General features: G+C 43.7%; 4 protein-coding genes across 4 annotated transcripts; 1 reads left to right on the top strand and 3 right to left on the bottom strand.

Annotated features, from left to right (window-relative positions):
* Window positions 1-3,752: 3,752 nt before the first annotated feature.
* Window positions 3,753-4,834, bottom strand: LOC143901624 (uncharacterized). The gene has a single exon (XM_077414050.1). The coding sequence runs from the start codon at window positions 4,671-4,673 to the stop codon at window positions 3,753-3,755; it is 921 nt and encodes a 306-aa protein (XP_077270176.1). The 5' UTR covers window positions 4,674-4,834.
* A 3,718-nt stretch (window positions 4,835-8,552) lies between these two features.
* LOC143901623 (uncharacterized) lies at window positions 8,553-10,202 on the top strand. The gene has a single exon (XM_077414049.1). It carries the CDS (start codon window positions 8,553-8,555, stop codon window positions 10,200-10,202), a length of 1,650 nt encoding a protein of 549 aa, XP_077270175.1.
* Window positions 10,203-28,785: 18,583 nt separating this feature from the next.
* On the bottom strand, window positions 28,786-29,118 carry LOC143901622 (matrix metalloproteinase-26-like). Its single transcript, XM_077414047.1, has one exon. It carries the CDS (start codon window positions 29,116-29,118, stop codon window positions 28,786-28,788), a length of 333 nt encoding a protein of 110 aa, XP_077270173.1.
* Window positions 29,119-42,061: 12,943 nt separating this feature from the next.
* Window positions 42,062-42,964, bottom strand: LOC143901621 (uncharacterized). Its single transcript, XM_077414046.1, has 2 exons — window positions 42,663-42,964; window positions 42,062-42,425 (listed from the first exon to the last, which is right to left on the bottom strand). Exons 1-2 carry the CDS (start codon window positions 42,962-42,964, stop codon window positions 42,062-42,064), a joined length of 666 nt encoding a protein of 221 aa, XP_077270172.1.
* Between the last annotated feature and the right edge of the window lie 29,125 nt (window positions 42,965-72,089).

Genomic DNA, 72,089 nt, shown 5'->3' with positions numbered 1-72,089 from the left:
AAAACCATTTCTTTCCCTCCCAGATTTTTGGTATCTTAAATTTTTTTTAGTCGCCAGAATGTCCAGTACATTTACTAATTTATTAACGAAATTTTTAGCCTTTATATTAATATCTAAATGTTGATTTATCTCGACTTTTTCCTTCAAAATTCTAAGAAATTCATCTACATCAAAATTGCTAAAGTCTCTACCTATAAATTCTTTATATTTGTTTCTTTTCCCTTTTGTATTAAAATCTATTTTTAACCAAGCATGGTCCGTAATTTTAGGTTTTTCGCAGACCTGTGTCTTTAATATCTTGTTCGAAAATATTAAGTCTATAATTGTTTGACTATCTTTCGTGGACCTTGTCGGACTATCCACATATTGCTTCATCCCTAAGTTTTGCATTGCTGTTAATAGTTTCCTCGTGTAGAACGATTCTACGCATACATCTATATTAAAATCCCCGATTATTATACAGTCACCTTTTATTGTCATGCTTTCTACTACGTTTTCTAAAAATCGAATGAAGTCACCATCAGATGCACTAGGTGAGTGATACACCACTGCTATCACCCCTTTATATAAATTATCTTTTACTTCTATCGCTAAGCACCAACAGTTTGACAGTAGCTTCTTCTTTTCAATTACTTTGAATTTAATATTTTCTGTTTCGTGCGTGCGGGAGTTCTGTCCGCAACGCTAATTTCGGGTTCACTCTTTACTAAAAAAGACGATTGCAAGATCTCGTTTCGTATTTTATCTTTATTATCACACTAAAACGATCGGGAGGTCTCTGCCTCGTCGGTTCTACGAGATCTCGGTCTCTACAACGTGCGATCCGACCTTGACGAAATCTGAAATCGCTCTGCTCTCGCTGCGTCTCGCCGCATATATAGATATAATAGTCGGTTACGCACGAACGGCACGGATTGGTTCGCCTCGTCGCGCGATAGCCAATCCGGTACAAAACAACACGTGTTTCTCCGGCGGTCTTGAACACGGAGATCAAAAGACGCCATGTTGTCGCTTTTATCGATTATAATGTCCCGCTCGGCGGGACTTTCAGTGGGCCCACGTTTACGACGCAACATACTCCCCCCGTTGAGAGGATATCGATCAACCATTATTACATTGTCTTACATCGATAAGATTGTTATAACGAAAATACATTTGTGTTTCGTCGCATTATTAGTCGATGGGAAGTGGACATAGGCACTTCACTGCTCGCTTCAACGTTCCGGTCGCTGTTTTCACGGAAACAGCTCGTATTCCTCCATCCTGACCCGGATGAATCTCTGCGATTTTTCCTAAAGCCCATTGGAAGCAAGGGAGGCCCTTTTCCTTTATGAGCACGATCATTCCGTTGTGGATTTTTTCTCCGTCCTTGATCCATTTTCGACGGATCTGGAGCTCGTTGAGATATTCCAAGTTCCAGCGTGCCCAAAAGTCTTGTCGCACCTTGGAAATATGCTGCCAAGTGGACAACCGATTGGCTGGGACAGACGAGAAATCAGGCTCAGGCATATTAATCAATGGTCGACCGATTAAGCAATGGGCGGGTGTTAAAGCGGAAAGGTCATTGGGGTCAGAAGATAGAAGGTTATAGGTCGCGAGTTGGGTATTCCTTCAATTTCAACGGTGAAAGTATTCAATTCCTCAAACGTAAATAAGAGATCTCCGACTACACGCTTAAAATGATGCTTAAATAATTTCACCGTGGATTCCCAAAGCCCACCGAAATGTGGAGCTATGGGAGGTATAAAATTCCACGTTATATGGTGTTCTACCGAGAATCGATTCGTCAGATTCTTGTGTTCGTCTGAGTTAAAAGCTGATATAATTCTTTCAATTCATTATTCGCTCCTATAAAGTTCGTGTATCTCGCGTGAAAAACATGACTCTTGTACGATTTTCATTATTCGCGTCTCCGCTTCATTTATTTCCCTTATGTATATATGCCCGCGGAAGGTATTTTTTGGACGAAGACGTAGACATAACGCTGTAATTCTTAATAACCGTGAATATGACGAATATCTTCTAAGAAAACTGCAATCCTTAGCAATCGTTGCCAAGCATATGGTTTTTCTTAATTCGGGTATTTCGATTACCTCTTCGAATTCGACAGGCCATTCGCTTTCCCCTCTCGTTAACCACTCCGGTCCGTTAAACCATGATGGATTCTTTAGAAAAGCACTCGGTAATTGCCCTCTGGATAACGCGTCCGCCGGATTATGTTCTGATCTAATATGTCGCCAAACCTTTACTTCAATGATTTCTAGAATTTGAGTGACGCGATGGGATACATACGTTTTTAGAGATGTGGTGAAGTTTTCACCCAATGTAAGACGACTTTCGAATCACACCACAAGGTTGTGTCGCTCGGTGACACTCCTAACGCCCGACATGCCTCGTGATATAATTTAGCTAATAAAAGCGCTCCGTTCAGTTCTAGACGAGGTATCGTTACTGCTTTCAACGGTGCGACTCGAGATTTCGCACAGAGTAGATGACAACGAACGTTTTTATGTTGATCGATGGAACGTATGTATATGCACGCACCGTAACCCGTTTTACTCGCGTCGCAAAATCCATGAATTTGAAAATCGGTATAATCCGGAATCAATACTTAGCCATCAATAGATACTTCATTAAGTAAATCTAACTGTGACGCGAAATCTATCCATTTTTTATGTATACTAGATGGGATGGATTCATCCCAGTCCACCTTGCACTGCCACAAAATTTGCATTAATCTTTTCGCGTATAATATGACAGGGCCTAATATCCCTAGTAAATCATAAATCTTTGCGATCTCCGAATACATGGTTCGTTTCGTAATTTTATCCGCGAGATTAATCGAGCGTACTGAATAGCCCAATACGTCGTCGTGTGTGCGCCACATCATGCCTAAGGTATTCAACGGATTGTCTTTATCGAGGACAAGATTCGGATTAATCGTGTCGGAATTTAAATCGGCAAGAACGCGTTCATCATTCGATGCCCATTCTCGCATGTTGAAACCGCCTCGCGAAGTTACCGTGATTATGTCGTCTCGCAACGTGCGAGCTTCACTGACGTTATTCGCGCCGGACAGCAGATTATCTACGTATAAGTGTTTCTTGAGAACGGTGGCGGCTAGGGGATACGCGTCGCGCTCGTCATCTGCTAGTTTTTGAACCGTTTTTATGGCAAGAAAAGGTGACGACGATAGGTCGAAAGCGACAGTATTGATTTGAAGAGTTTTTATTTTGTTGTATATGCGCCATAATATACGTTGATATATTCGATCGTCTTCGTGTAATTCTATCTGCCTATACATCTTTTCGATGTCTGCAGTCAAAGCGTATTTATATGTGCAAAATTTAATCAGATGTATAAATAATGTATCTTGAATAGTTGGCCCTATCATTAATATATCGTTTAAAGATATGCCATTACTCGAATCTGCCGACGCATCGAATATTACCCGAATTTTAGTGGTGTTACTCGAGGATTTCACTACTGCGTGATGTGGCATGTAATATCCCTCGTTTGAAGGGTCATCTATTATTGACATATGTTTTAAATCTAGATATTCCTGTATTATTTGTGAATAAACACTCTTTATGCTCGGATCTGAATCAAACTTTCGCTCTAGTGAATTTAAGCGTTTAAGCGTGACGTTTCGCGAATCGCCGAGGCCTTTATTGTTTTGTCAAAACGGTAATCGTACTGTATAACGGCCGCTACGGCTGCGAGTCACATTTTCCGCGAAATGCGCTTCGCAATCAAGTATCTTCGACGGTTTTGGATGTTCCTGCGCGAACACGTTTAGACACGCGGACTGCGGTTCGGTATAAGAATTCATATAAATCGTCGATTTTCGGAAACTCGTCCCGATCCAGAGTTTCTTCCCATTTATCCGCGACGTTCTTCGGTAATTTATTCTCTAATAAATTCACGAGTATTTCGGATGCTACATTAACTCCTAACGCGGATAAAGATGCGACATGCTGTTGCGCATCGTCGGCAAGCTTAGTTAAGCCGTCGGTAGTCTCTTTGTCTAAAACGGGCATATTTAATAGTAACGACAGATGGCGTGAAATTAATATCCGTTTGACTTCGTACGCACGTTTTAACAATTCCCACGCTTTATGATAGTTTGCGTCTTCAACCGACAAGATCTTTATTTTATTAGCTGCTTCGCCCGTTAATGCCGATTTCAGATAGTTAAGTTTATCGACATCGGACAGATCTGACTGTGAATCTATCATGGCAATAAAGGTATTTTTAAATGACAGCCAGTTCTCGTGCTGACCGTCGAACTGAGGTAACGACGCTTCCGGTAATTTTACTCGCCGCTTTACAATCGCTGTGGCACCGGAAGTACTAGGTTGCGATTCGTTGACTGTAGTACCATTACTTGCGCTCGAAACGACAGGATTGACTATTTCTTCTACTTTACTCGCGATCGAATAATATCTTTCTTGTACGTTTGTAAATTTATCATTATAACCGTCGTTTGGATCTAACAACACGAGCTCGTCATTAAATTCTTCGTAGGCATGGTATAATTCCGTAACACGGGCCATGCGTAATTTTACCGCGATCTTATCGTACCGTCCTTTAGTTACTAGATTCGTTAAATTAGTAATTTGTGATTTTAACGACGTTCGTCTTTGAACGAGCAGTTTAACTCGATCGGCCATAATGCCGTTTGAAAGGGTACAGGATGGGAAATTGCTCAATCGATGATATATGTACACGGAATGTACTTGCCCTTAGCCTTTCTCTCGCCGCGCCGCCTCGTCCTCTGTCCTCGTGGTGTGACTTTCCTTAGAGGTTATCGTGCGTGATGGAAAGGCCACTGCTTATCCTGAAGTCCTGGTCTTCGACGGGGGTCTTGTTTGTCGTGTTTGACGATCCCTAATTGATGGCCGCTATTCGTATCTTGGTCGTGCACGATCTCCGCACACGACCTCACAGGAGGCACCAAATGTTTCGTGCGTGCGGGAGTTCTGTCCGCAACGCTAATTTCGGGTTCACTTTTTACTAAAAAAGACGATTGCAAGATCTCGTTTCGTATTTTATCTTTATTATCACACTAAAACGATCGGGAGGTCTCGGCCTCGTCGGTTCTACGAGATCTCGGTCTCTACAACGTGCGATCCGACCTTGACGAAATCTGAAATCGCTCTGCTCTCGCTGCGTCTCGCCGCATATATAGATATGATAGTCGGTTACGCACGAACGGCATGGATTGGTTCGCCTCGTCGCGCGATAGCCAATCCGGTACAAAACAACACGTGTTTCTCCGGCGATCTCGAACACGGAGATCAAAAGACGCCACGTTGTCGCTTTTATCGATTATAATGTCCCGCTCGGCGGGACCTTCAGTGGGCCCACGTTTACGACGCAATATTTTCTTTAACATATAGCAGAACCCCTCCTGTGTTTCTATTCTCGGCATCGCATCTCACAGTGCTATAACCCGGTACGTTAACCTCGCTATCCTCGATTTCTGGGGTCAGTCTAGTTTCTGTTAACGCTAATATTGTAGGTCTTCTTCTCTTCATAAACAGGTGTTGTATTTCGTCTTTGTGCGCCATTAAACTTTGTGCGTTCGTATAACACAAAGAATCCTCCTCTGCTGGTTGCTATTCTGAGTCCTCCCATCCTGCTCTTCTTTTTTCTTCCTCTAGAATCTTCTTAAACGTCGGGCACTCCGAATCTATCGCCTCATGCTCGGTATTCAGTTTCAGGTTATACGTCTTATTCTTATAAGTACAGTTTACACAGTTTTTTATAGCTGCCGTACATTCATTCACCTTGTGATAACCCGCACATTTGAAACACGCCTCTTGTCTCGTGCAGTTCTTCGCCATGTGGAAATAGCCCCAGCATTTGTAACATCTTACGACGCTGATGAAGTTGTACACTATACATTTTCTCCATCCTATATTTAACTTGCCTTTTTTATTATCGCTTCATGTGTACCATTATCTACCTCCAATATCAGAGATCCTTCTTCCTCTCTCCTTTTTCCATTGGATCGTTCATTATTCTTGTCTCTTCTTTTATACATTCTCTTTACTATCCGCATAAAAAGATCTTCTCCTGCTGTGTCTTCAATTCTGTTCTGTCTCTTAATCGCATCTAATAGTTTATCATCATCCATCTTTATTTCATCTTCTCCGACATTAATTACTTTAATCTTGGGTTTTTTCCACTGAGGCTCATTGACCTTGAAATCTTCTCCCATTGTCGCTTGTACCTTATCTTTCAGCGTTTTCATTTCTTCATCTGTTTCGCATCCGAGAATAACCGATCCTCCGCCTCCCTTTCTTAATTTTGAGATTCCAACTTCCATGTTTTTAGTATCTATTTTTTCTTTGACTATCTTCTTTGTATCTTTGCTTTCTTGTTGCGCTTTCGGTTTAATTATCAAGATATTCTCCTTCTTCTTCTCTTTAACCGCTTCACTATACTTTCTTGATGCTCCACAAGTTCCATCCATCATCATTCTTTTCAAGTTTTCCATTTTCTGTTTAATAATTCCTGTTTCTTGTTGTATTATTTCCTTTATTATTGTCCTGATCTCTTTCTTGCATACCATTTCATTTTTTATTTCTTTCACCGTTTTTATAAGAAGATCAATCTTTACATCAGTCCCCGCTGGTCCGGTCGCCTCCGCCGATCTGTTACCACTTGCCGCCACATTAACTCCTGTAGCTCCCATTGGTCTTCCTGTCGTTGTCCTTGTTTTATTTTTCTCCACTTCTTTTTCACCCTCAATCATAATCTTTTCAAACGGGCCGGGACACGATATAATCTCCCGGTTTCCGTCTTGAATCTTGTGCTTGGTTACACATCCAGGATGGTAAAAAACACCAGCACACGCTTTACATTTCACGACAAGATTTTTAATAGACTTTTTACACGCTGCGCACCGGTATTCAGCTATACCTTCCATATCGATAGTGATCGATATATCGATAGACCGATCCGCCACGTGTCACACAGCACGCGATTCGACACGTCTGTTTCCTCTCATGTGTCACCCGACGCAATGACACCAGAAATCACCACCGGCGTCACGCAGCAACCAATCAGACGAGACAAAAGCAAGTCCACGCAGATCACAGCAAGCGGCAATCAGATAACCACATGCACATGTCAGACCCGAGAAAAGTGAGGTGTTGAGATATAAGGCAGGCGCATGCGCAGCAGGGGTCGGCGTATTGTACGGGTATTTCCAAGAATTCCACAGATGTTTCCAAGAACAAGGTTAGGATGAGTAATGAAGCTCGCCACGAAAATACTCAGAATTATGTGGCGAACTCCAAGAAAGCGAATAAGGCGCGTGACAAGCAACAAAAGCCTTGTTCAAATCTGCAACAAAAAGGCCCGGAGGCAACTCACGGCAGAAAAACAGATCAACTCAAAGCAGGAGCAAGAATACAGCGTGACACAACCGATACTTACTACCGATATTTAACTAGTATATTGGAATTTACGTATGATAAGAGAAAGAGGGGGATGAGCTAGAGAGACAGACAGCAGAGATATTTAAAAGGAGCAATATGATGGATAGAACTCCACCTGGAGAGAAGAGATTGAAAGAAAAGGAGAGAGATACGGAAGAGGATGGAAAGAGGAAGAGTGAAGAGGGAGCTATGATAGCATTATTGAGAGAATTAAAAGAAGAAATGGCAAGTACAAGGAGCGAGATACAGGAATTAAAGGAAAGCTGGAAGGCTAAGGAGGAAAGAATGGAGAAAAAGATAGAGGAATTAGAAGAAAGAGTAAAAGAACTAGAGAGACAAGGAACCGGAGGAAAAGGGAGGTTAGAAGAAAAGATAGAAGAAATAACGGAAAAAATGAAGGAACGGATAGGTAGACAGGAAGGCAAGGGGGAATCGACGGGCGAGATAGGAGAAGAAGTGAGATTTCTAGAAGAAATAACGGAAAAAGTGAAGGAACGGATAGGTAGACAGGGAGGCAAGGGGGAATCGTCGGGCGAGAGAGGAGAAGCAGAGAGAAGGTTGAAAAGGATAATGGACGAGAGAGAAAGGAAGGAGACAAGGAATCACATAACCATAAGAGGACTGAGGAAGGGAAAGAGCAGCCAGAAGGAGGAGGCTAAAGAATTTCTGGAAAAGGAGTTCGGGATCAAAGAGAATGTAAAAAGTGTCCAAGTCGTAGGCAGGAAGGAAAGGAAATAATAATAGTAGAGATGGAAAATTGGGAGGGAAAGGAAACAATAATGAAAAGGAAGAGCAAATTGTTCGGGGGAAACATATTCATTGATCACGACCTGACGAAAGAAGAGAGAGATGTACAAAGGTTACTGAGAGAACGGGCAAGAAAAGAACGAGTGGAAGGAAAGAAGGTAAAGGTAGGATATAGAAAAATGTACATAGAGAATGAGATGTATGTATGGAATGAGGAGGCAGAGGAAATAAGGAAAAGGGAGAATTTTCAAAAATCGGCCGAGAGAAAGGAATAGATGTGCGAGTAAAAGGAGGCAAAAGGAAGAGAAAGAGGAGAGGAAAAGAAAACGAGGATACACAAGCGCAGAACTAAGGATGATTTTCTGGAATGTGGCAGGATTGAAAAAGAAGGACAGAGATTTCTGGGAATACATAGAAGAATTTGACATTATAGGACTATGCGAAACGTGGGTAGAAGAAAAGGAATGGGAGAGAATGAAAAGGAATATGTCAAAAAAATTTGTATGCATATGTCAATACGCGTTTAGAGAGAAATGTAAAGGTAGGGCAAAGGGAGGTATAATAACAGGCATAAGGAAAGAAATAGAGGAGATAGATATTAAAGAAACGGTATTTGTAAACGGAATGCAGGAGAGGAGGCTGAGGGTAGAGGGGGAAATATGGAGAATAATAACGGTATATAATGGGGAGAAAATGAGAACATTACGAAGAGGATTAGAGAAAATAATAGAGGAAAGAGAGGAGGAAATTCTATGTATAGGGGGAGATTTTAATGCAAGAATAGGAGGGGAGGGTAAGAATTACGAGGGAGACAACGACGGGGAAAGACGGAGAAGCTCTAAAGACGAAGTAATAAACACGGAGGGAAAGGAATTTTTAGAGATGCTGGAGGAGAGGGGATGGGAGGTAGGGAACGGTAATATGAGAGGCGATGAGGAAGGAGAGTGGACGTACTCCAGAGGAAGAGGAACATCGGTGGTGGACTACATGGTGGTGAATCGAGAGGCGTGGGATAGAGTGATCAAGTTAACGATAGGGGAAAGGGTGGAGTCGGACCAACAACCCTTGGAGTTAGAAATAAGGGGAGGAGTAGAAAGGTTGGAGGAGGAGAGGCAAAAGAAGACAAAGGAAGTGATACAGTGGGACAAAGAAATTATTAAGAAGTATAAGAAGAAAGCGGAAAAGGTAGAAGTGGAGGGGAAAGTGGTAGAGGACGTCTGGGAAAATTTGAAGAAGGCAGTAGAGAAAAGTATGGTAAGGAAAAGGATTACGATAAGGAGGAAGAAAATAGGAGAGAAGGATTGGTGGGACGAGGAGTGCAAGAGAAAGAAAAGGGGGCTGAAGAGGACATACAAAGGATGGAGAATGGGAAAGGAAGGAAAGGAGGTATATGTGAAACTAAGAAGAGAATTTAGGGAGTTGTACAGAAGAAAGGAAGAAAAAAGGCTAGAAAAATATGAGGAAGAAGTCAGGAGCGCGAAAACAGAAGAGCAAATATGGAAGATAATTAACAAGGAAAGGAAGAAAAGAGTACCAATTGAGGAAGATATAAAGATGGAGGAATGGGAGAATCATTTTATGCAGCTGTTGGGAGGAAGTAAAGTGGACAAGAGAGAGGAGGTGAAAAGAAGAAGCAAAGAAGAAGATGGAGAGCTGGAGATTCAGGATCAAGAAATTGAAGAACAGATCAATAACTTGAAGAAAAAGGCGGCAGGAGTAGATGGGATAGTAGGGGAGGCATGGAAGTTCAGCAACGGGAGAATAAAGGGAAAGTTAAAAGAGATCCTGAAAAAGGTGTGGAGAGGTGAAGGCTTCCCGGAAGAATGGAGAGTGGGGCTAATAGCCCCAATTTTCAAAAAAGATGACCCGAAAAGTGTGGAAAACTACAGAGGTGTTACGCCCGTGCTATCCTCGTGTCGCGCGTATATGCGAGTCGCCCGTCATTTGATGTCGCGTCGCGAACCGTCCTTAGTGACGGATGACTCTTTACTAATATTGATTTAGTGATGCTCGATTCTCTGTTGATTTTCCTGTTATACCAGATGTTCAGATTTACTCTTGGACGCGTCTCGTTCGTACGTGTCGTCCCGAGCTCTTCTATTATACCGGGAGTCGTAATAAAGAGCTACTGATCTTCTAAACGAGTCATCTTATTTGTGCGAGAGTGTCGTGACACGCGCCGCGAGTGTGAAAGTGAGTGATTGTGCGGCGAACGCGCGGTCGAGCGCAACAGAGGAGTCCCTGTTGTGTACTGTGTATAAGATATACGCAGGAATATTAGCAGAGAGGCTAAGGAAGGAGGCAAAAGAGAAAAAATTCTGCCGGAAACCCAAGCAGGTTTTAGGAAGGGCTGAGGGACGATGGACAACGTGTATGTGTTACAGCACGTGGTCAAGAAAGAACAGAGGAAGAAAGGAGGAAAAGTATATGGGTTCTTTGTGGACCTAAGGGCGGTCTTCGACAGGGTGGACAGAAAGATCTTATGGGAAGCAATGGAGAAAAGAGGAATAAGAAGAGGGATAATTGAAAAGATCAAGGAAATCTATGAAGGGACGAAAAATGCGGTTAAAGTAAGCGGAAAAGTCTCCAACTGGTTCTGGACGGAGAAAGGAGTAAGGCAGGGGTGCCCTCTGAATCCGCTACTGTTCTCGATATTGATCGCAGACGTGGAGGAGGAGATGAGGACAGGGCAGGCAGGCGGCATGAGGGTTGGAGCGGAAAGGATATGGACACTAGCGTACGCAGATGATCTGGTGCTGCTGGCAAAAAGTGTGGATGGAATGAAGGAGATGATAAGAAGACTGGAGAGATACCTAAAAAGGAAAAAGCTGCAGTTGAACACGGAGAAGTCGAAGATTATGTGTTTTAGAAGAGGAGGAGGCAGAGGAAAGGAGGTGGGATGGAAATGGGAAGGAAAGAGACTGGAGGAAGTCAAGGAATACAAGTACCTGAGATACGAGTTGAGGAGGAATGGAAGCAACGACGGGCAGATCAAGAGTGCAAAGAAGAAGGCAAATATAGTGATGAGGCAGGTATGGGGGTTGGGGGTAGGGCTGCGGCTATCCGGATAAAAATTATTCGAATATTCAGATAACGGATATAATGAATATTCGTTATCCGGATCATCGGATATCTGAATATTTAAATAATCTGCAACAAAATGTTTGAATATTTCGGATATCCGGATAGTGCAGATATCCGGATAATGCGGATATCCAAAAATAGCGTAGATATGCGGATATTCGGATAATATATGAACACTGTTCTTTCGTGAACACGTAGATATTGCACAATGTCAGATTTGTTTGCAATCTGACCGATGAGCATTTTATTCTTCTTAAAGGGGTATTCACATTCGAAGCGTCGAAAAATAAGCGTATTTCACAAATTTTTTGCGGGAGCCTAATGTATTGGTTACTTACAAGGATTTTACATGGATTATGTCTACCTCCAAGGAGCTACTTTTGTTTTACCTACGTAATGATGAGAAGGCCATGATTCCTTAATCTCCTGGAAATTAACAAAACTTTGCCTCGTGGGGACAGATGAAGACGCATATCTTGTTTATGTTTTATCATAGTTTCACAGTCATTTAATGTTTTGCGAAAATGACAATTGATCACATATTTCACACACTGTTTTGCATATCAAGAGACACGGTAGTGTCTCGCGCCAAGTACGCGTTTCATACACGCAATGCGCTGACCCAAGCAGAACAGAAAGTCAGATGTTATCAAAATAACGACAATATTATTTATTTATTTAGTCGACTATACATGCCTTTTCAAGTCACAGCAAGTATTAGATAATGCACAGAAAAGAACAAGGTTCACTGTAAGAAAAACAAAGGCTATCATATATATAAAAAAGGAAAATAAAAATCTCTTTTATTTATTTACTCTTTTAGACAAACAAAAGACTATCATATATATAAAAAAGGAAAATAAAAATCTCTTTTATTTATTTACTCTTTTAGACAATTCTCTATTTTAGTAGGATTCCCAGATTCTAAAGTTATTTAGCTGAAAAACAAAGAGATTGCTATTTTAACATAAAAAAGCAAAAAAGAGTGACCGCAAAAACAGGCCAAAAATCGCCTGTTTTCACCCTTGTTTTTTTTCACCCTTGAATTTAGACTTCTACTTAGTTAGTACTAATGATAGTCTATAATGAGTCATGAATCCTCAGAAAGTTTCAGATTGAGCCGGGTTTGAAAAAAAGGCGAGGGAACTCACTCTAATCAAGCAGCCCAAAAGTGAGAGGGGACTCACTTTAATCACATTTATACTAACATATATTCGCGTATACCTGTAAATAATCACATAACAGCGAACGAATACGTTTTTTGAACCTATTATTATGTAAGTTTTTATTTCAACGTTTTAAACGTTTTAACAGCGAATACGCAACCAACTTTGACCTTCCATATCTTGAAAATAAAAAGCCGGCTTAATGTGAAACTTTCTGAGGATTCATGACTCATTATAGACTATCATTTAGTACCAAGTAGAAGTTTAAATTCAAGGGTAAAAAAAGAGGCGATTTTTGCGGTCACTCTTTCCGGCGACAAAAATAATGTATTAATTAGAGTTAATTAGAAAAAATTACTGAAAAATATATTAGTGTAACTCAACCAGACATTATAAATTAAATGATGAAAAACTGGACTATTTAGGATTACTTAGGTCAAATAAGAGACCTATTTTGGTGCAGAAATATTAAATGAGATACATTCTCTGGTAACAAACAACTTCGTTTCGCCGAGACAATGTTTCCTGCAGTGGAAAACACCCTTTCCGCTGTAGCAGATGAGGCAGGAATGCACAAAATCTGGCGGGCTATTTTAGCCACTGCTGGGAAGCATACTTCATGTGCCTTCCACCAAGCGCACAGATCAAGATTATGGTCAATCTGAGTTTCCGCGACGTATTTGGCAAAATCATCACCCTCATGATTTTCGTCCATTCCGAGAAGGAAATCCATGACCGTTGAGCCTTGACGCTGCTCGTTGCCATTAGGTGTGGCTAAATGTCTATGGTTTAAATTAGTGCGCCTTTGCACTTCTGTGTGTATAAATGAGCGTACACTTTCAGATGGTTCCCCTATCAACTTCTTATGTCGAGGATCGAGTAAAGTGGCCATTTGCATCGCTGTCACTTCATTGTTAACGTTAATATTTTCCATCTTGAATCGATCAGTGAGGTCTAAGGCCGCTCGAACTTTAAAAGTCCTTTGTAAAGAACTGTCATCGTCTTTTACCAGTAAATGGCGATTGATTAAATTGTAGATAATAGGACGCACTATACTCAATGTGATGGACTTTTCGGCGCATAAGATTGTGGTTGCTTGTTGGAATGGTTTTAGCAATACTGTAAGCTGCATAACTTTTACCCACTCTGCTTCGCATAGTTCTAACTTAGCAGCAATCGCCGATTTGAATACGGACCGGTCACTTAAAGCTGCCATAATGCCGGATCGCAAAGTTTGAAGTCTATCTAACATAAAGAATGTGGAATCCCAACGTGTCGGACATCTCTGCATTAGTCGCAATGTTGGCAATCCGAGACTTTTCAACTTATCCTCTAAAGCGGTTGTTCTGCTATAAAAATGCCGGAATGCACTAACAATTTCTGCCTCTTTCTTTATCACAGACACACATTCTGGTGCTTCTAAGGCTGTATTGACAGACAATTGTATGGTGTGTGCTGCACATCGTACACTGAGCATACCGTCCGTATCGCCTAATTCTTTAGCTGCCTTAACAATATTACTAGCATTGTCATGTACAAGTCCAGTAACTTTGTTAGTTAAATTCCATTCTTGCACAACCTCGCGAATTGTTTTCTGCAAATGTTCAGCAGTGTGGCTCTCAGTCATTTCTCTCGTCATCAAATTGACGGTGTGTGGGATCCAGTTGTCATCAAGGTAGTGTGCTGATAATGTTATATAACTGTCATTTGCCTTAGACGTCCACGCATCTGTTGTAATGGCTACAGCGTCGACTTTATCTAATGTGGTGCGCACCTGTTCCGCTGCCTCGTTGTACAAAGTGCGCATTCGGTTGTCAATCGTCCTTCTTGAAGGTACTTTGTAACCTGGAACACTGATAGCCATGAACTGAATAAAACCTTCATTCTCTACAATCGATGTTGGGAGCATGTCGATCGCAATCATTTTGCAAATAGCCATGGTGATATCCTCTGCACGTCTAGAATTCACAAGTTTTTTCGTTGAAATAATATTTTGAGATGTAGTGAAGCGCCTTTTCTTGCTGTTAGGTTCTGACTGCTCACATTCTTGGTCTAGGCCATTAGAACTCGAGTCAGAATCGCTCATGGTTTGCCTGGAAACCAGTAAAGTTTTGAAATTTTTATATTCTAAATTCATAGTAATAACTTTTTATCTAAATTGTGAATTGATCTGAAATTTGGTCCCGAACTTTAAAAGAGAATACAAAATATTAGATATATACACGGAGAAAATTTTCTCTTAAAATTTACCCTGAAATCATGGTAGTTGTGGGACAACATGTACCACCAAGAATTTTATACGATTTATTCTGATTAATATCTACCATAATAAAAAATATTAATATCTATTATATTAAAATATAAAATATGTTTGAATAATTTTACTAAAATATATCTAGGAAATTTCAATAATTTTGCAAAATTTACCAATGTGCTTGGTAATTTTTATCACGTTGTTTCTAAAATGTCTTTTGTATATTTTAAAAATTTCTTGGTTGCCAAGTTGTCCCAAGTTTGTAGTGAATTTAAAGGTAAAATATAACAAAAAATTCTCTCCGTGTGTACAGATATTAAATTTTATCAATTTCATAGCATTTTGACAAACTTTCCAGAACATTCTTAAGGAATATACTGTTTTAACATTGAAAAGGAGAACATAAGAAAACGTTGAATGGTATCGAAAATACGGCAGCGTTAAAAATAAAAAACTTACCTGTGAATACGTGACGATGAAGCTCCGAGCACTACTTTGTGTTTCGTATTATAATGGTTCCACAGACATGTCGTGGAACCTTTATGAGACAGTTTTGACTCACAGTACCTGCATACCGCTTCGCTATTGTCGGCTGATTGCATGAAATGCTCCCACACTTTACTTTTCCCCATCGCTGAAAGATTCAGATGTTCTAGCTTTTGCTGCGTACTCAGTTTCTATCCAGAATACCGATTGAAATAGTATTAACTAGATTTCAAACCTTTGTATGGCTGTTACTGGTCTCCCTACACCAAGTGCTTGCTAATGGTCGTGCGCTTATGCTGCCTATACGACACTGCTATACTAGACATTAAACGCTCGACCGAGGTGAAATCAACAAATACGTAGCACAAATGAATACGTAAGTCGAGAAGTGTTATGTTGACATAATAAAATTTGAAGTTTAGCATGATAGCCGCATATAGTAGAATTAAGGTTTTCAGTTTTCTACTTGTAGCGAAATGTACCCAAACAGACCACATTTGTCTCCGCAAAGCATAAAGTTTTCTTCCCGCTTTCCACCAACTCAAAGTATGCATATCTGCGTGCGCATTATTTTAATATCAGAAATATTCGGATAATACGTATGTATATTCAAAATATTCGAATAATACGGATAGCGTGTTATTCGGATAATACGAATAACCAGTTATCCGAATAACCAAATAGTTATTATCCAAATATTCAGCTATTCAAATAATTTTTATTTTAAGTGCTTATCCGAATATCCGAATATTCGGATATCACGAATATTCGAATTTTAATCGCACCACTAGTTGGGGGAACGTAAGTTCAGGGATGACTTCAGGAGAAGGATGATATTATTTAAATATTTAGTACTTGGGGTTATAATGTATGGGGCAGAGATTTGGGGATGGAGAGAAAGAGAAGAATTGGAAAGAATACATAAAAAGTATGTAAAGTGACCCTTAGCCTCGACTCCTGTACGCCGGACTATATAGTGTATAAGGAAACAGGGAGAGTAAAGTTAAGTACAATTGCGGAAAACAGAGCAGTAAGGTTCAAGGAAAAGGCTATGAGGGTGGGGGAAAGAAAATTGGTAGTGGAATGCGTGAAGGAAAAAGAGAGAGAGAGAGAGACAGAAGGGCATGGTGGGGGAAAAGAGAAAGATGTTTTATAGGCAAAACGGATTTAGTTCGGAAGGTATAAAACTATTGAGGGACGGAGAGGTGGATATAAGACAAGTAATAGGGCAGAGAGAGAAAGAAAGATTAGGGCAATGGATGGATAGTAAAATAAAAAGCACAAGATACAACGAGAGATATAAGAATGGCGCAGGAAGGACCGAGATATTTAAGGGAAAAAGGGCACAAAGAGAACCAAAAAGTGATTGCGAGATGGAGATGTGGAAACAAAGAGGAAAGAAACAGATTTTGGGCGGAAGCAGAAAGAAGAAAATGCCTGATCTGCGAAGAAGAAGAAGGAACGATGGAGCACATACTGACACATGTAGATGGAAAGCGCAAGTTTAGAGTAAATGATTTTTTAGGAGAAGAAGGAAAGATAGCGAATGTGAAATGCATGAAAGAATTAGGAAAAATGAGACAAAATAGGAGAAGGGAAAGAGAGAGTGGATGAAGGAGTGAATGTTTAGGTAGCGAAATTGTAAACCAAGTCCCGGATTTTAGGCTGGAAGGCCGAATCGAATAAAGTATATTATTATTATATAAACCGTGTGTTTCTCCTTGTAATTTTTCAATAGTTTCTGCAATTGGTCGTAAACATGAGAGATATTCGCCGATATATTAAAAATCTATATCTCTTAAGGGCTTAAGAATTTCAAGATGTCTATTGACCTCTGATATTTTTTCGCTTAGAGAAAAAAATTTGCTCTAGAGAATAGAATAATGAATTCCATCGAACGGCAATTGGTTTCATCAAAGTTTTTCCTAAATGTTGTGTTAAAATTTATCTTTTTTTGGAGAGCGCAACTGTTTCCATAACACATCACATTGAGTAATGGCTTCATCATGCCATGCAATTAGTGTTCTTGTAGATTTTATGCAATTTGTAACATCTGTAGTCGCAAAACACATCCAAACACATTTTTCAAAACATGTAAAGAACTGTAAACACAGAACAGAACTACGAAACATCGTAGTGTTTTGAAGGTGCTTCCTGCTTATTCATCAAAAGACATGGTAGTGTCTCGTGCCTAGTATACACGCAACGGCGAAACAGACTGTGTGTTTTTCATACAGTTACACGCAATTTTATATTGTTTCGCTATTTTTCTTACCAAAATACGTCTCGTCAAATGCTTGATAGAGACATTTCCTTTTCTTTTATAATAAGAGATCGCCAAACATTTTACGAAAGGTAAGCGTATCCACTGTTGAGGGAGGTGCCGTGCTCTCTAAAATGTAATTTATTACATTTTCTTCATATTGATGTTGTAACGATATATTTTTCTCTTCTTATTGTGCATTTTTATAATCTATTTTTTTGTTTTTTTAGCTTTTACGTAATTTGAATATTTATCTGGATACACAGATGGATGTGTCCTTAAATAAAAAATAAAATTAGAAGATGAACGTAGCGTTCCTAATGATAAAAAAAATTCTCATAAAATTTCATAATATTTTTAAGAGTTTGTCATCCCAGGAAAAAAGATTATATATAATTATATATAAATACATATGATTATATATGATGCAATTATATATGAATTTTGTCTCTATATGACCATATATAATTATATATAATCATATTGTTGCACTCCGGCAGCTTCCGCACACTCACTCCGCACTCCCGCACTCGTTCGCGCGTTCACTCGCGTCCCGCGGAATAAGGAAACTCAATTTTAGCAAGGAAAGGACGGTTGCGAAACTTGCGAATGTTTATAATAGTGGAACACGAAACGTCCGCTCGAGTTTTAGTACGAAGGAAATCTGACAGCCGAGTTGTATAAACAACACATAACAACGCCCGTTGCTATAGACGCTCCGTCCGGAAATACCGGGCGACGTTCACAGCGCGGTTGCAACAATATATAATCATACATGAACATATATAATGAGATTGTATATGTAAATATATAAGTCATATGTGATCATATATAGTCAACATATATTGAAAAAGAATTGAAAAAAAAAAACTGTTTAACTCTTCGATAATAAAGCATTGATAAATTAAGTGTATACTTTTTCAAAAGCTATAGAATCAAAAGTGAAATAATTTATCTCATATATTATAACTTGGCGCTGCTTGGCGTGAAACACTTATTCGTTAGTGGACCGAATTTTTACTAAGGGTACATGAAATAGGGGTAGAATTTCCCGGAGAGTGCCATAAAGTGTATTGTTTTTTGCTACCGATTTTCTGAAAACCGATTTTTTTAATTTTTTGGGAAATAATCGACCGAATCTCCAAGAATTACATATGAAACAGGGGTAGAATTTTCCGACGAGTGCTATAAAGTGTATAATTTTTCGTTACCGATATTTTTGGAAACCGGTACGGAAATTATTTCAATTTTTCGGGAATTAATTGACCGAATCTTAAAGAATTATGAAGTAAGGGTAGAATTTTACGGGGTGCGCCATGATGTGTATAGTTCTTGTTACCGATCTTTCTGGAAACCGGTTTTTTTTAATGTTTCCAATTTTTAGGGAAATAATTGATTGAATCTCAAAGAATTGTATATGAAGTAGGGGTAGAATTTCCCGGGGAGTGCTATAAAGTGTACTATTTTTTGTTACCAATCTTTTTGGAAACCGGTTCCGAATGATCGAATCTCAAAAAATTGTACATAAAATAGGAATTGAATTTTCCGAGAAGTGCTATAAAGTATATAATTTTTCATTACCGATTTTTTTGGAAACCTCTATTAAAAGTTTGACGAATTTTTCGGGAAATAATCGAATTTTAAAGAATTGTATATAGAACAGGGGTAAAATTTCCCGGGGAGTGCTATAAACTGTATATTTTTTCGTTACCAATTTTTTTGGGAATTGGTATTTTTTTGGAAATCGGTTTAATTGAAAGAAGTATTTTTCAATTTACAGCATTTTAGAGAGAAAGAGAAAGAGAGAAAGAGAGAAAGAGGGAAAAAGAGAGAGAGGGAGAAGGAGAGGAAGGAGAGGGAGAGGGAGAGAGAGAGAGAGAGAGAGAGGAGGAGGAGAGAGAGAAGAGGAGGAGCGAGAGAGGAGAAAAGAGAGGGAGGACGGAGGGAGGGAAGAGAGAGAGAGAGAGAGAGAGAAGAGGAGAGAGAGAGAGAGAGAGAAGAGAGAGAGAGAGAGAGAGAGAGTAAAGAGAGAGAGAGAGAGACCTATTTTGCGTGTTTTATCACATATGTTCTCCGGGGCGAAGCCCGGGTAACCAGCTAATAATTACATATAATCTATGTGGATAAAATCCTTTCTTTATATAATTTATATATAAATTATAAGAACTCATATATAATTATTTCAAATTGTATATATGAAAACATTATATATTTAAATATATTTTAATCGCTTTTGTATAATATATATAGTCAATATGTATAATCATATCTATTATTATATATAAGTACAGGACAGTGGGAATCTCGTTAATCCATTCATGCGCGTCACTAATTAGATGACGAGGCATTTGGCTACCTTAAGAGAGTCATAGTTACTCCCGCCGTTTACCCGCGCTTGCTTGAATTTCTTCACGTTGACATTCAGAGCACTAGGCAGAAATCACATTGCGTCAACACCCGCGAGGGCCATCGCAAATAAGTACAGAAATTTTGCTTTTTATATATAACGCTACCTGAAATTATATATAATCAAATAGGGTTATATATACTTCCATATGAATCTTATATGTATTCATACATGAGTGCATATATGATCTATTGTTCATATCTAATTATATTTGGAATTATATATGCTCATATATTATGATATATGGACCCATATATAATTTTATATAAAATACCAAATTTCATATATAATCACATATAATCACATATAATCATATATTTGAAAATAGAATGGCTATGAGAGTCAGACGACAGAGTTATCATTGATTGCAATTTCTTGCAATTTCTTCGTTAGTGTCGTCCATATTAATTGGAGATTACAAATCTATACACGTAACTATATACTATTCAATATATATAAATATAAAACACAGAAAATGCGCGGAGCACCAGCTCAATTGCTAGCAACAGTAACAACTGTCTACTGCTAAATGAAAATTGGAAAGCGAAGCGAAGGACTACGATCAAAGTAATAGTGTTTGGTTTTATTATAAACACAAGACTGTATTCCTATTACAACGTTTCATGGTTGCTACGCAAAATTCTACGCGCACGGGATTTAGCAAGGTCTCGGCAGTAAACACAAACGCCAAAACGCAAAACATCACAAGAGCGAGCAGCGAGATCCCATCCAATCTCGAGCGCTCGTGTCGCTTGCGCTCTCTCTTTCCGCGCTCTTGTGACGGACGTATAAAAACGTCACATCTGATATCACAATATGTACTAGTATATCAATAATAATATATATTAATTTATTATATTTTCTGTTTTTTTAAATAACTCCTTTATAAATAAAGAAACCGCTCCAAAACCGGTTTTTTAATGCTCCGGTTTGATACCGGAGCATTTTAAATTATAATAAACAACGGTTTGCTCCGGATCGGAGATATTTTATAATTCAAATTGTGATCCATTCTCTCGGAGCGTACAAACTTCAACGGTTGGATTCGGTTTACTACCCTGGTTATCAATGCGTAAGTGATCAAATCACTGATTTATTCCTTGTGTATACATTCGAACGTTTCGGCTCGAGCCATCGAATTGAGCCATCTTCAGCGAGAAAATTAATTAAATTACTCTTCCTCTCCAATCTTGTTGAGCGAGTTTCAGGATTCAAAGATCCAAAAACAACATTAACTATCAGATTGATATCTGTAATAAATGTTTTTCTATAAATCGAGTCAATTTGAACAACATTATTATACTCACCCAATAGTTAGGAGAAAAGGAATATCACAAAGCAATGTAAAAAAACGTGTAAGATGTCATCCGAAAAGATAAAGAAATACAAACAATAAGATAGAATCAACGAACTTGTCAGGACAACAGACACGAAGTATCTAACGTTAGTTTAGTCATGTCACGGTCATGGTAACAAACCTTAATAAATAGAAGCTGAGATATAAGGGTCGACAATATAAGAAAATTTTAAAACCAAAATAAGCAGTCCGTATTATAACGAGGCATATACACAGACAATCGGCATGGTTTACAATTATTTAATATTGATACATAGGCATGGTGAAGAAATTCTGTATCTGTTTGAGAATTGAGGCTGTTCTTTTGTAACTTGATATATGCCATTTCTGACATTAATCGTTTAGCTAAAACTTGTTCTTTATCTAATATTTCGACATTCTCCCAATCAAGTTTGTGGTCAAAGTTAATTCTGTGTTCAGTGATAACGGATTGAGTTGTAGTGTTTCTATGGATATGATTTCTATGTTCGGAAACTCTGGTTTTTAATGTCTCTTCGTTTGCCCGACATAAGAAGCATCGCAATCTTTGCATGAGATCTTATAAACCACATTCCTGTTGGATTGGATTGGAAGAGTGTCTTTCTATGCTCTAATAAATTTGCATTTTATTTAAGCTGAAAAATGAAATTAACATCTAGATCTTTAGTAACATTTTTAAACTTTTCCGCAATGTTTGAAACATACGAAATAGTGAACCAGATGCGTTGTTCCTCGTTGTCGTTACTCGGTGAGGGTTCGTTTTGTTTGCATGTACATTTATTGAGGAGAGACTTAATTCTAAAATTAATTGTGTTAAAAGTAAATGGTAAAGGGTAGTCATTCTTTAAGAGAGTATTATAAATTTTATATTCTTTGAATAAAATTTTGGATGTGATAGTAAAAACGCCCTATCTATCATGCCCATTACCGTGCCCATTACCGTGCCTCTTTTTTGAGAAATAGAATGTTGCGACATACAATTAAGATAACGGCCCGAGAAAGTCGGTTTGTGAAACCAGTCAAATTCTAAAATATTATTGTTGTTAATAATGGTTACATCCAAAAAATTCAGCTTTTTACTTCCTATTTCAATCGTGAATTGTAATTTAGGATGGTATAATTTAAACACATTGAGTATTGTGTCAATCGAATCTTTAGGTGCAGCCATCGCTACATCATCAACATACCTGCGGTAAAATGAAAGTTGATGTCTTCAACGCCCTATTCTCAAGGTCCTGCATCACCATATCGGCAGCGATAGGAAAAAGCGGAGAGCCCATTGGAGTACCGAATTTCTGTTTATATATAACTTTATCAAACACAAAATATGTTGAATTTAAAATTAATTCTAGAGCTTTCAAAAATTCTTTTTTGGGAATCTGACTTTTTTTGGAAATACCTGGCCACCTAATAGAAATGCTTTGCATTACTAAATTTATAGATATGTTGGTAAATAAAGAAATTACATCTAATGAAATCAGGATAAAATTCTTATCAATATGTGTTTTGTTTAATTTGTTGACTAATTCAAAACTGTTCTCTATGTGACTATTAGGTTTGGGTATGCTCTTAGAAATGATATTATGTAAAAAAAACTGCTAATGGGTATGTTGGACTATCAATCAAAGATATAATTATTCTAAAAATCATTTGTTGCGACCAAACTGGCTAATATTTATTTAACAAGCACAACGCGTTTCAACCGAGATTCCGGTCCTTCTCAAGTGCGTACAATAAATTAACGCTTGCAAAACACTTCATTATAAACAATGTGGCAGCAATGAGTCTACGAACTAAAATATAAAAAAAAAGATAAAATAATAAATTAACAAACTAAAATGACGTACGAAGAGTAAACTCAGGAATGGAATAGCAATGCTTACATGTTTTGTGTGTCAAGGCGATAAAAGATATGCGAGTCATGTTAACCAACGTGAAATTCGGTGGTGTGTTCACTGTAGGTGACGTCAGACGACTGAGCGAGAAACAAAGGCAGAGGTAACCGAAAACGCTCACATTAAGTTTATTATTTTATCATAAATGCCCGGAAGGTTATCGGTGTTTTTTTGTAAATTAATAGTGTTATTGTTTTTCTTAATAAACACCATTTCGGCTATCTTTCTCTTTTTAATCTCTCGATCAACTTCTTAGATGTGACCGTTATTAGAGATGGCAAAAATCTGTTAACAAATTGGTACAGAAAACCCACCTTCTCAAAACGCTACATTAATTTTTATTCAAGCCACCCAATTAACTACAAAGTTAATGTTGTGCGTTGTGCGTTGTGCTTATTAAATAAATATTAGCCAGTTTGGTCGCAACAAAGGATTTTTGTAATTTCACTACTCACTGGCGAAGTAAAAGTATTTGATAATTATTCTAAGTAGATTTCCAGTTTTGTGGATCTTCGGTAATCCGTACGCTCTCGGCAAATTCCCGTCACTGTAATATAAGTGCCTATATGTAGAGTCTGAGATATATTTACGATTTTTCCATCCCACGATTACATCTCTGATACTTTTAGTGACTGAATTTGTTGGATTTTTAGCAATCCTGATATATGTATTTGTGTCTTGTACTATTTCTGTCATTTCTTGTATATATGTATCTCTGTTCAATGCTACCGTACTGTTTGAAATAGTATAGCTTTTCAGCCAACCGATTCTAGTTCGCGTAAAGATATCCGAATCCCGGCTTGAATAATGTTTCGAAAGTGTGTACAAAATAAAATAGAAAGGTAGTTAACTTCAGACGTAAATTATAAATTTATTGTACACTAAAGATCTCGCCGGAAATCACGCAACGCTGCAGGATAAAACGTCAGTCATATCGGAATGTAGACAGGATCGAGTAAATTGTCCTTAACTTAGATTAATGTTATTCGTTCATAAAAATAATAAACAAACCGCAGGTTTAGTGCAATGCATGTTAAGCGATTGTAATCGCTTGATACGTAAAGCGAGACAGATATAGTAGAGCGAAATATCAGAATATTATATCACACACGTAAATCCAGAATATGAGTTTGTAAATTAATAAACGCTATTGTATCGTAATTGCAAAGTTGAAAACGCAACGAGATTCGAGGGATTTAAGAACGGATGATTAACAAAGAATCGTAATTATTCAAGTACGTGACACGAAACTAGAAAGTATTACGAGCAAAATAAATGCAGAGAATCTAAAATATTAGTTATTTCACGTGGGTATTTTCGGTACGTCGAAAGTCTAAAGGACAAACATTATCATCGAAAATATATAATGAACGCAAAAGGAGTATCATAATATGAAAATAAATAGTTGCGCTCTCCAAAAAAAAATAAATTTTAACACAGCATCTAGAAAAAACTTTGATGAAACCAATTCCCGTTCGATGGAATTCATGCCGTGTTAACACGAATACATTGCGCGATTTATCAACGTAAATGCATGCCTTTAACACGCCGCGTGGGCTTTTGCACGAGTAGCCATTTTTTATATTCTTCCTTCCATTCACACTTGACAAAAGTCCACGAGCAAATGATTACAGCGAGCAAGAAATTATAAAAATATTTCAGTCGCGTGTAACTATATGAAAGACACACGGTCTGTTTCGCCGTTGCGTGTATACTAGGCACGAGACACTACCATGTCTTTTGATGAATAAGCAGGAAGCACCTTCAAAACACTACCATGTTTCGTAGTTCTGTTCTGTGTTTACAGTTTTTTACATGTTTTGAAAAATGTGTTTGGATGTGTTTTGCGACTACAGATGTTACAAATTGCATAAAATCTACAAGAACACTAATTGCATGGCATGATGAAGCCATTACTCGATGTGATGTGTTATGGAAACAGGTGCGCTCTCCAAAAAAAGATAAATTTTAACACAGCATTTAGGAAAAACTTTGATGAAACCAATTCCCGTTCGATGGAATTCATTATTCTATTCTCTAGAGCAAATTTTTTTCTCTAAGCGAAAAAATATCAGAGGTCAATAGACATCTTGAAATTCTTAAGCCCTTAAGAGATATAGATTTTTAATATATCGGCGAATATCTCTCATGTTTACGACCAATTGCAGAAACTATTGAAAAATTACAAGAAGAAACACACGGTTTATATATATATAATAATATACTTTATTCGATTCGGCCTTCCAGCCTAAAATCCGGGACCTGGTTTACGATTTCGCAACCTAAACATTCACTCCTTCATTCACTCTCTCTTTCCCTTCCCCTATGTTGTCTCATTTTTCCTCATACTTTCATGCATTTCACATTCGCTAGCTTTCCTTCCTCTCCTAAAAAATCCTTTACTCTAAACTTGCGCTCTCCATCTACATGTGTCAGTATGTGCTCCATCGTTCCTTCTTCTTCTTCGCAGATCTGGCATTTTCTTCTTCCTGCTTCCGCCCAAAATCTGTTTCTTTCCTCTTCGTTTCCACATTTCCATCTCGCAATCACTTTTTGGTTCTCTTTGTGCCCTTTTTCCCTTAAATATCTCGGTCCTTCCTGCGCCATTCTTATATCTCTCGTTGTATCTTGTGCTTTTTATTTTACTATCCATCCATTGCCCTAATCTTTCTTTCTCTCTCTGCCCTATTACTTGTCTTATATCCACCTCTCCGTCCCTCAATAGTTTTATACCTTCCGAACTAAATCCGTTTTGCCTATAAAACATCTTTCTCTTTTCCCCCACCATGCCCTTCTGTCTCTCTCTCTCTTTTTCCTTCACGCATTCCACTACCAATTTTACTCAATTTAACTCAATCACAGGTTTATAAAGCTGTGATGCATGCTGCTTAAATTGAAGATACAATTCAACCAAGCATTACTTTTAATCAAAATATACAAAATGACTTTTTTGATTTTGGAGATGAACGAAGTAATTCCGTTTCACCATTGACGACATTTGACAATTCTGATGCTGAAATGCAAGTACAAAAATATATACGTGAGCCATGTTCTGACATATTTGCAATTAATGCAAGTCTAATTATCAAGAAATTATTTATGAAATATAATACATCGCTTTCTTCTTCTGCTCCAGTTAGGCGTTTATTTTCGTATGCAACAATGCATAATTTGCCACGTTATAATATATTAACACGATGAAAATTTTGAACGACATGTTTTAGCAGCAAGCAATATAAAAAAAGTAGTAATATAGTACATAATATTGTCCTTATCTTGAATTATTCTCCTTTTGTAATTATGTATAATATATATATATACTATTATAATTTTTAGCCCCCCTACATACATACATACGTTATACAAACATACACACATACATATATTGTAGACATATACATAGATACATGTTAAAAATAAAAAAAAGATTAATAATTTAATGTAATAGTTTTTTCGCATTTCTTAATCCTTTATATTTCTTAATCATCAATAAGGCAAATTTAAATTAATAAAACAAATGTAGAAATATTTAATATAATAAAATTGATGTAATAAGAAAATCAAATTTAAATTGCTAACTGAATTATATGTTATAAATTGCAAATTAACTTTTATTTATTATTCAGAATTTGTAGAAAAAATAAAAATAATAATCACTTGTTATTTGAAGTAAATCGCATAACAAATAAATTTTTATTCATTATTCACGAGTGGCCAAATAACGAATAAATTTTTATTCATTATTCAATGGATAAGAAAATAACAAATAAATTTTTATTTATTATTCAATGGATAAGAGAATTACGAATACAATTTTATTCATTATTTAAAATGGATAAGAAAATAATAAATATATATAAATTTTTATTTATCAATTGTCAATCATGGAATGTCATTCATGCCCATCCTTGTTTTGTAGGTTCTTCTCTCTTTATTTTTTAACGATTTGTGATTACAATAATTTCTCGGTATTTCCGAAGCACAGAGCGCGTGACTCGCAATCAACGATGTTATTGTGATCGAAAAATTCGCTCTCGAGACGTTCGCGGGATCGGTCACGGTGGCCGCGATAGCGATGAAGCGCATCAGCTTCGCGTCGATCATACCGGTTATCGCGCGCAACGAGGTCACTAGACGATTGACGCAAAGGTCGAGGTCGAACATATGGAGTACGGTGTTCATCGAAACGATCAGACGAGTCGTGGAAGTTTCCAGGCGTAGGGTCGACAAATTATTAATCTTTCCAAATCGTAATGTTAAGTGTCCGTTTTCGGTGCACATCGGTGGTGGAGCGCGATCGTTCTTGCCGCGCTGTAGGTGGGACAACACCGCGCGTTTTTGATCGACGAGTTTCTTCCACGTTTCAGGCGAGAGCGAGATCTCCTTGCCGTGGCAATTCTCTATGACAATGTGCACGTAGCACGGGAGTGCTGTGATACCGACGTCTATGAATTTGTATCCCTTCTTAGTTAATAGGTATCTTCTTTCCAGAATTGGCACCGGATGACGTTCGACGTCACGTTTCGAAGTACTGACGTCGTCGTCGTCGTGACTGGAAATAGAAAAAAAATTATTGTTATATTGTAGGCGAGTGATACGTCGCAAATTCACGACGTGTTTTTCCGGGAGTCGACGTTGCTCCGATTCGGAAACGGAGTCTCTAATTCCGTCGATTGCTCGTTGACTCTTCAATTTTTCGCGCTACCGACACCGTTCTTGAGATCGTCGTCGGATTGGCTCTGTTCAAAATACGGGGCGTGTAACGTCGAGCACATCTCTCTCTTTATTTTTTTTCTCCGTTGTCGCTGTGCGGTTAACGGATCACGCGACAATAAGTCATTCGAGGGAAATCAAGGCGGAATATAGTTTGAAAAAATAAATTACGATTCCCCTCTTTTCATTAATATTCTCAGGAGCGGTACGTAAAAGAGGGGGTTACGTCGAATCGTTCTATTCTTCCTCTCCTCTATTCGACGTCTCCCTCGCGTCAATTTGAACGAATCGACTTAAGAGATCTCGCAGTTGCATCATCAGTCCGTCTCTCGGGCAGGTAATACCGAGGATCCCCAGATTAAATTTGCCGGATGCCGTTATGGTTTTCGTGAATTCCTTGAATCTGTAGAATCGGTTTTTACTGATGAAATATAGATTACCGTCGATGTATCGAAAAGCCGACGATACGCTGTGAGGTATTCCCGGAAATATCATGTCAATGTGGTAGAATTTAACGATATTCATCGAACAATCGTCTATCTCACCCACCAAATTATCGTTGTATATGATGAAGATTCGTCCTTCGTTTGTGTTCAGCACGGCGTTGATCTTTGCGTTCGCATAGGAAATTCCGAGATCTGTGTAAGATCTCGGCCAAGTTAACACTAGCCTTAAATGCGGATAAGTGACCATGTAGCTCATGTTGCCCGCGAGCAGCACGAGATTGCCCGAAGGCGCCTGTTACGCGGCCGTTAGACGCGTGAAATTCTTAAGAAGAAATTTTATGTAGTCTGTCAATAGCAAGGGTTTCTTGTAAGTTTTTTTGTCTATATCAATCGACCACATGTATCGTTCGTGCAAGATGTACAATCAGTCGTTCATTATCAATACGGTATCCACGTTTTGCAAGGTGCACAGATCCGTCTCGACGTCTTTCGTCGTCGTCGTCGTCGTCATCGTGGTAGTCGTCGGTGTCGTGGTCGTTAGTTTTGGAAATTTAGCGTTTCTTTAGTGCAGTACAGGTGTTGAATGGAGAGAACGTCCTCTAGACTAAGTTGAATGGGGAATGAATTTTCAGGCACGAACGTGTACATCACCAAATCTTCGCGGGGGCTGTGCGTCAAGCTCAAAGCGTGATCGATCGCGTGCGTCTGCGTCTGAAGTAAATTGTACGTTCCCGGAAGATTCTTATTTAGCTGTATGTGCCACGGTTCCGCTTTATCTACGTGCACCTCCGAGACAAATTTGAGCTCTTCAGTGGGAAAGAACGCGTGAGCGAGCACCCCGTGAGGGCCGTCGAACGATTCCCGACACATCGTTTCGTTAGGAGTTTAGTTTCGTGTGACGTCCATTACGAAACGATGTCAAACGCTGCCCACAGATCGAAAGTTCCATCTGAGATGTTTCTTCGGCCATTTGTCCAAAAATGGGGCGAACGTGCGCTCCAAATGTTCTCGACGCCGCATTGCGGTTTACGCATTCGATTTAGCGTCTCTTTGTTTAAATCGCCGTTGCCGAGTAGTCGATAGAATTCTTGAAACGGCGAAATGGCTTGATGGAACTCCTGTGTAGTATTGTCAGATGATGAAAATCGCTGTACACCATTGTTATCCAGATAGCCATATTTTTGCAGATAATGGATCACATTTTCAATCTCATCTTGATTCGAATTACAATTTACCGCAACGATTGTAATAATCGCGCACGCAATTAGGCGCGCGAACGACATTGCCGAGAGGGGCGTTTCCCTCCTCGTCCCCTCGAGAAGCGATAAGCGTCACTGCCTGACCGAAGCGCGATTGACTGACGTATCGAGCGTTCTTTTTTCTGCGATTGCCACCGATCGCGACGCGGGTGGAAGGTCTCAGTAAGTCTGTAGAAATGTAAGCGGAAATAGATATCGTGATGCGGGTGAGAGGCGTTGTCGGGCGTGCCGACGACGGGACGCTATATAAACGTGTAACGGCCTGACTTTATCGAACGCGGACTGGTGTGCGGAATCAGGAGTCCGATGACAGGCCCAGAGACAATAATCAATTTAGTGAGACATGCAGTGGTTTTATTCACAGTTTAATTATATGCCCGAACTGACGCGATATATACAACGATGAGGTAGTGCGGATGCACCTGATGACAAACGCGGTATCGTTACTCGACGGGCTCGGTATAGTACATAGACGTGTTACATATAAGCGGACGCGGTATATTTACAGGAAGTGCCTTTGCACTTGATAACGGCGCGGTATTTAACGACGAATGCGGTAGCGTTACATAGACGTATTCCACGGGCTCGGTATATTACATAGACGTATTACATATAGGCGGACGCGGTATATTTACAGGAAGTGCCTTTGCACTTGATAACGGCGCGGTATTTAACGACGAATGCGGTAGCGTTACATAGACGTATTCCACGGGCTTGGTATATTACATAGACGTATTACATATAGGCGGACGCGGTATATTTACAGGAAGTGCCTTTGCACTTGATAACGGCGCGGTATTTAACGACGAACACGGTAGCGTTACATAGACGTATTCCACGGGCTCGGTATATTACATATAGGCGGACGCGGTATATTTACAGGAAGTGCCTTTGCACTTGATTAACGACGAACACGGTAGCGTTACATAGACGTATTCCACGGGCTCGGTATATTACATATAGGCGGACGCGGTATATTTACAGGAAGTGCCTTTGCACTTGATAACGGCGCGGTATTTAGCGGCGAACGCGGTATAATGCCTGGAGGCTCGCGGATGTCGCGGTATCGCGATGATATGCGTGCGGGACCGCGTAGCGTAGGAAGATTTTCGGAGCCCCGGCCCCGAGGCGGCGGCAGCGAGAGCCCTCGTTGCTAGGCCGAGCGCGCTCGACCCCGCGTAACCGTGCCTTCGGGGTTAGGTTCGAAGGAGTGCGGGAACACCTGAGAGCTCTCAGTCGAGACTCGGAGCACCGGACCTCGTTTGGTGTGTTCCCTAGGAGTCGGGATAGGTTTCGTCTGGAAGAAGCGGAGCTTTTCGACGAAGTCTCGCTTTCTCGCCGGTTTATATATCTGCCCGGCGCGGCGGGTTCGCGAGGAGCGCCGATCGTCGCGCTGTGGTGGGGCGGCGCGGCGCCGCGCTCGTCCTCGGGGCGGCTCGGCTGCCGTCGTCGCTCGTCGGGAGGCACTGGTGCCGCGCTTGGCCCGCGCACACGGTGCGATTGAAATTACATTAAAAATGTGGGCTCACCGCGCCCTGGTCTTCGCCCGACTGGTCGTCGGTCGGGCGGCATCCGGCGGTCGTTAGCCGGGAACGATGATTAGCGCACGGGGTGCATCGTTACAAGCGCCGGCGATGGATCAGAAGGATAACAATGAGGTTTCTCTTGATCTCGAAATTCCGTCCGACCTGGATAGTTACGATGACTCATTATTGTCGGACAATCCCGAAATATATTGCAGCGAGTCGTTGTCGTTCGACACGGACAGCGTCGAATTCGATAACTCCTCATCGCCGATCTCCTACGAATGCAAGGCGATCGCGTTGAAGGAAATCGATGGAATCGGTCGATGGAATCTGACGACGTACAGTCTGAGAAGAGAGATCGATTTTCGGTCTCCGCGTGAGGAAATGTGGATGAAGACTGTAATGGCTCAGAACGTCAGAGCAAAGTCTTACATGCGTGGAATTCCAAGGAAGTTATCAAAGGGGAATCAGATAGAAACGTCTATCGAGAGATTCAAGAAGATTCGTCGAAGAGTTAAATACCTCTGAACAGCGACGGTTCGACCATGTGGCTGAGCACGTGTCATTACGCGTCGAAACCGTCCTTGAGCGATCAAAAAATATGCAGGAGGAGGATCGCGATCTCGCCACGGGCGTCAATTCGTTGGACGCGTATCGCGAGTGGGAACGTCGTTGCGACTCGCGTCTCTGTGAGAGAGATGCCGTGAAAAACCTCGGCTGACCTACACCGGAACGTTGAATTTTCTTATCGCTCGAGTGGCACGATTGGAAGAAGCGAGAAACGAAAGCGAGAGATGGCTTTCGACAGTCGCGTACTGACCGGTGCGGTGATAAACTCGAATCATGTCGATCCTCGACTTCTCAAGGACGCGAGGGATACGGTGCTTGAACAAGTGCGCGTCAATCACAAGAGACACGCGTGTCTGAAGGTCAACACAATTTTCAATGGCAAATTCGTCGCGGGAGCTCAAACCCCCGTCAAAAGCGTTGCCACGAAAAATTGTCAGCTCTTTCCTACGTCCGATTTGCAAAAGTGATACGACAGATACGTGATCGATGCCACTCTAGCGAGTTTGGGTGAGTTTCAAGAACGCGAAAGTGGCTGGGCATTGTCGCGTATATTGAACCTGATGATGAACGTGAACAAGTGCAATCCCATGCACGCCAGATGTTGGGTAGAAATACCGGAATGATTAAAGCTGAAGAGAGCGGTGATCAACGTACGTTCGACGGACAACGCGTGTTTCGCGTGGGCGATAATCTCCGCTCTGTACCCCGTTGAAAGACACACGGACAGGTGTAGCGCGTACCCTCACTATTCGACGAAATTAAATCTCGACGGAATCTCAAGTTTTCTATGACTCTGAGGCAAATCTCGAGGTTCGAACGACTCAACGAGGTATCCGTCAACGTTTTTACCACTCGGCGGAGAGAACGGAACGACAACGAGATCGTACCTCTACGGCTGACCGACGATAAAAGGACAGTCACGTCAATCTGTCGTATTTGTTAGATTCGCGAAACGACTTAAATGTCGATCATTTCGTGTGGATAAAAAATCTGTCGCGATTGGTGGGGTCTCAGTTGAACAGGAGCAAGAACATGAAGTACATATGCGATCGGTAGGTATAAAAAAAAGCCGTGCAAATCAGATGTATGTGAAATGAAAAAAATCATACACATTTTTTTCCAGATGTTTACAGTACTTTCGCTCGAGCGAGAAATTGTCCGCTCACAGCGTCGACTGCAAAAAGATGAACGACTGCGCTTCTCCCGAACGACGACGACAAGTGCCTGTTTTTTCGCGATCACAGTAGGAAGGAGCGACTTCCCTTCGTGGTGTACGCCGATCTGGAATGCGTGTTGGAGAGAGAAAAGAAGTAGGCAGGGATAACGTTAAGAGATACGCCTATCAGCATCACAGAGCGTTCAGCGTGGGATATTATCTGTGCAACGCGTATGAAATCGCACTCAGATTTCGTCGCGGCGAGGACTGCGTGTCGCGGTTCGTCAACGAGTTCAACGTTATCGCGCATCGCGCGAAGACGATACTCTCAACGAACGTGACCATGGCGGAGCTCACGCCGGACAAAACAGAAAATTTTTGGAGCGCGACGAACTGCCACATATGCGAAAAACCGTTCGAATCGGAGGATCGACGCGAGTGCGATCACTGTCATTTGACCGGACGTTACAGGGGTCCCGCGCATCCGCGTTGCAATCTAAATTACAAAGTCTTGTACGTTATATCTATGTTTTTTCACAATTTATCCGGTTACGACGCTCACTTCATTATCAAGAATATAGCAAACAGCTTCGAGGGTAGCATCGATTTATTACCGCTTCAAAAAGACGTACATGTCGTGCATAAAGAATGTGAGGGACGACGCGGCGATAATCGGGGAAAATTGCACGAAGTTGCGATTTGTGGATTGGTTCAAATGTTTCAACACCAGTCTCAAGAAATTGGCGTCGTATCTCGATAGGAACAAGCTGAGAATCACGCATTCGAAATTTTCGGAACTGAGCGAAAGCGATTTCGACCTGCTTACGTGTAAAGGCGTATTTTCTTACGAGTACGTCGACGGCTTCGATAAACTGCTGGTGATGGAATTACCGCCGCGCGAGGCCTATTACAGTTCGTTGACCGGCGAGACTGCGACCGATAGCGATTACGAGCACGCGCGGAACGTCTATGGCGTTGTTTCCGCGTGGAAAATCTCAGCGAGTACAGCGATCTGTATCTTAAAACAGACGTGCTTCTCCTGGCGGATATCTTCGAAAATTTTTGCGACACCTGTATCGACACTTACGGACTGGATCCCGCGCATTACTACACTCTACCGAAATACACGTGGGACGCGATGCTCAAGCACACGGGATTGCGATTTGAATTGCTCACCGATATCGACATGGTAATGTTCGTGGAGCGCGATATACGCGGCGGTTTGAGTCAACGTATCTCATGTACTTTGACGTTAATAATCTGTACGGCTGGGCGATGTGCGAACCGTCGCCGTACGCGGAGTTTCAATGAGTAGACGTGTATTTGTTACACGAGGTGTACACCGTGTCTGAGTTGAAGCTTGCTCTCATCCCGTACGACGACAAGCGATACGTCGTTTCCGACTCGTACGATACTCTACCGTAAGGTCATTACAGGATACCGTCGTGAAGAGAAACTTTCTTTCTTATCAACGTGTAACGATGCGCCCCGGAATACGCATCGTTCCGGCTGACCAACAAGTTGATGCCGCCCGGCCGACCATCCGCCGGGTGAGGAACAAGCACGGTGTGCCCACCTTATTTTTTAATCCTTAGAACCATTGTTAGAAAGTTCTAACGGACTTGCGGTCCGCGGCACCGGCAACAGCCGAGCAAAGCCGACGTCGCCCAAACACCGCCGAGCGCGATCGCGGCGTCGGGCATCTCCGGACCGCGGCGTTTAAACCCGGCGCTCGCGTGCGCCGGTACTTCCCCACTACCAGCGTCACCAATCCGCGGTGTATATAAACCCGCAGATTGTTAATTTTCACGGTAATCCAGCTACCAAATCGCACCAATCCTCTCCACTATTACCAGAATCTGCTTCACCAGCTATCAGCCGCGGTAGAGAAATCTTGCTTCTCTGTCGTCGCCGAGTGCGTCTCGGCGACCATCATTCCACAACATCTCCATAGCCATCCAGCCGAGGTAGAGAAACCGTACTTCTCTGTCTCCGTCGAGTACGTCTCGATGGATTCTGCCCTCCGTCTATCCGAACGGAATCTTGCGCGATTACATCTCCGCGTCCGCGCCATTGTTACGCGCTCCGATCCGCGACCGCGGGAAAACTGGCTCCGCCCGAGCCGCACCATTGTCACGCGATTTGATCTGCGAGTCCCGAAAAACCCGGCTCCGCCCCGTACGCCTCGCGTTATGCCGGGATTACAATGAATTTAACGTAACGGGACGCGGCGGAACGGGAAGTAACGTAAAACCTAAACACATTGTTTTTATATGCGGCTGATTACGATCGACTTTACGTAACGTGACGTGAAATATCAGAACTCAACGCGACGTGAAAGCTTGCCAATATCAAGCTTTTACCTTGTAAATACGCGTGTAAATACGCACAATATCTTGTGAACATTGCATACATTATAACAGCTCGATTACTTGTAAATACGCGTTTATATTGTAAACATTGCATACAATATAATAAATTTCTTTTTGTTCGTTATATAATATACTTCGCTTTGCCATTCTGAACCCCGCATCTGTTCCTCCGTGCCTCTTTCGAACCCGGCCACACCACGAGTTGAATCCGCGCTACGAAGACAGGTTATTTTAAACGTTATATATTTTTTAGCAATAAAGTACATAATGCGTTTTATGGGTTAGATTTATACGCTCGATCGTGGGAAGGCAGGACTGTTTAAACTGTCTAATCCTACCCACGATGGTCGATGATTTTTTTTTCAGAGGTGAGAAAACGTTGATTTTACATATAGAAAGCTGAAGTTTCTGGATAGTTTTTTTAAAACTTACATTAAGAAAAAAATAAATATCGCTATTACTATTAAGAAATACATATACTTTAAACTTACATTAAGCCAAACAAAAAAACTGTAATATGTAGAAAAAATACATTAATGTTTTTTTTTGTTAACTACAACACAGCTGTCTTATTTATCCACGAGTTATGCGAACTGTTCATTCCTAGCCACTTCACGTATATGTCGTCGCCTCGCCTGCGCAACACTTTCTCCACGCGATAAACGTCGGGGTTGGAAACTCGCAGCAACTCGTGCTCGTAAAATCCTCCGGCTATCGGTTCCCCGCGGTAGTCATTTAACAGATACATCACAAGATTAGTCCGTTGTATCTTTTCGAACAGCGTCTTGAATTTGCTCACGCGTACGGGATCGTTCATCCTGAATTTATCCGGAGCGGCGATCTTCGCGCGACTGTACACGACAGGAGTCTCTTGGCGACAGCGGGCGTCACGTCCGCCGGTCGCATTCTGATTATTTTATGCTTGCGGTGGTTGTAATTCAACAGCAAACGCGGCAACGCGTCGACCCACGCGTACGATCCGTTGAGCGTGAAGAGTTTCCACATATCATTTTTCAGCGTGCGATTGAATCTTTCCACCACCGACGCCTTCATCACCGATTACGTTGAGTAGTGATTTATGTCATGTTTTTTCATAATTCCTTGCACATTTGCGTTGTAGAACTCCTTCCCCTTGTCCGTTTGCAAATTCCTCGAATATCGCGCGTCCTCGCGAAATATCTTCGACAGGGCCGCAGCTACCACTTTTGCTCTTGAGCGGCAACGCCCACGCGTACTTGCTCAACACGTGCAGCTCCTCCACGAGTCTCCGCTTCTCGGCACTCATCGTTGCGCTCGTGTCTTCTTATCTCGACTGCGCGCGCAATTATGCGCGATGTGTAAAAAAAGACGGATCATTTTCCGTACGTTCGCCTCTTTCTCCTTATTGACGCGCACGCTCCCCCCTGTTGCCGCGAATGTTTCTTTTTACTATCGTTATCTCTCTCTCTCTCGAGCGATTTGTTCGTCGCCACACTCTTTCAATCTTGTGGAATTTGGCCAGAAAATCGTTTATCGCGATTCTGATTCCGCTCATAACGCTGTTTATATTATCCATGTCGTTTCTCAAAAATTTGTTTTGCCCGTCGTTTCTTCGATGGCTTTTTGCGCGCCGAGTATCTACTCCGTCAGTAGATATATCAATAAGAGATCTACCCCAGGAGCTCCGAGGGGGGAGCGTGGCGAGGGGAAGGACTCGTGGCCGAGGGGTCTGCCGGGGGGGGGGGGAGACGACTTGTTGGCGAGGGTTCTGCCGGGGAAGGGGAGAGGACGACTTGTTGGAGAGGGGTCTGCCGGGGGGGGACGACTCGTTGGTGAGGGGGAGCGGGGGGGGGGCGACTCGTTGGCGAGGGGGAGCGGAGGAGAAGGGGGGGGACTCGAGGGCGAAGGGGAGCGAAGGGGGGATGACGACTCGTTGGCGAGGGGGAGCGGGGGGCGACTCGTTGGCGAGGGGGAGCGAAGGGGGGACGACGACTCATAGGTGAGGGGGAGCGGGGGGGAGGGGTCGGCGAGCGTGTCGGGAGATGTTTATTAAATATTAATAAACATATCTCGTATTGACAAGAGGTACCGCCGAGAGGGGGGGTGTCGTCACTTCATCGGCGCGGGGGTATTATAAAGGCGCCGTTCGGCTGCTGGAATTTATCGGCGCATATAAACAAAACAGCGAGTTAGACACTTGACTCCGCAATGATCTCACCCTTCTAGAACATGCGAGCCACCATTCGGTTACGGCGTCTCACTACAAAAGCGAGCGTCGATGGCCCGACGACGGTTTGAAGATAAAATAGCCGAGGTAAACAATTGATAAAATTTGTCACCGATGACGATTTAACCGTTGCGGAGTCCTCTTCATGTTTTCTAGGAAGAGCCGCTGCCGATTGCGATTTAACCGTCGCGGCGGTATTCGGTTATGGCGCGACATATTACAAAATGCGAGCGCCGATATCCGGCTGCTGGAATGTATAAACAAAATATGTCTAACGATATTTATACGAACGCATAGCATCCTTTGTCGCCAGGATGATTATGGATCCACATCTTGTGGATCAGTCTTCGGCTAGTTTTCGCGACGCGAACGTTCATATTCGAGGGTGAAATTTTTTGTGTCAAGTATTTAATACAGAAAAATATTTTTTACGATAAAGGAGATGGGCAAGTGCTCCATCGAAGAATGTGACGTGATTTAAAAAAAGACAGTATTAAAAAAAAACATGAAACATCTCGATAAAACGGAACGCGACCTGGTGGAAGGATCCAACCAAATCGCTACCTTGGACGAATATCTTGCATGGGAACAGCGATGCGAAAAGTTTATTGAGCAGCTCGAAGAAGACTGTCGTTCCAAACGTCCGCGGATCTCAGACGGCTCTCAGATTGTCGGAAACAAGTCATCTTTAGTGGCAAGAATTGCGCGACTCGATGGTACGAAGACTCTATTACAGAGACGGTTCGTACATATCAGTTGTGAGCATGCGGCGGGCAGTAGTAGCGGTAACGAAAACGCGGAAAGACTCGTTTGGCGAGAGATCGATGCCGCGTTCGAGTGGCGTGTATTGACCGGTGCGGTGATAAATATCAATTACATCGAACCGCGAAAATTTCTCGAAGACGCCGAAGTCATCGTGCTCGATCGTGTGCGGAACGTCATTCAAAGACACGCAAGTGTAAAGGTAAACACCGTGTTCAACGGCGAGTTTGTGACGGGTGACAAACGTGCGAACAAAAGTGTCAGCACGGAAAACCGTGAACTCTTTCGTGCGTCCGATCTGCACGAGTGGTACAAGCTACACGTTATCGAACCTACTTTATCGCGTCTCGAAGAGTTTCAGGAACGCGATAGCGGATGGGCGTTGTCGCGTATACTCAATTTGACAGTGAACGTGAACAAGTACAATCCTTTGCGCGCGGAATGTTACATCAATTTACCGGAAAAAATTAAATTGAAAAAAGCTGTGATCAACGTGCAATCGATGGACAATGCGTGCTTCGCGTGGTCAGTGGTGGCTGCTTTACATCCAGCCAAAAGACATTCAGAACGGGAATCCTCGTACCCTGATTACACAACAGTATTAAATTTACAAGGCATTGAGTTTCCAATGACTGAAACAGATTAAAAATTTTGAAAATCACAACAATATATCCATCAATGTGTATGCCGAAGGAGAGAAGACGCCAACCGTTCTCCCGATACGGTTCACCGACCGGAAGAAAGAAAAGCACGTAAATCTGCTGTACGTGCAGGACCCGCGAGACGACGTGGGACATTTCGCGTGGATAAAAAATCTATCCCGCCTCGTGAGCTCGCAATTGAGCAGGTACAATGGTCGGAAATACTTTTGCGATCTGTGAGTACTTATACTCCTTTTAATAAAATTATAAAATATTTTATTTTTTATTTAATAATTTTCAAAATTGTGTTTTTTCTTTTTTGCAGCTGTTTACATTATTTTTATTCGAGCGAGAAATTGGAAGCCCACGGAGTAGACTGCCGAGAGATAAACAACTGTGCCATCCGACTACCGAGCGAGGATGACAAGTGACTGAGATTCAAGAATCACAGCAGGAAGGAACGAGTTCCATATGTCGTATACGCCAACCTGGAATGTACCCTCGAGAAGACGAATGCGGATCCGACAACGTCCACATACACATACACGTCTCAACATCATCGGGTATTTAGCATAGGATATTACGTGCGGTGCTCGTACGACGACTCGTTATCCGCGTATCGATTTCGTCGCAATAAGGATTGCGTCGCGTGGTTCGCCGAGGAACTAAGACGTTTAGCACACGACGTAAAGAACATCATGTCCGATAATATACCCATGGCGGATTTTACGCGAGACGAGTGGAAAAAATTTAACAGCGCAACGCACTGTCACGTGTGCGAAAAACCGTTCGAGCCAGACGACGTGCGCGTACGCGATCACTGTCACTTGACCGGTCGTTATAGAGGTCCCGCGCATTCTAATTGTAACTTAAATTATAAAAATTCTCACTTCATTCCAATAATTTTTCATAATTTATCGGGTTACGACGCGCATTTTATTATCAAGGAAATAGCTACAGCCTACGAAGGACGCGTAGACTTACTTCCAATCACGAAGGAAAAATACATTTCATTTACGAAAAACGTAACGTCAAAAGCACTGAGGATAAAAACTACCAAAATTGCATCAAATTAAGATTCATCGACTCGTACAAGTTTCTTAGCGCGAGTCTCGAAAAATTAGCATCCTTCCTCGATAAGGATAAGTTAAAAATTATACGTTCAAAATTTTCCGCGTTATCCGACCAAGATTTCGAATTATTGACGCGAAAAGGTGTCTTTCCGTACGAGTACATTGACTGTGTCGAAAAGTTGGAGGATGCGTGTTTACCATCGCGCGACTCGTTTTACAGTTCATTGACAGGCGACACCGTATCCGAGAGCGATTACGCGCACGCCGTCAACGTCTGGCAGCGGTTCTCCATTCGAACGCTCGGTGACTACAGCTGTCCGTGTCTAAAGATCGTTGTCTTGCTATTGGCAGATATCTTTGAAAATTTTCGCGATAGCTGCGTCGCGAGTTATGGACTCGATCCGGCGTATTATTACACTCTACCGGGGTTTACGTGGGACGCTACGCTATGTTGAAGCATACGGGTATCAATTTCGAACTGCTCACGGACATTGACATGGTCATGTTCATCGAACGCGGTATACGCGGTGGTCTGAGTCAATGTTCCGGCAGATACGCGCAGGCCAATAACAGGTACATGCAATCTTACGATACATCGAAACCATCGTCATACCTGATGTATTTCGACGTAAACAACTTGTACGGCTGGGCAATGTGTCAACCATTGCCTTATGCAGACTTTCGATGGGTCGAAGACGTCTCGAATTTCGAGTTTAGCGCGATCGCTTTGGATTCGTTCACGGGTTACATTCTCGAAGTCGATCTAGAGTATCCGCAGAATAAACACGACGCGCACGCTGACCTACCGTTCTGTCCGACGCGCGATAAACCACCCGGCAAACGGCAGGACAAACTTCTCGCCACGCTGTACGATAAGAAGCGTTATGTCACACACTACCGCAACTTACAGCAATGCACGCGCCACGGTCTTCGCGTCACAAAAATTCATCGCGTATTGCAATTCGCTCAATCTCCATGGCTTTGCAATTACATCGAACTCAATACAAAATTTAGAACACTGGCCAAAAACGATTTCGAGAAAAATCTGTAAAAATTTATGAACAACGCGGTTTTTGGGAAAACGATGGAGAACGTTCGAAATCACGTCGATGTAAAATTAGTGACAAATTGGAACGGTAGATACGGCGCGGAGGCACTGATCTCGAAACCAAATTTTCACAGCAGGAGCGTTTTTTCAGAAAATCTGATAGCCGTCGAACTGCGAAAACTCGAGGTTAAATTTGACAAACCTATTTACGTCGGCATGTGCTTTCTCGACATATCGAAAGTCTGTTTGTACGAATTTCATCACGAGTACATGTCTCCCCTGTATCGCGACAAGTGTAGAATTATGTATACCGATACGGACAGTCTGATATATCATATCAAGTGCGAGGATGTGTACGAGAACGTGAAACGCACGCGATATCGCTAGATTCGACACGAGGTATTACGCGATCGACAACGCGTACGGTATAACGCTCGAGAACAAAAAGTGCCGGGCTTGATGAAGGACGAGAATAACGGTGCGATCATGACCGAATTCGTCGGACTCAGGGCGAAAATGTATGCCTTGCGAGTGGATGGTAAGAAAGACTGTAAAAAAGCGAAAGGTGTCAAGAGCAACGTCGTAGCCAGGTCGATAACGTTCGACGATTACACGAGATGTCTGCGAGACGAAATTGAAATGAAGCGACAGCAGGCTTGCATAAGGTCCGAAAAACACGAGGTGTACACCGTATCCGAAACAAAAATCGCTCTGAGTCCGTACGACGACAAGCGATACATTATACCTAATTCGACCGATACGTTACCGTGGGGACATTATCGCATACCTTTATCATAGTAGTTATCATAATAAGGAATAGTGAAGATTCATGTATGTATGTAATGTATGCAATACATGTAATAAAATGTATGTATGTATGTATGTACATATAAATGTATGTATATAATATATATATGTAATATAATGTATGTATGTGTAATGTATGTAGTATAACATATATGTATGTATGTAAGAAATAGTTCTCAAGTAAATATTGTATTATATATGAGAAAGGATATTAATAAGGATATCGCACATGTATTTAGTATTTAATATTTTTTATTATATACTGTATATGTATCACATATTTCAAACATTTTACATGTATCATTTTTTATATTAAGAATAAAATACAGTTTGCATGAATTCAATAACATTGTTCTTGTGTATCCAAGAGTTGTGCGATCCATCGAATTCCAGTCATTTAACGTAAACCTCGTCGCCCCTCCTGCGCAGTACTTTCTCCACGAGATACACGTCTGGATAAGTCGCGCGATGCAACTCGTGCTCGTAGAACCCTCCAGAGACGGATTTTCCACGATAGTCCTCGAGTAGATAGGTTACGGGATTGGTACGCTGCACTTTAACGATCTTAAACCCCTCCGTGGGCCAATTCGGTGTGTAGCCCTTCTCGAAAATTTTTTTGTATTTGCTAACGCGCACCGAGTCACCCACTTTGAATTTTGCCGGACCCACGATCTTTATCACGCTGTACACCGTAGCCAAGAGTCTTTTGGCTTTCGCGGGGGGTAACGTCGACGGGTCGCATGCCGATGGTTCGATGCTTGCGCGCGTTGTAATCCGACACGAGTCGCGGCAACGCGTCGACCCACTTGTAATTTCCGTTGAGCGTAAACATCTTCCACATGTTGTTCTTTAACGTACGATTGAATCGCTCGACGACCGACGCCTTCAACACCGAATACGTGGAATAATGATTGATGTCGTGTTTTCTCACGAGACGTTGCACGTCGGTGTTGTAAAATTCCTTCCCCATGTCGGTTTGTAAATACTAGGGCACCTCCCGCTGCGTCGAATTATCTCAGCGATAGCGTCGGCTGTCTCGCTGCCGCCTTTACCCTTGAGCGGCACGGCCCACGCGTACTTGCTCAACACATCGATGACGGTGAGTATGTAGTGGTAGCCTCCGTTGAAACGCGAGTAAGGACGCATCTCGACGATGTCAGCCTGCCACAGGTCGTCGTTCTCTCGCACTATGACGTGTCTGCGGAGAAAATTTCTTCTCGCCGGAGCGTGCAGTTCCTCGACGAGTCGTCGCTTTTCGATATTTTTATCCGCATCGGTCGATTTTAACGGTCTCATGTTTCGTTGTCGCCGTTTCTACTTCTAGTGCATCGTTCGTAGCAGTTTCCAAACAGTTTGTAACCGCTTCTGAACAGTTCGTAACCGCTTCTGAACCATTCGTAACCGCTTCTGAACCATTCGTGAATCGTTCGTTGTCGCTCGTCGTCGTCGTCAGTTAACTGCTTCTTACCACTCATCGTCGTCGTCGTCGACGTTCTCTAGCCGTTTGTAGCCTTTCCTGTCTCCGCGTAGTTCGCAGCTGTTTCTAAATCGCTCGTAATCGTTTTTAAGCTGTTTTTGAACCGTTCGACAACCGTCCGACAAGCGTTCTCGAACCGCTAGACAGCCGTCCGACAACCGTTCTCGAGTCGTTCGTTGCCGTTCCTCGCCGTCGTTGATGAACCGTTGCTTCTCTTCACTCAACGCCTTTTGATAGTCGTTTTTGCTGAACCGTTTGTCCATTCTTGTTCGTTGTCGCGTCCGATTCAACGGTAGTCGAATGGCGAAGCTTGTTTATCGCAGTCCGTAACGCTTGCAGATCTTTCTCGAACGCAGTCAGCTTCTCGTCTGATTCTTTTCGTTGATTGTTCAATATTTTAAAGAATTGATCAACGTACAGTTTGTTAACCGCGTCACCGTCAGTCTCAGGTTGCGCTACGCGACGAATCTTGCGCGACTTTGCGTCAAAGTCCGTGGCGGCGCGACACAGAGCGTTATTGCGCACGAAATTTTTCATTAATCCGCTCCACCGATGGTACGAAATAGCGTTTGTCGCGTCTCCGCTGTGCTCGAACAATCCAAATTTGTTGATCGGCATTTTGACGCTGATTGAACGGATCGCCGTCGCATGGTTTAATTTATAATAAGCCCGGCTTCGCGAAGTTCCTCGATGATCGACATGATCTTGTTGTCGTGGGCATTGTTGCCAGCTTGACGCGAAGCGTCGAGCAATCGCAGACGATCCACCAGCTCGTTGGGGTCGTCCCAGTGCACGTAGTCGATCTTATTGTCGGTTAGCGTCATCGCGCGAGGCATGGATAATCCCTTTCCGGATTTTTTCTTCTTGGATTCGGTAGACATCAACGGTGAGATTACAAATTTATACTTGAATCCCACGTTGTCCTTTAGTCGCCCGAGAGGATCGTGCTTGTATTTATGAGCACTCGTTGCCAACAATATGCTCCTGTACTTGATCTTATCGTCCTCCGTGTAGATCGCGTCATCGGGTATTTTTTTAAAGATCAACTCGTAAATACCGGGTGTGCCGGCGTATCGTACGCCGTCGATATAAATGTTATCCGCTTTGTCCACGTCAAAACTTTTATTACCGAGCATCAATTTATTATTGCCGAGATAAACGCCGTACGCTATGTCCATCGATGGACAGGCGCCCAAAACATCTGCGATGTAAATTCGGCTCAGTGGACCCAAGTGATCTTCCAACGATTCTATAAACCATTTTCGACCCTCCGACGTTTGCAACCGATTATGAATGGTCCGTGGTTTCGAAAACATTCGCGGTTTCAAGAAATTCGGGACTTGTACGTTGCACGGTTCGCGTCGGTGTAGAGGTTATCGGTGTAGAGGTTATCGGTCGTTTCGATTGATCAGATTTACACGGTGTCGATGACAGATCCGGCCAGGAGTCTGATCGTTTCTTCTTTCTCTTCGGTGTAGCATCCTCCTCCTCCTCCTCCCCGCGCTGTTGAACGGATAGCGGTTCGATTTTTGCGTCAGCGTCGCTCTCCGTCGGCTCCTCTTTTTTCACCGCGATCAAGCTCGAGTTGTCAACGATCTTTTTCAACGGCCCGATGAAAGGTTTAAAGTGCGTGTCCAACTCAATGTCCTTCTCGATCTTACCGGTCTTCAAAGCGCGAAGTTTCTTGCGAATCGAATTACTCGTTTTTGCAATCTCTTTCACGACCTTCTCGCGTTCGCGAATATTCTCGTTTTCGTCGATCGCAGCCATTGCGGAACAAAAAAGCAGAGTGTCGATCTCTCTCTGTAATAACGCTAATGTTTCACCTCCGACGAGGTATCGGCAACGACTGATCGCTTTTTACGGTATTGCGAACACGTTAAATCCTTTTCTGTATCGGCCGTTCGAAAGCGCGCTGTCCTTGTCTATCACTACGAATCCGTACTTTTGTTGCCAACAATCGTGGCACAACGAGCAAAATTTATCGTACGACATGTCGGTATTCACGTGATCGTTGTACACGTGTTTCAAATTGGTACCATCCTGTTTGAACAGGATCAGCAGATTCGCGTTGTCCCGTATCAGATGTTTAGGTATTCTCGCGTACGTCTGACAGAGATAAAAGAAGTCGACGCTCGAGTGCCTGCCCATTGAGAAATACTCTCTCACAGCGTCTTGCTTATCGCACGCCACGTCATCGAAAACGAAGATCGAGTTTGGACGTGCGTCACTCGGTGAAATGACGTCACTGTTATTGGAGAACGTAAAATAGCCGATTTCGTCGATCAATGTCAACAAATTCTCCAAATATCGATATTTCGGCTGTTGCAGCGATTTCGAGTACACGTACACGTTTTCGAAACGTACACCGTGCGGACTTTCCAGCAAGCTGATCAGAACGTTGGTTTTACCTCAATTCGAAGGGCTGCAAATGATCGCGCGTATAGTACTCGGTAACATCGTACCGTGTTTGCGTTTCTCCACGTTGCCCCCCATCGACCGTGATTTGTCGTCGCAATTCGTCACGCGAATCGCTAACGGTTGTCGCACGAATCTCATTTCTTTCCACACTGCCGACTTTCTGGCTGACTCGAACGCCTATTTATAGGCGAGCGGAACCGCGAATCGCTCAGTAGCAAAAATGTTCGTCCTACTGTCGAGATCTTCCGATATTCGCGACTTGAGCGCCGAACAGCTGCAATTTGTGCCGAAAGCCGTTCTGTTGCAAACGTGCGGCGATCACGTCCACTACGTGTGGGACAAGCTTCCGGAACATTTAAAGGCGGATTTGGAAATTCAGACATATCGTTCGTCGCTGTTACGAACATTACAATCGACCGTGGCAGCGAACGCACATCGACGGTCCCGCGCCAATGATAAAGGATTGCGGCGAATGTCAACGAAAAAAAATGGTGGAGGTCAATTTTGCGGTCCGGGAACTCGTTTACAAAAACGATAGGCGAGAGGCGATCAAGGTATTAATCCATTGGACGCGGCATGTCGCGAGCACGACATAGCCTATTCGCGTAACCGCGATCTCACCGAGAGACACGCGGCGGATGAGATACTCGCTGCGGAAGCGCGAAAACGCATTACCGCGAGAGATTCGACTCTCGGAGATAGAGCTGCCGCTACAGCCATCTGGGCGACCATAAAGGCCAAGACGAAGCTCGGAATGGGTTTGAAAACAAAAAAATCGAAAACTGCGAAGAAAAAAAATCTAACGAAAAAACGGATACTTTCGACAGCGAAACGAGGCGGCGTATTGCCGATTCTACCGTTGTTGGGAGTTCTCGGCTCTCTGGCCGGCGGAGCGGCGGGAGTCGTAAAGGCCGTGAACGATAACAAAGCCGCGCGGCGTCAGCTGGAAGAGATGCAACGTCACAATCGCGCCGCGGAAGGTCGCGGACTTTATCTCGCTCCGTACAAATACGGACGAGGGTTGTATCTCGGCCCGCACAAACGCGGGCGAGGAGTAGCGTCAAAAATAAAAAAAAAACGTCAAAAAGACGTTAAATATGCCCGCGGGTGTTACAACTAACGTACAATTGAATCGATTGGCAAGGCGTATGCGCGTACCGTTCTTCAGAGGTGTCTTCATGCGTGATTCGTTACCGATCGGCGGTGTACATCGAAACGAGAGCGGTATCGTGAATTTGGACGACGCAGCGGGTCCCGGTACTCACTGGGTAGCGTACGCGAAGAGGGAAGATCGAGTCGTATATTTCGACAGTTTCGGCAATCTTCGACCACCGAAAAAATTGGTGCGATATTTCGGGCCGAGCGTGACGAAGATCGAGTACAATTGCACGTCTTATCAGCGATACGATCAGAACTGTTGCGTATATATGGTTTCGCACTGAGCGCATCGGTTCAGATGTCGCGATGGGCGCGCTGTAGAGTGCGTTCTGTATTTTTCGGCTCTACGTTATTTTTGTTTCGTGCTTAATATGTACGTTGGCGCCACGTCGTCTGTCTCGTCTCGCATGCGTTAGCGTTTAGTCGATTTAAGTATCGCGTCTTGATTCTTCTAGAACTTTCGTGTCTCGATCGTTATTTTAAGTTAAATATATTCGCGTCTCTTTACTTATGTATATTAGCGTCTCGTCGTGTAATCCATTAAAAAGCATTTGTATTTGTTTTCGTTTACGTTGTGAAAGCTCTGCTGTTTGTGCGAAGCGTGAGCGTGTTTGAAAACTTGTCGCTTCAAGAACATCTGTGGACAATTGTGCCTGCGATTTCTCCGGACGATCGACGCTAATTAATTTAAAGCCCGACGGTGCGCCGTGGTGACTCAGTATTCGTTAACGGTTTCCGCCGACATGTTTATAACGTTCACGCTGACCGGGAAGAGCAGCATCCTCACTGAGCACTATTTTCCCGCCGTGGATCTGAGCGACGGTGACTACGAACTCGGTCTAACGTGCTTTGAGACTTATCACACGATTCCGAACGTGAATTCTACGAACAATAAATTTTATTTCGACGAGGATGACACGGAAATTACGATTCCCGAGGGATCGTACGAGATACAAGCCATAAATGAGTTTTTGAAACGCGAAATTTCACGAAAACGTTCGCGACGCGTAAATCGTTCCAACGGTGATCGTACGTCGGTCGCGAATATCGCGCGAGAGGCGACCGCTCGCGCAAACGGCTACGAAGACGAGGCCGCGGAATACCCGATAGTGCTCCGCGCAAATTACAATACGATGAAGAGCGCTGTAGATGTAGCTGTCTTTGACGTAAGCGGAAAGGAAATACCGGAAGTACCGCGTGGTGGAACGCGAGCGCGGGTTTCTTGCGCGGATTGGTCGCGATTTCGCGACCAATCGATCGCATCGTGCGGTCGATTTCTTTCGTTCACCGTGACGGCGCGATTGCGAAAGAAACGGGTTACGTGATAGGACATTATTGCAACGATATTATTATTATTTCCTACAACAGGATGTATTACTCGCTGCAATTGGTGCGCGCGTCTTGACGGCTATAAATAACTTCTCCAAAAGAAAATGTATCCAAAGAGTTTTTAATTAATATCAATTACTTGTTCCGCACTCGTAAATTCTTATTTCCGCATTTTTGCAAGAGCGAGTTCAGAGTGAACTTTAACAAACCGAACAACGTTGGATCGCTGCTGGGATTCTCGTCGAAGCGTATATTGCAGCCGAGACAGTGGTACGAGTCGGACGCGTCGATTAATATTATTAACGTAAACATTATCCGCGTGGAGTGTAACGTAACCGCGGGTGCGTACAGCAACGGCAAACGTGTTCACACGATACACGAATTTTCACCGAGCGTACCACCGGGATATAAGATATCGGAAACGCCGGCGCAGATCATTTATCTGCCGATTATCGCGCGAAGCGTTACAGATCTAACGATACGCGTCACGGATCAAGACGGACGATTGCTCGATTTTCGAGGAGAAGAGATCACCGTCAGATTGCACGTACGACGGCTACAGCGATAACGCGCGACGTGTGACATGCTCGTGTTGAACGACTCGGAGCACGCGACAAATAAGAATATCTTTACGACTGCGACGATCGACGATATCATCAAATCGACATTCGGTAGCGTTAAAACTGAGACGAAAACAGAGACGAAAAAGAAGCTCAACGCATCGAACGTTAAATTTTTACAATCTCTGGGATTCGCGGTACGAAACATCTGAACGATGACTGAAATTCTTAACATTGGAGGCGAGCCGGTCTTTGACGATCGCATCGTCAAGATCGAGACTCACCAACACCACCCGGACCCAACACAACGTTGAGTATAGCGAACGAGATCTAATACCCATAGTACACGCTCAACCTGTTACTGGGATTTGCCGAGGATTACAAACGCCGGTGGTGGGATCAACCTCGGCAAGAATATATCTTGATACGATCCGCACCGACAAACAATTGTGATGGGGAACAGTATCGCGTTGGATCATCTGTCAAAACTACGTTAAGATACAGTGGGCGAATGCCTCAGTGGTATGAGCGACGTTCAACAAGCTGTCGATGCTGCGCAACCTTGGAAAACGGACATATATAAGTATGGGGTTCAGTTCCGTGGGATTGGTATCGAGTATCCTCTTTTGCAGGGAACACGACCAAAGCACTCGGGTGCGCCAGTTAGACCGCGACCTCAGCCGAGGAAACCCGATTACGTTGTCTTCGCCTATGCAAACGGGTCGGAGGAACGTCATGTCGGCGGGACCACGAGCCGATGCGACGGCTGCAAATTGACCAGCGTGAAACTCTACCTAAACTCGGAAGTCTATCCGTACGACGATTTGAATTTGGACTTTGGTAAACACAGATGGGCGATTCTGTACGATATGTACGCGCGTTTCTGCAAGGGCTATTACGGTTACGAATATCTCGAGCCGAGTCTCACCGTTTCAACTTTTTTACGTAACGGCCCGTTCGTGATCATCGATTGCTCTCGACAAAACGAATCCGTCAAAAACGCCACCGTGGATGTCAGACTAGAATTCGATTGCATGGAGAACGTACCGCCGAATACCTCCGCGTACTGTCTCATCATACACGATCGCGTGATCGAGTACAATCCGTTGACCAACGTAGTGCGCAAAATAGTCTGAGTGTTCGCGGCAACGTCGACGAAAATTTTGTCTCTCTTTAACCCCCGATATGCGAGGAAAAAAAGGGGGAAACAGGATATAAAAATCAGAGTGTCGCGAAACGCGCGTCATTCCTCTCGATTCACGCATCGACATCGAAGAAAGAAAGATATCTCTTCATGTCCGCACCAACGTTCGTCGACCTGCAAGGTTTCGTCGTCGGGATGAAATTTGTCGTAATGGAGGCGGCGGTGCTGAAAAACGGGGCCGTTCTGGCGCATTACATCTTTACATACCCCATGCCGTGGAATCTCCTCACAAAATCCGACAAATCGTGCGCTTCCTGGTTGATTCGCAATCACCATGGATTACGATGGGAAGACGGAAACGTGCCGTACAGCAAGGTTAAGCGTTTAATTACATCGGCCGTGCTCGGTGAGGAAATGGACGATAACGATGACGACGACGACGACGATGACGACAAGATGCCGATTCTCGTGTACGTCAAGGGATGCCAGAAACGAGAATGACTGGTGGATCTGCTTGAGAATAAAGCGAGAAACCTAAACATCGAGACTCTGGATGCGGATTACGAAGATATCGAATCTTTAAATATTTTAGATGCTACCAATACTATGCGATGCGATGTGGAAAACACGTTAAAAATTGCGCGTTGCAAAATGTATTAAAAATATTGGTGGTCGAAACGCCAGAAAAAATTGTCATCTTTTTAAAAAATAAATTTTATATGTATGTGTAAATTTTACAATGCTTTATTTCCTTTCCCCCATTAGTCGATAGTGTACAAAAAATTAAAGAATAAGTAGGTATCGTGACGAATTCTAACTCGATAGCTTCGAAGGGGGTATCAGTTTTAGACGAACATGTTTGAACATGTTTCGCGGTTGATGTCATGTGGAGGGGGGAGGGGGGATATACGTCTTAATAAAGAAAAAAAACATCTTACCTTAATCCCCTCTCCTAAAATTTAGAGCGCTAATTGGGCGTTCCAGAAACATTAATCCCCCCCCCTCCTTCATCATAGTTTTGTAAGTTGCCGCGTATATTCGATTAATTTTTTATACGACTAGTCTCGTATCGACTGCTTGTGCGAACGGTGTTCACTTCTCATAACATAACCGAGAGAAAGAATGTTTTCCGCTGATGGAAGCAACGGCGGTAACAGCAGTGGCAGTAGACGTATGAATTATTACGTGCCGATTCCCGATGTTGAAACTCCAACGTGTGAAAACAAGTAAGTTTTGTATAATTTATAGAGCTTTATATTTTTTGATATCTTTTTTTTGCGAATTGTATTATTTTGAAAGTAATCTCATTATTTTTTTCTATAGCATTTCGTTGGAGCGTCGCGCGGTTCGTATACTAGGCAGACGATACGCATTGACAGCAACAGCTTATAAATATTTGGATATTGGGATCAACGTGGGACCTATGTCCTCTGTGGATATACATATTGGCGATAACCGAGGCAATCGGATAATTCTGCCTCATGCAACGTGGGTGACGTTCATCGAAAGACGTGCGGATATTCAGCAACTCGTGCAGTCACCATCGCATGCAGGACCATCATCGCTAGCGTTTCGAGATCTGGAACTCGTTAAATAAAATACGTGACGCAAATATTGTAAAATTGGCCTCGTGCGACACCAGCTTGTACATGAAACCGTCAACAGTACTCTTCTTGTTCGAACTAGAACATTGCGTCGAAAATGTGTATTTTCAACTATGCCAAAATGTTCATGGCGTAAGTGAAAAATTTAAACAATTTGTAATCATTTTACGTCAAAATTGTATCACCGATAAATGTAATGCAGTTAGAATCTTGCGTGAATTTTATGATAAGAATTCAATTATTGATTGTGAACTGTTGGCGTATGCTGCAGATAATATTGTACACGATGCATTACATGAGAAATAAATGTATATATATTAAAATGCATATCACTGTATCTAAAATTATCTTTCCTTCTCCCAATTATTTATTATAATGAAAAGAAACGCGAGCGAAGGGGCGCGAGCGAGAGAGAACGCGCGCGAGAGAGAACGCGAACGAGAAGACGGTCCTTTTCGAGAGAGACTGCGTGCGAGAGAGAACGCAAACGTGGGACGGGAGCGAGAGAGAGAACGCAAACAAGAAGACGGTCCTTTTTCGAGAGGAAGACGAAAAAAAGAAGGAAAAAAAGAAATAACGCGCAACGTCATAATCGAATGGCGCCGCGACGGTTAAATCGTAATCGGCAGCGGCTCTTCCTAGAAAAAAACATGAAGAGGACTCCGCAACGGTTAAATCGTCATCGGTGACAAATATTATCAATTGTTTACCTCGGCTATTTTATCTTCAAACCGTCGTCGGGCCATCGACTCTCGCTTTTGTAGTGAGACGCCGTAACCGAATGGCGGCTCGCATGTTCTAGAAGGGTGAGATCATTGCGGAGTTAAGTATCTAACTCGCTGTTTTGTTAATATTCGCCGATAAAATTCCAGCAGCCGAACGGCGCTTTTGTAATACCCCCGCGCCGATAAAGTGACGACACCCCCCCCTCTCGGCGGTACTTCTTGTCAATACGATATGTTTATTAATATTTAATAAACATGTCCCGACACGCTCGCCAACCCCTCCCCCCCGCTCCCCCTCACCAACGATTCGTCCTCCCCCCCGGCAGACCCCTCGCCAACAAGTCGTCATCCCACCCCTCGCTCCCCCTCGCCAACAAGTTGTCCCCCTCCGGCAGACCCCTCGCCAACAAGTCGTCATCCCACCCCTCGCTCCCCCTCGCCAACAAGTTGTCCCCCCTTCCCCCCTCCCCCTCGCCAACGAGTCGTCCCTCTTTCCCCCCGCTCCCCCTCGCCAACGAGTGGCTCCCCCCCTCCCGCCCCACTCCCCCCTCGCCATCGAGCCCTCTTCCCCCCGCCCCGCTCCCCCCTCGGAGCTCCCGGCGTAGATCTCTTATTGATATATCTACTTCCGTCTGCGTGGATTTGGATTTTTCTAAGTTCTGTATCTGTTTTTCAATCTCTTTGAATTTAGCCAGAAACTCGCTCATCGTTATTCTGAGTCCGTTCATGACGTTGTTTATCTTACCCATGTCGTTTTTCAACGAATTTGTTTTGTCCGTCGTCTCTCCGATGACCTTCCGCGCGTCGAGTATCTGCTTCGTATGCGTGGATCTGAAATTTTCCAGGTTCTGAATCTGTTTTTTCCGCGTTTTTTCAGTCTCCTTGAATTCGCTCAACGCGGTTCTGAGTCCGTTTACGTCGCCGTTTATCCTATCTACCTCGCTTTTCACCGTCGACAAAGATCTATTTGTTTTCTCATAAAACGATTCGATCTCCTTTCCCGATTCTCGAAGCGCGCGTTCGACGAAACTCTTGTTCGTTGCGTCGCTGTCCGGCGCGGCTAGACGTTGTAGCTTGCGCTCTCTCGCGTCGTAGGAATCCTCGTTCAAGCAGAGCGCGCTGTCTCGCACGTAGTTTCGCAGGGAATCGATCGAGGGTCGCGATCTTTCCGTTGCGAATCCACCACAATTTGCGGCTATCGCCGTGCGTGTTTTGTGAATCGTGGACGGAGGCGTGCCGCGGGCGGCACGCTCCGGTGCATATTGTGTTTAGAGTTGCGTATTCGGGTATATTGTTGCGTGTCGTGTACGGAAGTCCCGTGTGCGTGTCGGGAGGGACCGTGCCGGGCACCTTGTGGTGCATCGCGAGCCTCGCGGATATTTTGCGTCGCGTGCGCGGGCAAATATCGTCGCGCCTGCTCGAGGAAGAATCTCGCGAGCGCGCCATTGCTTGGCGTTGCGTATATTGTGTCGTGCGTGTGCGAATTGTTGATGTCGAGCCTGTGAGAATTGCTATGTCGGGTGAATAAGATACGTTCATGTCGTGCGTATAAGAATCGCCGTGCGTTCGGAATCGGGGGATTAAGGCGGGGGCGGATTGGCGTCACCGCGTGGTCGCGCTTATCCAAATCAAGATTGCGGGGCTTGCCTGAGAGCCTCGTTCGCGTAGGGAGTCTTGCAGACGTGAACATCACGCATTCCGCGCGTGCTTTAACGGCCGATCCGATTATTGCGTTGGTACCGGCCATTCGAACGGTATCCGGCCCTGGTTTTCCGATACGATTTGTTCGCTTATTATGTGAAATATACCTAATTAATATAATTAAAATGAAATATACCTTATTAATATTAATATTGTTTATCGCCGAGCTTTATTTTGTGTGTCGGTTATGTCACGCTCCTTCTCCACCTACACCTCTTTCGCGCAGACTTACGCCCTGAGCTCGCGGCGAGGCTATTGAAGCTACCGTGAGCATTGCCGAGACGTGGTGCGCGTCTATAATTGCACCTGGCGTCCAATCACAAGAGAAGTACGGTAAGAAATCTGGCCTCGGTATCCCCTTTGAACTATCGTGTGGCGGTAAGTCAATCGGTTGCAAACGTGATCAACTTCGTTTTTCGCGTTCTCGCTTAGAAGAACGCCCACGTATCTTTGTCCCAACGGCCCCAATTGACTGTGCAGTTTCTCGTGACCTTGCGGTGTTTCGTAGAACGTCCCTCACGGACGTTTCGAGAAAGGGCAACGGCGACGACTGTGGGACAAATTGCCCGTTCATCTGAAGACGGATCCCGACGTACGGGACTGTCGTCCGTATTTGGAACATTACAATCGTCTGTGGCAGAGAACGCACATAGACTGTCCGCCATTGCTCATAAGGGATTGCGGTGCATGTCGCACACAGTGGCACAAAGCGTCGGCAGCAGCCTCCTCGACAGAGCGATAAACGCGCTTCCCGTCGAATAACACATACCCGGCTATCAATTCTGCAGGCCGGGTACTCGTCTCGCCAAGCAACTGGCGCGCGGTGATCGAGGTATCAATCCGTTGGACGAGGCGTGTCGCGAACACGATATCGCTTACTCGCGAAGCGGGGATCTCGCCGATTGACACGTCGCCGATTGAGCGCTAGCTGAAAATGCGCGCGAGCGTATCACGGCGAGCGGCACAACACTTAGCGAGAGAGCCGCCGCGACCGCCGTATGGGCTGCCATAAAAGCAAAAACAAAATTGGGGATGGGTATGGAAAAGAGGAATAAGAGAGCGGTAACGAGAAAGAAAATTCTCCCGGTGGGGAAACGCGGGGGCTCCTACTTTTTCTACCGATATTGGGAGCGCTCGGATCCCTGATCGGTGGAGCGGCTGGAGTTTCCAAGGCGGTGAACGACGGCAAGACCGCTCGACGTCAGCTCGAGGAACTGCAACGTCACAATCGCGCGTTGGAAGATCGCGGACTGTATCTTGCGCCGTACAAACGCGGTAGCGGCGTGACGAACAGGACGAGAACGGGTAAAAAAAATTTACCGAGAAAAACTCTAACGCTCGATTTGTCGCCGTTCGGCGTTACGACGAACGAGCAATTGAATCGGTCTGCGCGCCTTTCGCGCATACCTTTTTTTAGGAGCGTGTTCATGCGCGACGCGTTACCGACGAAGGTGCGTTGCGACGAGAGCGGAATCGTGAATCTCGAAAACGCGGAGGGCTCGGGTACGCACTGGGTCGCCTATGCAAAGATGGGAAACAACGCGATCTACTTTGACAGTTTTGGAACTCTTCGACCCCCGAAGGAACTCGAACAATATCTCGGGAGTGACGCAAACATCGTGTACAACCGTCGTTTGTATCAGACGTTTGATCAGAGCATCTGCAGTCAATTTGTGTTTGCGGTTCCTCCGAGAGGTCGACTGGAAACGTCTCCGAGAGAGAAACAATCTTGCTATGTCGCTGACTCTCGCTAACCAAAAGAAGCAGTGTCCACTCAACCAGCTATTTTTCCGCTCTGGATCTGAGCGACGCCGAATACGAGATAGGTCTCGCGAATTTCGAGATGTACAACACGATACTGAACATTGACTTCACGAACAATAGATTTTACTTCGACATCGACTACGTGGTCGCTATTCCCAAAAGATCATACGAACTGGACGCTATAGGTAGATACCTGAGAACATCTATCCTCCGCAAAAAACGTACGATTTCTTTGCACGGTATAAGCGAGAAAAAGAGAGACGATTACATGTACGTGGACATGTACGTGGACAACACGAAAAAAGCGAATGATCGATAATTCTGTGCGCTAACGAAAACATCATGAGAAGCCAAAAGAACTTCTATAGAGTTGACTTCATCAAACCGAACAACATTGGTTCTTTGTTAGGTTTCTCGACACGTCACGTACTCGAGCCGAAAAAATGGCACGCGTAGGACGAACCGGTTAATATTATACGCGTGAATATCATTCGCGTGGAATGCAACGTCACCACGGGAGCCTATAGCAACGGCAAGTCGGCACACACGATACACGAATTCGCGCTGAACGTTCCACCGGGATATAAGCTGTCGGAGACTCCAATGCAGATCATTTACCTTCCGGTCATCGTGCGGAGTGACACCGATATGACGTTGCGCGTCGTGGATGAAATCGGACGATTGACGCGGGGAGGAGATAACGGTTCGACTACACGTGCGGCGCAGAAGATAAAAGAAAAAATCGAGGACGGATATGTGCGCGCGCAAAAAATGCTCGTTTTGAACGAGTCGTTCGCGAGAGCCACGTCCGCCGTTGCGGACGTTATTGTTTGACGCTCCGACGAAAAGAACGTGTACACAGAGAGAGAAAAGGGAAAAAAACGGACTAAGCGCCGCGAACGTCGTTTTTCTACGATTTCTAGGATTCGTCGTGAGAAACGATCATGGCCGACATCCTGAGTATCGAACGTGAGCCGATCATCGACGATCGAATCATCAAGATCGAGACTCACACTTACAATCCATATGCCATGCAACGTTCAGACACAGCGACGAAATACGAATATCGATACAGCAGCAGGATCTGTACACTCTACCCTGCTAAAGTTTTCTGTACATCAAGGGTGTACTTTCTAACGACGACATTCCGGAAACGTATTTGAATACGACGATGGACAACATTTGCGTGGCGTTTATGTTCGACGAGATTCGATACGAACTCAACGGCGTGGAGATCAACAGGAACAGAAACGTCGGAATAACCAGTTCGCTCAAGAATTTCGTGTCGCTGACCGTCGAGAGAGGCAAGAAACTGCAAAACGCGGCATGGACTGTGATCGAGGATAACGTCGAACCTCGTTTGAGATTCAAAATCGGCTATTTCAATTTCTGCGTACCCTTTAACGTACTCCTAAAAGAGTCAAACGTAAAAGAATTTTGAGGTATTTTTTTTAAGTTAGGGGCAAATAGTGACGTGATGGCGTTTAGTAGACAACGGATTCAGATTTAGCGATCCCAAAAACATATAAATATGGTGGTCATGCTTTATTTCTCAACATGAAAAGGGCTGTTTTAACGATTCTGAGAAATTTTTTGAGGTTAGGGACGAAACCTGACATAATGGAGTAAAACGGACAACAGATTTGGTTTCAGCGATCCCGAAAACATATGTATGGTGATGTAGTCTAGCGAACAACCAAAATTTTTTTTATGTGTTTGTGAAACCTATTATTCATATTACGCATACCATAGATTTCAGAACTGGCAATAACATTACAAACACAGCCACAATGGTACTCCTAGGTAGCCACTCCCCACCCCTTTTTCTCCCTCCCTCCCTCCCTCTTTCTCACTCTATCTTTCTCTCCCTTTCTCTCTCTCTTTCTCCCTCCCTTTTTTTCTTAAATCACTCTACTCCACTTTACTTTACTTCACTCTGTTCATTCATATACCTAAAAACGTGCAACTTTCATTAACAAAAACACATATAATCTTGTCGACCGCTATGTTTTATAGCAAGATGCACAGGTATCCTTTTTCAGTTTTGCGAGAAGGTACGCGTCGGAAGACTAGAGATGGCATACATCTTTACACTTTTCTACACTCAAAAAAGATACCAGTGCATTTTGCTCTAAGTATAGCTATCGACTGTAATTTACTGTGTATTATTAATAAAAGTTGCAGATTTTTAAGTACGTAAATAAAGAGAGTGAAGTGAGTGAGAAAGAGAGGCAGACGTGCTTGCATATGTGTGCACGTACCATTGTGGCTGTGTTTTCTAATGTTATTGCCAGTTCTGAAAATTTATAGTATCTGTAATGTATAATATGAAGTACAGATTTTCTGTGCTGGCAGTGAATATTAGAACGCAGGTCGTATGCAGAGATCGGCTAATTGCAGAAGGCACCTAACCTAGCGCCCGCGCCGCCTCTGCCTAACACCTGTACTGTAACGGGGTTAAAAAAGATGAGTAACGGGGTGGAGTAGAGAGAGTAAATGAGATGAGTGTGAAGTAGGGAGAGTAATGAGATGAGTATGGAGTAGGAGAGTCATCGATGTTTGAAACAATGGAGCAAAAGAATTCGGAGTAAGAGCCTCCGCACAAGACTCGTATACGTAGCGTAACGTAACGTGGATCAATGCACAAGAAACGCATCGTGGTTACGGCGATATACGCTATATATACAGGGTGTGTTACAAAATATGTGGAACGCTCTTTATGGGTGGATTCAGAACCAAAAAAACAATGAAAAAAGTTCACATAATCATATGTCCGGAATTGCCTCGTTTACAAGTTATATGCATTTGGAGTGGTGTGACGCCCGCCTCCAACTCGCAATATATAAAGCAAAATGGACACCGGAGGAAGCAGCGTTAATAGCCAGAAGGGAGGCAGCACTTATAATAGAATCAAACCCAAAGTTCTTGAATCAGGAACTCTTTTGCTACTTCCCACAAAGATCGCTGGAGGTAATCAAGGTCAGACGAAAGAGACAGGACCACGAAGACATGGCGGCCCAATACCAAGAATATCTGAGAAAACCCTCCCCCGATGACTCCAACAATCAAAGAGGCTTTAACAGATGTCTTTATCGAGTTTCTTGAGTCTTTGCAATATCCAAGGACGCAGGACTTTCAAGCAAAGAAACTCTGCAAAGAATGTCTCTATATTTTAAAGATATCTTTCTGCCGCCTCTTGAACCTAGAAAGAGAGCGAGAAAAGCAAGAAGTCTTCCACCGGTTAGCCGAAGAAAGGCGAAACGTACAAAATATGGTTTCTCACAGACCATGTGGATGAAAAATAGGAGACGTTGTATAACATCCATATCAGACTAAATGGGCCCCATCAAACAATCAAGCAAGGAAGTGGAGCCATATTGGACAAAGATAATGACTAGAGAGGCCAATGTATCACCTGCCGCGGAAGCATCTAGACTAGATGGAGTATAGACACCCATAATGGAGAAAGAATTGAAATGGGGGCGTTTAGATCTCATTAGCAACAGGGCTATAAACTTTTTGTATAAAACTCTTTGTCATATGCCTTATATTTTCGAAGATATTCGTAAAAATGATAATATCCGTTATTTGCGAGGTTGTTTCAACCTACTTTTTCAAATCACTTTTATTTTTAAATGCACTATCTCCGCGATTTGGATCGTTTTTAAGCTCCAATTCGGATGTTCTCTCACCATATTTAAGATTTTTATTTTGGTATCAAGTGATATATAATCGCTTGTTTTTCTTACATACCGGTTCAAATTCTTCTCCACTATCATCTGTAGTTTGCGTAGTGCTCGTGCTTAAATTAATAACCGATGTTTTTTCTGGTAAAGAAGAACTAAAAGTTTGTGACTGTTTAGTTACGTCTTCTCCTGGAATATTCTCTTGAGGTAGAAATAATTCCTCCTTTTCATGAAGTCTCATTCTTTTAATATTTCTATTATTACTGTCGCAAATCTTTCTTTTAAAGCTTGGAGCTTTGTGTGATATTGATTCACTTGCTGGTCCTTTGATAATATGTAATTTTTACAGAATTTGAAGACAAACATGCAAACTATCTCCTAATATCCTGTTGTTCGTAGGAGTGCATGAAAGCATAATTCAGTTTTAACATTTTATTTTATTAAACGGTATCCATAATTAATGTAGAGAATCTAAGCCAATTTTTAGTACTTTTTGAATTAAAAAAAAAACCTAAATTTGAGAAAGTTATAGCTTGCTAAAATTTCTTTGATGACGGCAACTTCAAAAGGTATGACGTCATTTCTTATATAAGGTAGTTATATTATATAAGGTAGCCATAAAACAACCTAGCTTCCGAAGCGCGGATTTAGCTCGCGGCTGGTCAGGGTTCGGAGTAGGCGCGGAGAAAGACACAAGACTCGGTTAAAATATAACAAAAACAGAAAGGTTTATTTAATTATATGCGTAAATACATAAAGATGCTCGCGGGAGCGGCGGGTATGTACACAAGATCGCGGTTGCTGCTGCGATAGCGGCGGCATACAGTGATCGTGGGGTCGATGGATACGTGCGGAAGATCGCGGTCGCGGTTTTTAACGGCGGCGGTATGTGGATATCGCGGAGTCGCAGGGTACGTACAATAGATCGCGGACGCGGTTTTTAACGGCGGCGGTATGTGGATATCGCAGAGTCGCTGGGTACGTACAATAGATCGCGGACGCGGTTTTTAACGGCGGCGGTATGCGGATATCGCGGAGTCGCTGGGTACGTACAATAGATCGCGGACGCGGTTACACGGCGGGCGGTGACGTGAAAGTATTGCGGAGTTTACGGACGTCGGAGATCGCGGAGTTTCGTGGAACGGAGGGCGCGCGGACTCGCTGAAGTGCGGGGTATGATTTCGGCGCGGGTGACGCGGGGTCGCGGCGGTGGACAGCGGCGACAGTGAGGTCGCAAGGCGGTTGGATCGTGATGGGACGTGATATCGAGCGGCTAAGACAGTAGTTAAACTAGGCGGGTTCCAATCCGGGAGCTCCGAGGGGGGGTGGGGGGTGAGGGAAAGGGGGGGTATCAAATTACGCGGGGGGTGAGGGGGTAAGGGGAGGAAGGTATCGGATTCCCCGGGAGGTGAGGGGGGAGGGGGGGTATCGATTACGCGGGGGTGAGGGGTTGGGGGGAGGGGGGCGGGGTATTGGGTTACACAAGGATATCGGATTACGCGGGGGGTGAAGGGTGGGGGGATGGGGCGGGGTATCGGGTTACACAAGGATATCGGAATTTCGCGGGGGTGAGGGTGTGGGGGGGGAGGGGCGGGGTATCGGGTTTACACAAGGATATCGGGTTACACAAAAATATCGGATTTTTCGGGGGGTGGGGAGAAGGGGGGTTGACTTTGACATACCACCGGGATGACTCACCGGGATGACTCACCGGGATGAGTCACCGGGATGACTCACCCGCGCCGCTGGTCCGCGCGGGGAGAGGGGGTCCGCGTTCGCGTTCGCGGTCGCGCCGCGGGTCCGCGTGGGGGTTCGCGGGGGTCCGCGGGGGCCGCGTGGAGGTCCGCGATTGCGCCGCGGGGTCCGTCGGGTCGCGGGGGGGGCCTCGTTTGCAACGACGCCGCTAGGTGGCGTACAATGGGTAAGACTAACTCGATAGCGCACTGCGTAGGAGCGTGTATTTTTGTCGATGACGCATCGAACCTGTCGGGACATGTTCGTCGTAAACAACATTTTTCTAGGAAAAAAGGGGGTGTTATCTCGTAGACTAAACAATTTATCTGCGCAGTATGTAAAAGACAAAGGAAGAAATGACGTCATCGGGACGATGATAGACCCGATAACGCATCGAACCTGTCGGGACACGTTTGTCGTAAGCAAATGTTTTCTAGGTAAAGAGGGTGTAATTGCGTAGATTAAACAATTTTGCGCTATTTTTTACGACGCAGTACATAAAACAAAAGAAGAAATGATCTTTCAAGATTCAATTGAAGTGAGAGAGAGGGCAAAGGGTATATAACGAGAGATGAAGCGCGTCGAGCCGCATTAGTATACGATTTTGAGAGCGATACATCGGTCAAAGAGTATCGAGATTTATTGTGTGGTTAAACACGTTATCACGTACAAGTGCTGTGAAGTGATATAATAAAAGAACTGGTGCGAAAGTGATGAAACATGGATCAATTCGAGCAAACCAAACGCGATCTATTGAAGCTATCCGACCAAGTAGCTACCGTTGGTGAATATTTCACATGGACACTGCAATGCGCGGAATTCGTCGAGCAGCTCGAGACACGTTGTAGTGCCAAACGTCAGCGGCTCTCCGACAATCCAACGATCGGACAGAGGCAATCGTTGGTTGCCCGAATCGCGCGACTCGAGGGTGTGAAGTCGCAATTGGAAAGACAATTTATCCATAACGGTGGTAATTATGTGAATGCAGGCACCAGTGGCGACACGCGCGCGGCAGAACTCGTATGGCGAGAAATCGACGCCGGGTTCGAAACGCGAATAATGACCGGTGCGGTAATTAATACAGACCATATAGAACCGCGACAGTTTTTGGAAGACGCCTGCAGCGTAGTGTGCAAGCGAGTACGAGACATTATAAAAACACATAACTGTGTCAAAGTGAACACCGCGTTCAACGGGGAGTTTGTGGCGGGTGATAAACGTGCCAATAAGAGTATATGTACAAATAATATAGAACTCTGTGATACATCGCACTTGCATGATTGGTACGAGCTGCACGTTATCGAGCCCACATTAGCGAAACTCGAGGAGTTCCAAAAACGCGACAGTGGGTGGGCGTTGACTCGAATCCTCAATTTGACAGTGAGCGTCAACAAGTACAATCCTTTGCGCGCGGGGTGTCACTTGGAATTGCCTAAAGACATTAAAGTAAGAACGCGGTGGGATCAATGTGGTGTCTATGGACAATGCATGTTTTGCATGGTCAGTGGTCGCCCGCCTCTCATCCAGCAGAAAGACATTGAGAACGGGAATCTTCGTATCCACATTATTCAAGGTACTGGATTTACGAGACATTGAGTTCCCAATGACGTTGAATCAAATTAAAAACGGTTTGAAAATCACAACAACATCTCCATAAACGTCTATACATCGAGGGACAGAAGACGTCAAACGTTCTTCCAATACGGCTTTACCGACCACACGAGTGTTTAAAAAACATGTTAATCTGCTGTACATGCAGAATCCGCGAGACAACAATGTTGGACATTTCGCGTGATTAAAAATCTATCCCGTCTCGTGAGCTCACAATTGAGCAAGAAGAAGAACAAAAAATACTTTTGCGATCGGTAAGTACTATATTTTTTTAATAATATAAATCATTTTTATATTTTGTGTATAAAAAAAAATTTATATTTATGATTCTTTTTTTTGCAGATGTCTTCACTATTTAGTTCGAGCGACAAATTACAGTCTCACACTGTGGACTGCCGAAAAGATAAACAACTGCGGCTATCAAACTACCGAGTGAAGACAACAAGTGGCTGTGCTTCAAGAACCATAGCAGGAAAGAGCGACTTCCCTTCGTGGTGTACGCCGATCTGGAGTGTGTTTCTGCAGAAGAAGACACAACCGGAGACGGAACACGCGTCATACGCCTATCAACATCATCGAGTATGTAGTATAGCATACTACGTACAGTGCTCGTATGATGAAACATTATCAGCGTATCGATTTCGTCGTCGCGATAAACGACTGCGTCGCGTGGTTTGTCGAGGAACTCAAAGGATTGGCGCATCGCGTAAAGAACGTCTTGTCGACATTGTATGCATGGTAGACCTAACGCGAGACGAGTGGGGAGACATTTCACAGCGCGGCGCAATGTCACATATGTGAAAAACCGTTCGCGCCAAATGATAATCGGTGTACGCGATCATTGCCACTTGACCGGGCGTTTACAGAGGTTCCAGCACACTCGACGTGCAATCTGGAATATAAGGATTCTCACTTCATCCCAGTAATATTCCACAATCTGTCAGGCTATGACGCGCACTTTATTATCAAGGAGATAACTGTCGCGTTTGAAGGCTCAATCGATGTACTGCCTATAACAAAGGAAAAGTACATCTCATTTACTAAACACGTGAAAGACACCGCGAAAGATCTGATTTGCGAAGCGATATAAAATTAAGATTATCGACTTCATACAAATTTCTGGAGGCGCGAGTCTCGCAAAATTGGCATCTTCCTCGATAAGGATAAATTGAAAATTATACATTCCAAATTTTCCGCGTTATCCGACGACGATTTTCGAATGATTGACGCGAAAAGGGTTTTGTCTTTCCATACGATACGTGGACAACGTCGAAAAGCTGGAGGATACATGTGTAATTACCGCCGCGCGATTCATTTTACAGTTCCTTGACCGGTGACAACCGTATCCAGGAGCGATTACCGCACGCCGCGAACGTATGGCAGCGATTCTCCGGTCGAACTCTGGCGAATACAGCGATCTATACCTGAAAAACGATGTCTTGCTGTTGGCCGCGGGGTTTGAAAATTTCCAGCGACAGCTGCGTCGCGAGTCTTGATCCCGCGTACTACTACAACTTTACTAGGCTTTACGTGGGACGCGAAGTGTTAAAACATACATGTATCAATTTGAACTACTGACCGACGTTGACATGGTCAATGTTTTATCGAACGTGGTATACGCGGCGCCTGAGTCAATGGTTCCGGGCATATACGCTGAAGGCCAACAACAAGTATATGGAGTCATACGATTCATCGAAACCGTCATCGTACTATGTACTTCGATTGTCAAAACCTTATTTCGGCTGGGACGATGTGTAAGCCCATGCCCTACGCGGGGAAAATGTTTTGATTTGGGGCAAAGACGCGTCAAATTTCGACCGGTTAACGCCGATCGCTTTGGTTCGCCAAGGGCATATTCTTTGAGGTCGATCTTGAGTATCCGAGGGTAAACACGGACGCGCACGCGAAACCCACCTACCGTTCGCCAGTGGCGATTTTTAAACCCCCCGGCAAACGGCCCCGGACAAAAATTCTCCCCCCACGTGAACGAAAAAAGAAAGCGTTATGGTCATCCATTATCGCAATCTCGCAACCAGTGCACGCGCCACGGTTTTTCGCATCAATTTTTAAAATACATCGCGTATTTCAAATTTGTCAATCTGGGTGGCACCCCCTCTTACATCGAAATCAATACAAAATTCAGAACACAAGCCAAAAAAGAGTTCGGGAAAAAAAGTTATATAAATAATGAAGTAAAGCTGTTTTTGGGGGGGGAAAAAAAGGAGAAAAATGTACGAAAAACACCCTTTGATTTTTTTAAACTTTTGTGACGAAAAGTGGGAAGGGTAGAGTACGGTTTGCGAGAGGCAATGATTTTTTTTTGCGCCCACTGAATTTTCCAGCCCGTAGCGTGTTTTAAAAAAAAATCTGGTAAACCATCGAACTGCGCAAAATCGAGGTGAAATTCGAACAAAACCGATCTACGTTTGGCATGGGGCATCCCGACTTGTCGAAGGTGTGGCCTAAAACGAATTTTTTTCACACGAATTTCATGTCTCCCTTGTACCGCGACTCGTGTAGAATCATGTTTCCGACACCGGACAGTTTGATTTTCATATCAAGTGCCGGAAAGAGTCGTACGGGACAGAAAATGATATAGGTCAGGTTCGACACAAGTGACCCATGCGGTTTAGTAAACGCTTATGATATGCCTTAGTTTTTAAATAAAAAAGTGCCAGCGCTGATTTAAGGGCCGGGAAAAAAAACGGAGCCATTAAATGACCGAATTCGTTGGACGTAGGGCGAAAATGTACGCCTTGCGAGTCCGATGGCAAAAAAGACTGTAAAAAAAGCAAAAGGTGTAAAAACCAACGGTCAATCGCGCGCGACCATCACATTCGACGACTACACGCAGGGTGTTTGAACGATGAGATTGGAAAATGACTCGACCGCAGTCGTGTATAAGATCCGAAAATGCACGAGTGGACACTATTAGCGAGACGAAAATCGCTCTGAGTCCATACGACGATAAGCGATATATCGTGCCGGATTCGACCGATACCTTGCCGTGGGGACATTATCGCCATACCTTTATCATAGTAAGTTATCATAATAAGGAACAGTGAAGATTCATGTATGTATGTACGTATGGAATATAATGTATGTATGCATGTATGTATGTAATGTATGCATACATGTAATAAAATGTATGTATGTATGTACATATAAATGTAATATAATGTATGTATGTATGTATGTATGTACATATAAATGTATGTACGTAATGTATATATATGTAATATAATGTATATATGTAATGTATGTATGAAATAGTCCTCAAGTAAATATCATATTATATATGAGAAGGGATATTAATAAGGATATCGCGCACATGTATTTAGTATTTAATATTTTTATTATATACTGTATATGTATCACATATTTCAAACATTTTACATGTATCATTTTTATATTAAGAATAAAATACAGTTTGCACGAATTAAATAACATTGTTTCTTGTGTATCCAAGAGTTGTGCGATCCATCGAATCCCAGCCATTTAACGTAAACTTCGTCGCCCCCTCCTGCGCAGTACTTTCTCCACGAGATACACGTCTGGATAAGTCGCGCGATGCAACTCGTACTCATAGAACCCTCCAGAGACGGATTTTCCACGATAGTCCTCGAGTAGATAGGTTACGGGATTGGGTACGCTGCACTTTAACGATCTTAAAACACCTCGTGTCCAATTCGCGTGTAACCCTTCTCAAAATTGTCTTGTATTTGCTGACGCTTACCGAGTCGCCCACTTTGAATTTTGCCGGGCCCGCGATCTTTATCGCGCTGTAAACCGTAGCCAAGAGTTTTTCGGCGATCGCGGGGGTAACGTCGACGGGTCGCATGCCGATGGTTCGATGCTTGCGCGCGTTGTAATCCGACACGAGTCGCGGCAACGCGTCGACCCACTTGTAATTTCCGTTGAGCGTAAACATCTTCCACATGTTGTTCTTTAACGTACGATTGAATCGCTCGACGACCGACGCTTTCAACACCGAATACGTGGAATAATGATTGATGTCGTGTTTTCTGACGAGACATTGCACGTCGGTGTTGTAAAATTCCTTCCCCATGTCGGTTTGTAGATTACTAGGGCACCTCTTGCTATCTCGAATTATCTAGCGATAGCGTCAGCCGTCTCGCTGCCACCTTACCCTTGAGCGGCACGGCCCACGCGTACTTGCTCAACACATCGATAACGATAAGTATGTAGTGGTAGCCTCCGTTGAAACGCGAGTACGGACGCATCTCGACGATGTCAGCCTGCCACAAGTCGTCGTACCCTCGCACTATGACGTGTCTTCGGGGAAAATTTCTTCTCGCCGGAGCGTGCAATTCGTCCACCAACCGTCGCTTTTCGATATTTTTATCCACATCGGTCGATTTTAACGGTCTCATGTTTCGTTGTCGCCGTTTCTGCTTCTAGTGCATCGTTCGTAGCAGTTTCTGAACAGTTCGTAACCGCTTCTGAAGAGTTCGTAACCGTTTCTGAACCATTCGTAACCGCTTCTTAACCATTCGTGAATCGTTCGTCGTCGTTCGTCGTCGTTCGTCGTCGTCGTCAGTTAACTGCTTCTTACCACTCATCGTCGTCGTCGTCGACGTTCTTTAGCCGTTTGTAGCCTTTTCTGTCTCCGCGTAGTTCGCAGCTGTTTCTAAACCGCTCGTAATCGTTTTTAAGCTGTATTTGAACCGTTTGACAACCGTCCGACAAGCGTTCTCAAACCGCTAGACAGCTGTCCGACAACCGTTCTCGAGTCGTTCGTTGCCGTTCCTCGCCGTCGTTAATGAACCGTTGCTTTTCTTCACTCGACGCCTTTCGATAGTCGTTTTTGTTGAACCGTTTGTCCATTGTTGTTGTTGTTGTTGTTGTTATTGTTCGTTGTCACGTCCGATTCAACGGTACTCGAATGGCGAAGCTTGTTTATCGCAGTCCGTAACGCTTGCAGATCCTTCTCGAACGCAGTCAGCTTCTCGTCTGATTCTTTTCGTTGATTGTTCAACATTTTAAAGAATTGATCAACGTACAGTTTGTTAACCGCGTCACCGTCAGTCTCAGGTTGCGCTACGCGACAAATCTTGCGCAACTTTGCGTCAAAGTCCGTGGCGGCGCGACACAGAGCGTTATTGCGCACGAAATTTCTCATTAATCCGCTCCATCGATGGTACGAAATGGCGTTCGTCGCGTCTCCGCTGTGCTCGAACAATCCAAATTTGTTGATCGGCATTTCAACGCTGATTGAACGGATCGTCGTCGCATGGTTTAATTTATAATAAGCCCGGCTTCGCGAAGTTCCTCGATGATCGACATGATCTCGTTGTCGTGGGCATTGTTGCCAGCTTGACGCGAAGCGTCGAGCAATTGCAGACGATCCACCAGCTCGTTGGGGTCGTCCCAGTGCACGTAGTCGATCTTATTGTCGGTTAGCGTCATCGCGCGAGGCTGGATAATCCCTTTCCGGATTTTTCTTCTTGGATTCGGTAGACATCAACGGTGAGATTACAAATTTATACTTGAATCCCACGTTGCCCTTTAGTCGCCCGAGAGGATCGTGCTTGTGTTTATGAGCACTCGTTGCCAACAATATGCTCCTGTACTTGATCTTATCGTCCTCCGTGTAGATCGCGTCATCGGGTATTTTTTTATAGATCAACTCGTAAATACCGGGTGTGCCGGCGTATCGTACGCCGTCGATATAAATGTTATCGGCTTTGTCCACGTCAAAACTTTTATTACCGAGCAGCAATTTATTATTGCCGAGATAAACGCCGTACGCTATGTCCATCGATGGACAGGCGCCCAAATCATCTGCGATGTAAATTCGACTCAGTGGACCCAGTAATCTTCCAACGATTCTATAACCATTGGTCGACCCTCCGACGTTTGCAAACCGATTATGAACGTCGATCATGAATTTTACTCGATTAGGGACGAAAAATTGTTTCTATAAAAAGTAATTAATTCTAATCAAGGCACTACAGCTAGCTATCTGCGGTCTACATCCAGTATAACATTAACGCAGGACAATTCCAGCAGCGAGTTATTTTAACGTTCTCCAATAACAGTGACCGTCATTCCACCGAGCGACGCACGTCCAAACTCGATCTTCGTCTTCGATGACGTGGCGTGCGATAAGCAGACGTTGTGAGAGAGTATTTCTCAATGGGCAGCACTCGAGCGTCGACTTTTTCTATCTCTGTCAGACGTATGCGAGAATACCTAAACATCTGATACGGGACAACGCGAATCTGCTGATCCTGTTCAAACAGGATGGTACCAATTTGAAACACGTGTACAACGATCACGTGAATACCGACATGTTGTACGATGAATTTTGCTCGTTGTGCCACGATTGTTGGCAATGCAAGTATGGATTCGTAGTGATAGACAAGGACAGCGCGCTTTCAAACGGGCGATACAGAAAAGGATTTAACGTGTTCGCGATACCGCAAAAGCGGTCAGTCGTTGCCGATACGTTGTCGAAGGTGAAACATTAGCGTTATTACAGAGACAAATCGACACTCTGCTTTTTTTTGTTCCGCGATGGCTGCGATTGATGGGGGCGAGACGATTCGCGAGAAGGTCGTAAAAGATATTGCAAAGACGAGTAATTCGATTCGCAAGAAACTTCGCGCTTTGAAGACCGGTAAGATTGAGAAGGACATTGAGTTGGACTCGCACTTTAAACCCCTCATCGGGCCGTTGAAAAAGATCGTTGACAACTCGAGCTTGACCGCGGTGAAAAAAGAGGAGCCGACGGAGAGCGACGCTGACGCGAAAATTGAACCGCTATCCGTTCAACAGCGCGGGGAGGAGGAGGATGCTACACCGAAGAGAAAGAAGAAACGATCAGACTCCTGGCCGGATCTGTCATCGACACCGTGTAAATCTGATCAATCGAGACAACCAATAACCTCTACAACCGATAACCTCTACACCGACGCGAACCATGCAACGTACAAGTCCCGAATTTCTTGAAACCGCGAATGTTTCGAAATCACGGATGACTCGATCAGGACGACCGTTCATAATCGGTTGCAAACGTCGGAGGGTCGAAAATAGTTTATAGAATCGTTGGAAGATCACTTGGGTCCACTGAGTCGAATTTACATCGCAGATGTTTTGGGCGCCTGTCCATCGATGGACATAGCGTACAACGTTTATCTCGGCAATAATAAATTGATGCTCGGTAATAAAAGTTTTGACGTGGACAAAGCGGATAACATTTATATCGACGGCGTACGATACGCCGGCACACCTGGTATTTACGAGTTGATCTTCAAAAAAATACCCGATGACGCGATCTACACGGAGGACGATAAGATCAAGTACAGGAGTATATTGTTGGCAACGAGTGCTCATAAATACAAGCATGATCCTCTCGGGCGACTAAAGGGCAACGTGGGATTCAAGTATCGATTTGTAATCTCACCGTTGATGTCTACCGAATCCAAGAAGAAAAAATCCGGAAAGGGATTATCCATGCCTCGCGCGATGACGCTAACCGACAATAAGATCGACTACGTGCACTGGGACGACCCCAACGAGCTGGTGGATCGTCTGCAATTGCTCGACGCTTCGCGTCAAGCTGGCAACAATGCCCACGACAACGAGATCATGTCGATCATCGAGGAACTTCGCGAAGCCGGGCTTATTATAAATTAAAACCATGCGACGGCGATCCGTTCAATCAGCGTTGAAATGCCGATCAACAAATTTGGATTGTTCGAGCACGTTTGGAAACGCGACGAACGCTATTTCGTACCATCGATGGAGCGGATTAATGAGAAATTTCGTGCGCAATAACGCTCTGCGTCGCGCCGCCACGGACTTTGACGCAAAGTCGCGCAAGATTTGTCGCGTAGCGCAACCTGAGACTGACGGTGACGCGGGTTAACAAACTGTACGTTGATCAAATCTTTAAAATGTTGAACAATCAACGAAAAGAATCAGACGAGAAAGCTGACTGCGTTCGAGAAGGATCTGCAAGCGTTACGGACTGCGATAAACAAGCTTCGCCATTCGAGTACCGTTGAATCGGACGTGACAACGAACAATAACAGCAACAACAACAACAACAATGGACAAACGGTTCAGCAAAAACGACTATTGAAAAGGCGTCGAGTGAAGAGAAGCACGGTTCATTAACGACGGCGAGGAACGGCAACGAACGACTCGAGAACGGTTGTCGGACAGCTGTCTAGCGGTTCGAGAACGCTTGTCGAGACGGTTGTCAAACGGTTCAAAAACAGCTTAAAAACGATTACGAGCGGTTAGAAACAGCTGCGAACTACGCGAGAGACAGAAAAGGCGACAAACGTTAAAGAACGTCGACCGACGACGACGATGAGTGGGTAAGAAGACAGTTAACTGACGACGACGACGACGAACGACGACGAACGATTCCGAATGGTTAAGAAGCGTTTCGAATGTTCCAGAAGCGGTTACGAACTCTTCAGAAGCGGTTACGAACTGTTCAGAAACTGCTACGAACGAGCACTAGAAGCAGAAACGGCGACAACGAAACATGAGACCGTTAAAATCGACCGATGTGGATAAAAATATCGAAAAGCGACGGTTGGTGGACGAATTGCACGCTCCGGCGAGAAGAAATTTTCCCCGAAGACACGTCATAGTGCGAGGGTACGACGACTTGTGGCAGGCTGACATCGTCGAGATGCGTCCGTACTCGCGTTTCAACGGAGGCTACCACTACATACTTATCGTTATCGATGTGTTGAGCAAGTACGCGTGGGCCGTGCCGCTCAAGGGTGAAGGTGGCAGCGAGACGGCTGACGCTATCACTGAGATAATTCGAGAGGTGCCCTAGTAATCTACAAACCGACATGGGGAAGGAATTTTACAACACCGACGTGCAATGTCTCGTCAGAAAACACAACATCAATCATTATTCCACGTATTCGGTGTTGAAAGCGTCGGTCGTCGAGCGATTCAATCGTACGTTAAAGAACAACATGTGGAAGATGTTTACGCTCAACGGAAATTACAAGTGGGTCGACGCGTTGCCGCGACTCGTGTCGGATTACAACGCGCGCAAGCATCGAACCATCGGCATGCGACCCGTCGACGTTACCCCCGCGATCGCCGAAAGACTCTTGGCTACGGTGTACAGCGCGATAAAGATCGCGGGCCCGGCAAAATTCAAAGTGGGCGACTCGGTACGCGTCAGCAAATACAAGACAATTTTTGAGAAGGGTTACACGCCGAATTGGACCACCGAGGTGTTTAAGATCGTTAAAGTGCAGCGTACCAATCCCGTAACCTATCTACTCGAGGACTATCGTGGAAAATCCGTCTCTGGAGGGTTCTACGAGTACGAGTTGCATCGCGCGACTTATCCAGACGTGTATCTCGTGGAGAAAGTACTGCGCAGGAGGGGCGACGAAGTTTACGTTAAATGGCTGGGATTCGATGGATCGCACAACTCTTGGATACACAAGAACAATGTTATTTAATTCATGCAAACTGTATTTTATTCTTAATATAAAA

Source organism: Temnothorax americanus, unplaced genomic scaffold (genome assembly GCF_048541705.1).
Source record: "Temnothorax americanus isolate GAGA-0224 unplaced genomic scaffold, ASM4854170v1 Scaffold35, whole genome shotgun sequence".
Classification (NCBI taxonomy): domain Eukaryota; kingdom Metazoa; phylum Arthropoda; class Insecta; order Hymenoptera; family Formicidae; genus Temnothorax; species Temnothorax americanus.
Note: the sequence above shows the minus strand (reverse complement) of the source record. Positions and strands in the feature narration are given on the sequence as shown.

Coding starts and splice junctions, on each gene's coding strand:
- LOC143901621 (XM_077414046.1), bottom strand. CDS start 42,964: ATGAGACCGTTAAAATCGACCGATGCGGATAAAAATATCGAAAAGCGA. Junction 42,426..42,662: donor ATAATTCGACGCAGCGGGAG/GTGCCCTAGTAT, acceptor AACGCGCGCAAG/CATCGAACCATCGGCATGCG.
- LOC143901624 (XM_077414050.1), bottom strand. CDS start 4,673: ATGGCCGATCGAGTTAAACTGCTCGTTCAAAGACGAACGTCGTTAAAA.
- LOC143901622 (XM_077414047.1), bottom strand. CDS start 29,118: ATGTGTCGGGAATCGTTCGACGGCCCTCACGGGGTGCTCGCTCACGCG.
- LOC143901623 (XM_077414049.1), top strand. CDS start 8,553: ATGATTTTCTGGAATGTGGCAGGATTGAAAAAGAAGGACAGAGATTTC.